We start from the raw sequence: 59870 nt of genomic DNA, 5'->3' as shown, positions 1-59870 counted from the left end.
AAATCTGAAAACAGATTTGTGGATTCCAGGCCTGCAAACACTTAGGACTTGTCTATATAGATTATACTGGAATAACTTTCCTAAGGTGTGAATTTAAACCACTATACCAATATAACTCCACATGTGGACTCTCTTATTCCAGAATAAGAGCACCTTTTTTTCAGTTTAATTTATGCTGCTTTGGAAGGGGTTTATTGGTCTTATTATACCAGTATAGTCATACCGGTAGAACTGGTTAAATTTTCCATTGTAGACAAGCCCTTATGTACATGAGTAACTTTGTTCATGTGAGTAGTCACATTGAATTCAATGACACTGCTCACGTGCATAAAATGACTCATATCATGTTTGCAAATTGGGGCTCCTTTGATGCACTGAGTCTCTGTTTCATCACGTCTTGTTGTCTTTTTGCATGGAAGGAAAATTGGGTGGGAGAATGAGGGACAGCATTACAACATTTGCACTTATTTTTCTTACCAATCCCTTCATTGTGTGCAATTTATTTTATTTTCTATCCTATCTGTAAAACATCAAATGCAATAAAAATCATTGTAAACAACCTACCTGAAAACAGACTTTAAAAAACAGATAATTTTCTGCATTTCCAGCAGGAGGGATTCTCTAATGTTTATATCAAAACTCTTCCCTTCCCCATATTTTTCACCTTCACAAGTCAAGGGGTGTCATTTATAATGTGCAATGATCAGGTTCATATAAATTACTTAACTGTAGAAATTTTTTCTGTTTTTATCATAATCAGTAAAATACTTAGCATTTATAAAGAAATGTTCATTTCTCACAGGACATCACAAAAATAAATAACTAATATTAGTCAGAGGGGATGGTTTAGTGATCCAAGTATTGGAGTGATCCACTCCCCATTCTCTGGCACCAGGGTTCAAATTCTAGCAGGTTCAGTGAAGCCCTACATCCTTCTGAAAGTGAGTTTCATACCACTTAGGGTATGTCTTCACTGCACAGCTAACCCAGGTGTTTCGGGCCCAGGTCTGAACACATGGGTTAGCCTAGCCTAGGTGAGAGCATCCCCATAGCAAAGCCCTGCCTTGGTTACTGTGTCATCATTGTTTCTGCACTAACTCCTGTGTGTCCGGAGGCATATCTCATGGTTCTTTGTGCTGAGACACTAAGATTCTTTCTCAGTCAGTTGTGTCAACTGCAGAAGAACTTGCCTTTTCTTTGGAGGAAATTTGTGGGAAGGGTAGCTGAGGATTATAAATGCTTAAGTGATTTTGTCTGCATCCTCACTGCTGCAAAGTGGATGGGTTTAACATGAGTTAAAATGGAGCCTGGTCTGTAACCTGTGCCCCCATGCCAAGTAAACTAGTCCAAGCTTAAAGCACTTCCCAACCCAGGTCAGAGGGTTTTTCTGTGTGGCTAGTAGGTGGGATTGGGCTAAAACTCGAGTAATAACCCAGCTTTATTGTGCAGTGAAGACATAACCTTCCTGTCATTTGGTCAAGACTTTAGAAATGGAAGTCCTGTGTATTTCATGAGGACATTAAAGCTCCCATGGCACTTTCCATAGGTGTAAAGATTTCCCAACATATCCTCTCCTGCCACACTTGTGCAATTTATTGTACACCAGCTGCCATCCTGGCTGTTACCCTCTAATGAAGAGATGGGTGTATTTCAGTGGGGCTGTTAGATATTTAGTTGGTTTATTATTTATTATTCTATATTAGTTATTAATAATTCATTATTAGCTGAGTCTTCCATTTGGGAAAGAAAAAAGTAAAATCAAAATCCCTGGAGTTAATATAAAGATGAATTTTGTTACAGAGCTCCATCCACCCAAAATAGCTGGGTTCCAAAAAGTATTCCTTGTAAAAGGTGTCATATAATTTAATATCATACTTTTGTTTCCATCATATCTGTAGGGAGATACTTTGAGAGATCCATGACTTATGGGTAAGGCTACAATTTAGTCATGGAATCCGTGCATTCCAGTGACCTCCGTGACTTCAGCCTGCAGTGTTCGGGAATTGCAGGGTCCCCTGTCACCTGCAGGGGTAGGGAGCTGCGGGCTACCTCCACCACCTCTGGTGGCCCCCAGAGCTCTAAACCACCGTGGGTGGCAGGGTACCCCACAGCTCCCGGCCGCCGTGGGTGGTGGGGGAACCCCTGAGCTGCTGGTGGTGGGGGAACCCCACAGCTCCCGGCCACTGCGGGGGAACCCTTGAGCTCCCAGTGGCCATGGGACCCCAGAGCTGCAGGTGTCATGGGTACCCCACAGCTCATGCCCCCGGGGAGTGGCAAGGACATTCCCCGCCACCATGGCCACAGGAGAATCCCTGAGCTCCTGGCTGCCTTGGGCCCCTGGAACTGCGAGCTGACACGGGAGGCGGGGGGCACCCCACAGCTTCTGGCCCCCATGGATAGTGGGGGGACCCCCAAGCTGCAGGTGTGGGGACCTGCAGATCTTCATTTTGTCACAGATAGTTTTAGTAAAAGTCATGGACAGGTCACGAGCAAAAGCTCATGACCTGTCCGTGACTTTTACTAAAACTATCTGTGACAAAATCTTAGCCTTATATATGAAGTGAGGTGAGGTAAAGTAAGTATGATGAAGTCCAGCATCGAATGTTGCTTACAGGCAACTTAGCACAAATCATCAGACTGCTGAATATCCAGATCTGATGATCACTGTATATTAAGAGCCAAATCCTCAGATGGTGTAAATCGATGTATTTCTAATGACATCAAAATGGTGTTATGCCAATTTATACCAGCTGAAGATCTGGACTGTTTTTATTCTCCAGTTTCTGATTCTTGCTTGTAGTGTATAGATCGTTTTCAAAATAACTGAGTTGGTTATTAAGAATTTTTCAGTGGAACTAGTAACCATCTTAACATCCCTTATACAGTAAGGTCCATAAAATGCATAATATATTTGCAAGCATTGAAAGGAAGGAGAGATGGGTAATTTCAAATCCCGGGTGTACTGGAGTCTTCATTCAAATAAGTCTTCTATCAGAACTGATCCAATTACCTTCCAGTAGTTCTACATCGCTCCTCTGGGGGCAACTAGATCAGCAAAAATGTGGAGATTTCTCATTTCAAGTCTTGTGGGGACAGACATTTATTTCAAATAAAATGTGTCTAAGAAATAATGGGTGCAAATGTCACCAGTTCTGTAGGGTCCCTATATAAAATGTCTGTGGTAGATTACAAATTCATTCTTGTTCAATCTTTCATTTAGATAATAGCGATACATCTCTCCACAATTGTTTCTGTGGTACTGAAGTGTGCTGGAGTAAGACTGCATGAGTGCTAGCCCCCCAGGGAGAGAGAGGACCTTCATGAAAATGAGATGTGGATCTTGTCAAACTATTCAGCGTGTGCAAAATTTTATCTAGACAAACCATGGTATGAGAAATTCTGCTTGGGCTGGCAAATAATAACTGTAAAAATTGGGGAAGTTGAGTTTTCCTGCTCTGATAGGCATTTGTAATGACTCAAGATTAATTTTTGCATAAAAAAGAGGTAATTGCAATAGTTAAAGATTTATAAAAACCCTGAGGCAGATCAATGGGAATGCTTTGAAAAGGATAATTATACCTGCATAAGGATTATCAGTTTAATAGCATTAACCAGACCAATTAAGGAGACAGGGAGTAAGGGCCAATTTTGTTAGTTTTTTACTTATCCTATGAAGAAGTGGTTTAAATACCTAATGATGTAAATTATTTTGTTCTAATCAGTATAAATTCCTGAGTATTAAATACTTTGTGGAGGGCACATACCTCTTTATTTATTACTATTATAAAATACATCGAGGTGTATTAGTGCTATATCTCACATGTACTGAGATAAGGGGGAAGATTCTCCAAGGGTGTCCTGTCTGTATATTGCATCACATTGTAGGCTTAATTTGGCCATAAACCCAGTTTAAATAGTTCAGAGGAGATCACCTCAGGGCCAGTCTTCAGTGCCCCACAATTTGGACTACACAGGTGTGAATAGCCGCTCACAACAAAGTGCTGTGCTGTAACGCCCCCGTGTTAATAGGGTGAGCAGACGCTGTCCTGATATTTGCTTCTTTGTCCCGCGTGGCGACCAATGTTTGGTCGGGACACTGGACAAACAAGAAATTTTGCCCTCCCAGAGGGACTCTCGCTCCATCCCTGCCCTGGCTCCACCCTCTCCTTCCCCCATTGGCTCCCTCCCTAAATCCCCACCCTGACCCCGCTTCTTCCCCAACCACGCTGCAGGTGCATGGCAGTGCAAGCCTGGGTGGGGGTGGCAGCGCCTGGATCCTGCAGCTGGTGAGTCAGCTCTGGCACCCAGGCACCGGGTGGGCAAAGGGGGGCTGGCAAGGGAGGGAGAGGGGATCTCAGCTCTGAACCCCCTGCCACGCATGGGCCGGGGGGCGGGAGGCTCCACGGGAAGGGCAGCGCCCGCGGCCGGGGCCTGCTAATGCCACAATAGGGACTCAGATCAGTGCCGCGTGAAAGTCAAGGAGCTCAGACAAGCTTATCAGAAAACAAAGGAGGCAAACAGTCACTCCGGGTCAGAGCCGCGGACATGCCGCTTCTAACAGAGCTGCATGCAATTCTAGGGGAGGCCGCCACCACTACCCCACCTCTGACTGTGGATTCCGAGGCGGGGGTAATCTCATCAGCCACACCTGAGGATTCTGCGGACGGGGAAGAGGAGGAGGAGGAGTTTGAGCTTGCGGAGACCACATAGCACTCCGTTCTCCCCAACAGCCAGGAGCTTTTTCTCAGCCTGACTGAAGTGCCCTCCCAAGCCCAGTATCCAAGACCATGACCCAGTGGAAGGGACCTCAGGGGAGTTTACCTTTTAAAATATAAAACTTGTTTTAAAAGCAAGCGTTTTTTAATGATTACTTTGCCCTGAGGACTTGGGATGCATTTGCGGCCAGTATAGCTACTGGAAAAGTCTGTTAACGTGTCTGGGGATGGAGCGGAAATCCTCCAGGGACATCTCCATGAAGCTCTCCTGGAGGTACTCCAAAAGCCTTGCCACAAGGTTTCTGGGCAGTGCAGCCTTATTCCGTCCTCCATGGTAGGACACTTGACCACGCCATGCTAGTAGCAAGTAATCTGGTATCATTGCATGACAAAGCCTGGCAGCGTATGGTCCTGGTGTTTGCTGGCATTCAAGCAACATCCGTTCTTTATCTCACTGTGTAATCCTCGGGAGAGTGATATCGCTCATGGTAACCTGGTTGAAATACGGGAATTTAATTAAGGGGATAAAGGTGGCCGTTCCTACTGGGCTGTTTGCCTGTGGCTGAAAAGAAATCCTTCCCTGCAGTTAGCCAAGCGCAGCTGGGGGGGGCGGGATTTGGCCCTGAGTTTTTTGCGTTTGGCTAGCAGGGATCTTCCCTGATACCAGCCACGTGGTGAGGGGAGGGGTAAAGAGATCATCCAGAGAATTGGATGGCGGTGGGGTTAGTTTGTTTTCTGCTGCTGAAGGTTAACAGGAAAACCGCAGCACTCAATGGGCTTTGCTTGGTATGTGGGAAAGGAGGGTGCAGAAGCCGAAAGACAATGGCTTACCATGGCCGCATGCAAGCCGAATTCTGTTGCCCGGACCTGCGTCTGTGATCTCTAGCAGCAAAGCCACAGGCACTCAATATTAAGAGGCAAAATGCGACCTTGCACAGAAATCACATGTGCTATGTAATGTGAATAGTGTTGGTCACCGTGAAAGAGTATAAGCATTGTTCTGTAAAATGTAGCTTTTTAAAAAATGCTCTCCTTTTTTCCCTCCCTCCAGCAGCTGCAAATTTTTCAAGCCTCCCTTCTCTGTCCCGAAGGCTATCTCAGATAAGGCGTCGGAAAAAGAGGACGCAAGACGAAATGTTTGCGGAAATCATGGAATTCACCCGCAGTGAAAAAGCTCATCTGAATGAGTGGAAGGACATGGTTTCAAAGTATGGGAAAGATGCCAGTCTACACTTAAAATGCTGCATTGGCGCAGCTGCATGAGTGCAGCTGTAGTGCTTTAATGAAGACGCTCTATGCTGATGGGAGAGAGCTCTCCCGTCGGCGTAGTTAATCCCCCACGAGAGGTGGTAGCTATGTCGGCAGGAAAAGCCCCTCCCCCCCCCCGCCGACATAGAACTGTCTATGCTGGCACTTAGGTTGGTATAACTACATCACTCAGGAGTGGGGATTTTTCACATCCCTGAGGCCTGGTCTACACTGGGGGGGATCAATCTAAGATATGCAACTTCAGCTACGAGAACAGCGTAGCTGAAGTCAACGTATCTTAGATCAACTTAGAATCACTTACTTCGTGTCCTTGTGGCGCAGGATCGACGACCACCACTCCCCCGTCGGCTCCACTTCCGCCTCTCGCCGTGGTGGAGTTCCGGAGTCGACGGCAGAGTGATTGGGGATCGATTTTATCCGCGTCTACACCAGACGCAATAAATCGATCCCCAATAAATCGATCACTACCCACCAACCCAGCGGGTAGTGTAGACGTACCCTGAGAGATGTAGTTATACTGAAGTAATGCTGCAGTGTAGATCTGCCCTTATTGTCATGCTAAACACAGGGTTGATTGTTTACCAGAAGTAGTTACGTTCTAAGAGACTATTCAAAGTGAAGTGTCCAGTTAACATCACTGCAGCCATAAGATAGCAACATTATGAATTTAAGCTCCCAGGCTTGTCTTTTGAAAGTGTTGTGCAGGTTTCCCTTGTGGACGAGAACTGAGGGGTCAGATATGGAGTGATCATTTTGTGAAAAGTGTTCACCCACGCCTGATATGGTGTTTTTATCTTTAAACATTTTTCTGTTTGAGTTCATTTGAGAATGTAGTGATTCTCTAGTTTCACCCACATAGTTGTACTAGGGCATTTAGTGCATTGGATGAGATACACCACATGTTGTGACAGGCATGTGTAAGACCCATTGATCTTCAAAGATGTGTTGTGGATTTTTTTTATCATTATAGCAGTGGAGATACATTTGCAGGTTTTGCATCTGTTATGGCAGGGTCTGGTGCCGCTTTAGTTGGTAGGACCTGATATATGTGGAGGTTGCTTCTGATGATGAGCTTGGAGAGACTGGGCAGTTGTTTGAAGGCCAGAAGAGGGGGCCTGGGAAAGATTTCTTTCCAGATGTGGTCCCCATCGAGTCTGGATTGTAATTGTTGAATGATATCCTGTATGGACCCCAGTATGGGGTGGCAGGAAACAACTAGGTGTGCACAGTCAAAGCGTGTGTTTTGTCTGTATTGAAACAGATTCTCTCTGTGTATCTGGATGGCCTATTCCATGATGTGATCTACTTCTCTGAGGGAGTGTCCTTGTTTGGTTAAGGCGGTTTTAAGTGTGTTAAGGTGTACATCCTGGACTTTCCCCTTAGAGCATATTCTGTGGTATCTGAGTCCCTGGTTGTAGATAACAGATTTCTTGGTGTGTTTGGGGTGGTTACTGGATCTGTGAATGTAGGTGTGGTGATCCATGGGTTTCTTGTATATAGTTGTCTACAGGGTTCCATTGCTGAAGCTGATCGTGATATCCAGGATATTGGCGTGTAGTGTAGTGTCCATGTGGTGGGTCCTCCTTCTACTAGTAGGCCACAATCCACTTTTATTGGTGAATTTACACAATGATATGTGGTGGATATGACATATTTCCTCTTTAAAGCAGTTCACTGTAAATTTATGGGTAATTAGAAAAATGTTGATATTTTGATGAAATTTTTCAATTACTGAAAATGTTTAAACACCGTGGATATTTGATGACAGCTGGTCAATCCCCCCCAAAAAAACCTATGAAAATGTTTATCATTTTTTTTCTGCCAAAAATAGAAATTTGGACAATTTAGACCCACTCTGATCATTAATATGTGAGAAAAATTAGTTACCATCAGTAATATCACAGAAACTTCACATCCTGGTCATATGTCTGAAATTGTTACAAGTCTGATTTCTTTTTACTGAAAATACCTAGGAAAATCCAAGATAGTTTCTGGTTTGTTCTAATAGGTAAGGTGAACATTCAACTAAATATGATTTTTTACTGGATACCAATATTAAGATGTGCTGCTTCTTACTTCTGCAGGATCTAGTGACCAGTTTCCGAATTCAGAGAGCTCCTATGCTTCGCAAGCTTGCTAACCTGGCATGTGGTTCCATGAAAAACAGATATTGTTCTGTGTCATCATCTTGTCCTAATAAAATTCTTCAGGTGAGTGGGTTTTATTTCAGATTTTTTAAGACCTGAAGAAATTTCAGAAACTGTCTCTAGTTTAGTTCCCACCTACTTGTGTGTAAATCAGGAGACTAAAGGTTTAAATTCCATCATTTGCAGCTGTGATCAACTGCAAAATCACAAACAAAATTAGAAGGTGAGTGGAAGCTCTTTGAAAAACCTTAACGGTTCAGAATTTTGAATGCAAGCGGTGATAGTCCATAAGGAAAATGGATTCTCTAAACAAGTTGAAATTGAATTTACAATGAGTGGCAACTTGTAGGATTATAATAAGAGTACTATGATATACATTCCTAGATATAGTACATGCTACTTTACATTGTTACCATTACTCCTCAATACCACTATAAATGAAGCTCCAGACATATCCCAAGTCATGCTCCTAAAATGACCATCTTAAGAAGAAACTTCATGATTGAACACTGTCCCCAGGTCTTCTCTGATCATTGTCTTCAGACTATGGAGGTCTGTTCCTATGTTCAGAAGTACCAGAGTACTGAGATGGTCTGATGTCAACAGACTGTGTTTAAACCTTGAAAACCAGCACAAAAGGGCTAAACAAAGGAAAGCCTGTACAAAAGTAATCTGTCTTTGTCATATGGGTCAATCCTATCCAATGAATCTGGGAAGCAGAAAACATTCAGATGAAGTTATGAGAATATAGGGGAACAGATTTAGCAGCGCCTAATGGACTCTAATGGAGATTGCCAGGGGTGTTGGCAATACTGAATTTGGTGCCTGTTTTATGGGGCTCTGGAAGCTGCAATAGAATCACTGAGAGAGTCACCCTCTCTGTGAATTCCCCCAGGGCTCAGGGGCCAGGCTGGTGTGGGGAGGTGCAATTTGCAACTCCCTGGGTGGGTGAACAGGGATGAACCTGGCCCAGCTATAACGCAGGGAAAGTTACACTAGGCAGTGAGTGCTACTTGCTGTTTTCTGTATTTGGCCCTATGGTAATAAGAGCCTGGGAGTGAAATGTGCAAGGTTCAGCTCAAAGAAGAGAGCAAAGTCTTGGAGCAAAAGGCTTTTTATTCCCTGTGGGCAAGGATGGCAGTGTGTACATGCGAGATTATTATCTGAATTAACAAAACTACACATTCTTGCTTTGTTTGCAGCCCCTCCATCACCTTGCAGCTGAGGCAATCAGCAAGAACCATGAAGATGACATGGCGTTGGCTCCGAAAGCCATTGGCAGTGCAAGAGAACCAGCCAGTTCAACACATCCTGAAGTTCTTGCCAATATTTTCACCTGCCGCGATGGCTTTTCCAGTTAGAATTTATATTGATGCTGTTTTGGCCTTGAGAAAAATAGCCAGGAAAGACCCTGCAAAAGTAAGTAAAACTATTGTTTAAACAAACTCATCAGACATAAAGAATACAGGATGTAATGCAGGTCAAGTCAGTGACACACTGTTTGTGAACTCAGTATGTAATATCAGGTTTCAGAGTAGCAGCCCTGTTAGTCTGTATCCGCAAAAAGAACAGGAGTACGTGTGGCACCTTAGAGACTAACAAATTTATTAGAGCATAAGCTTTCGTGGACTACAGCCCACTTCTTCGGATGCATATAGAGTGAAACATATATTGAGGATATATATATACACACATACAGAGAGCATGAACAGGTGGGAGTTGTCTTACCAACTCTGAGAGGCCAATTAAGTAAGAGAAAAAAACTTTTGAAGTGATAATCAAGATAGCCCAGTACAGACAGTTTGATAAGAAGTACTCCCACTGTACTCAAAAACCAGTGGGAGAACACTTTAACCTGTCTGGCCATTCAATGACAGACCTGTGGGTGGCTATTTTACAACAGAAAAACTTCAAAAACAGACTCCAACGAGAGACTGCTGAGCTGGAATTGATATGCAAACTAGACACAATCAACTCAGGATTGAATAAGGACTGGGAATGGTTGAGTCATTACAAACACTGAATCTATCTCCCCTTGTAAGTATTCTCACACTTCTTATCAAACTGTCTGTACTGGGCTAGCTTGATTATCACTTCAAAAGTTTTTTTCTCTTACTTCATTTATCACATGACTCTGCAATTTGTCACACGGATCTCACCTCCACATAGGTGGTATATCTCTTTGTCTGTCAATAGATTGATGGCCATTTTTCCTCTTATAGTAGCAAACTCTGATGTCCAAAAAAGATATTTATATACAGGGAATTCTACATTTCAAAGTGTGCTTTCTAAGTATATATTTATCAATGTATATGGTTATGCATGTTTGTATTTTCCCTCTCTTTCAGCATATACACGCATACAGTGGCAATGATGGGAATCAATACACAGTACTTTGAGTGGTCTTGAATTTCATGCCAAGTTCCGTGCCAGCATCCCAATGAAATTTTATGCCAAAATACACATGAAAGATAAAAGTTTTAAGTTTGAAACAACTCCGTGCCACCAGGAAACTGAGCTAGTGACTGCATGGTACAGCAGTTATATTTACTTTGTTTAGTTTTAACTAGGGTGAACAGATGTCCTGATTTTACAGGAACAATCCTAATATTTGGGGCTTTTTTTTTAATATGGGCTCCTATTACGCCCTACCCCCGTCCCGATTTTTCACACTTGCTGTCTGGTCACCTTAAGCCTGGTGTACGTTGGAGCAGCCTGCCTGAACACAATGTAGGCTCAAGGGCCATGACAGAGCTTTCTCAGGGGCCAATCCAAGACAGGGGAATAAAATTCCCCAGGAACTAAAGACCATCACAAACCTCAGTGTCTTCTGCTCCAAGTGCAAGTTACCTTTCTTTGACCTTGTCAGGAAGCAGGGGCTGCAGCAAAGTCAGTCTCCAGGAAAACTAACAAGCACAGCTGGCCTGTAGTATGCTGTCTGATTGGCTACTCCACCTGCTTGGTTGGAAGAGTCAACAAACCAGCTCTTAAGCCTGATGGCTGCTCAAAGCAGTTGCTCATGGTGGTGATAGCTCTGCCTCACTCTAGCACCAGGTGCGCACTACAGCTTACCTTGGTATAAATTATGTTGCTCAGGGGTGTGAATAAGCCACCGCTTGAGCGATGTAAATTACACCAACCTAAGCGCTAGTGTAGACAGTGCTATGTCAGCAGGAAAGCGTCTCCTGCTGACATAGCTACCACCACTCATGGGGGCTGGAGTAATTAAGTTAACGGGAGAGCTCTGTCCTATTGGCTTAGAGCGTCTGCACTAACAGTGTTACAGCAGCCGCTGTAAGCTCTGTAGTATAGCCATAGCCTAGGTAATTCAACTCTGACCCTTGGCTCCGATTCCTGACCTCTGACTCTGTGCTCTGACACTGTGCTCCTTCCTGGCTCCTAATCACAAGGCATGACTCCTGTTCCTACCACTAGGCACAACTGCCCATGTCCCAACTGCTTTGCCTTCTCTGACCTAAACATATAACAACATGTGTACATATACATTATAAAAAATAAATAAAAATCCAAAACAAGACAGCCCACTGCATGCACTTCTCCCCTTGGGGAGAGGATGAGAGAACAAATGGGCCAGATTTTAGCTGCATCACTTAATGCACTACTGGAAAGCACTACGATTCTACAGTGAAATCTAAGAGCCTGAATAGAATAGAGTGTACAGAGCATCACAAGGGTCAGGGCAGAGCTAAGGAGAATTTAAGTTAGTGGTTCTTAACCAGAAGTACGCTACCCCTGGGAGTATGCAGAGGTCTTCCAGGGGGTACATCAACTCATCTAGATATTTGCCTACTTTTACAACAGACTACATAAAACTAGCAAAGTCAGTAAAAACTAAAATTTCATACAGACAATGACTTGTTTATACTACACTGAAATGTAAGTACAATATTTATATTCCAGTTGATTTATTTTATAATTATATGGTCACAATTAGAAAGTCAGCAATTTTTCAGGAATAGTGTGCTGTGACATTTTGTATTTTTATGTCCGATTTTGTAACAAGTAGTTTTTAAGTGATGTGAAACTTGGGGGTATGCAAAACAAATCAGACTCCTGAAAGGGGTACAGTACTCTGGAAATGTTGAGAGCCCGCTGCTTTAAGTCACCTTTGCAGTGACCCCGGTTTTGCCCTCTGTGCACTTTGGCTGCACCCAAGCATCTGACCTGAGATCCCTCCCCAGAAAAGCTTACAGCCTAACCATGCAAGTACAATAAGGAGCAGTAGCATAGCTAGTGGGGTGCAGGGGAAGCAGCTGCTTCCCCCGCCTTTTGAAAAGTGGCCGGAGGAGCAGGGGGAAGGGGCACGGCATGCGGCCCGCAGCGCGGCCCGGCAGCCGCGGCTGGAGGAGCAATGGGGGCTGAAGGCTGGCGGCCTGCAGCGCAGCCGGCAGCCATGGGGGGGCGGCAGCCACGGCCGGAGGAGCGAGGGGGGGCGCAGGCTTGAGGCCCGCAGCGCGGCCAGAGGAGCGAGGGGGGGCACAGCATGGGGACTCGTGGTGGGGGCAGCCGGAGGAGCGGGAGGGCATAGCATGGCGCCGGCAGCCGTGGCCGGAGGAGCGAGGGGGGGGGAGTCCACGGGGGTGGCACGGCAGGGCCGGAGGAGCCATGGGGGGGTGGGGAGGGACAGCCAGAGAAGGAGCCAAGGGGGGGTGCGGAGCAGCCGGAGGAGGAGCCAAGGGGGCGTGGCCAGAGGAGGAGCCAAGGGGGAGCGCCTTTTTTATGTTTGCTCCCCCTCCTCTTAGAAGCTGGCTACGCCACTGGGGAGAGCAGTCTAAAAACAAGAAGACATGGACACATAGTCAATGAGAGAGTGCTATAGCAAGGTAATGGAAAAGTGAGTTTGAAGGAAGACAGAGAATGTGGCTGGTGCACAGGAAACCAGAGACTACGCCCAGCGTAGGAGGCAGCCTAAAAGAAGGTGAAAACCAAAGATGGAAGGATGCATTAAGAAGAAAAGGATGCAAATGTCTAGAAGGCTGTGCAGGCTGAAGTAAAAGCAGAGGTGTAAACAGTCATGTAGTTGAATTTGATGCAGAAGGAAAGAGGAAGCCAATCTAGTGAATTAGAGTAGGGGTGGCATAGTCAACTACTGAGAGGAAAATAGAGGATAAATGTTGATCCAATTATATTTAGACCTTCCCTGCCACTGAAAATAATGCATATTCTTTTTATTCACACAGCGTCTTTATTCTGCAAGATCTGAAACTTATCAAGAGTTTATCTTGAGGCATCTGAAGAAGTGGGTTTTTTACCCATGAAAGCTTATCCCCAAATAAATCTGTTAGTCTTTAAGGTGCCACCGGACTCCTTGTTGATCAAGAGTTTATATTATCCTTAGAAAGAATTTCAGGCAGGAACATCAACAGTAGGCAGAAGGTCAAACAATGTGAACATCATGGACCATTACAGTGAAATATTCAGGCTGCCATATGTGGAAAAGATAATATACAGCCTGAGAGGCAATGTGACTGGAGCAGCAGAAGAGGAATGAGAACTTAGCAAAGGTATTTGGGAAGTACGGAAGTCCTCTTCCTCTGGTAGCTTTACATGGCTTTACTCCAATTAGAATGACATAATTCACAGAGGTGTTCTCTGTGCCCTGCACTACAATTAATCTCTCTGTTCTTTTGAATAGTTGGTGACATATACGGCATCACCCCCACTTGACTACCTTAAGGCTTTTCCTGTCATGGAGCACCACACAGAGACCACTGGTTCATGATGACGTACAAAGAAATAACTGACCACAACCCATCTGTTTTAGTCACTGGTTCTTTGCTGATTTATAATAGCATGGATGATACCATGTGACTGTCTTGTCTCTACCCTATCCCCTAAAAAAGACGAAAGCTCCCAAAATACCACTACAGCTGCTCAGAATATTTTGTTTATCTGCTTGGCTCTTTCATGTGATACAACTTGACCAGCTGTACGCTTCTCCTACTCAGCCATTGCCATGGCTAATTGTTGTTCATGCTATTTTTATTACTGATACTAACCATTCATCAGGGGAAATCAGATCACTAAGGAAACGTGGTTTAGTATTATCACCCCCATGCTACATATGAGGACTCAGAATACAACAGTTAAAAACTGAATCTCCAAAAATTACTCTGCAAGCCAAGGGTAGGAGGAGAATCCAAAACTCCTAATTCTCAGCCCCAAACAATAGTGAAAACTGCCTCATTTTTTAGAAATTCTGTTCCCAACTATACCCATGCAACTGTATTGAAAAAAATGAATATAATTACATGGATAAAATTGAGAGCAGAATTTGGCCCCTCATATTTAACTGATCATTGGTCTAATTTATTCCTCTCCCTCATTCTGAAAACTGCCCCCAATTCCTTTGTAATAAGCCAAACTCCAGTAATGCAAAATGTCACTGGCATAACATGAAGCTGAGTCCGGAAAACCCTGGGAAAGGTGCATTTCAGTATTTGAGCCCTTTGAAGAAATGCAGCTCTTCTTGTAGTAAGGGAGTACACATGTTCTGAGTGCTACAAAGCTTCAAGTAAGGCCCAGTCCTGAGAATTTTGATATTATTGGGAGCTGGGTGAAACCTTGTTGTGCATTGAGTTAAAATTTGCGTGAACACACCCGACACTTAAGATAGTTGTAAGACACAGTTAAAGGGCCACACCTAAAACAAGATCTAATAGCGTCTGCCCAGAAACTAGCACTAGCTAGTAGGTGGAGGGTTGCACTGGGTATTGGTATGAGCCGGTGTGTGAGAGAGAAGGCAGACTAGACAACAATTGGGAGACGGAGGAACAGCCAAACAGCCAGAAGGAGTAGCTGAAAACATAGTGTCTGACCCAGGAAGGAACCTAAAGAGAGGTTTTTGGATCAGTGGTGCCAGTCGAATACAGTGTTCTTGGTGCTGTGAGCAAAAGAAGCCTCGTCCTGCTACTTGATTTCTTCCGTGTTCAGAGACAAAGGACTTTGTACATTCTTTGTAAATACACAAAACTATCAAAAGAAATACCTGACTGTCACCAGTTTCTACTCCCAATTGGAACATCTCTAGGCCTCTAAGCCCCTAATGCATCCCTAGGCCCCTAATGCCATTCAGGTAGGAAAAAAAGAGCAGGATTGAGCCCTAACAGTCTCAGATCTCCGAATAGCCGCGGCGCGGGCGCCGCTTCTCTCCCTCCCTCCCTCCTAGGCTTGAGATCCTGGGGGGAGGAGGAGGCAGGGCTGGGGATTTGGGGAAGGGGTGGAGTTAAGGCGGGGCCAGGGGTAGGGTAATTAAAGAACGGGGGGGCAAAATTGTTTTTGCTTTGGGCGGCAAAAATCCAAGAGCCGGCCCTGCATAAGAGAGAGAATTTAATCATATGAACAGCCCAGATATAATGTTATAGTAGTAACAGATGTGGTTCAGGCGACTAGTAATAGAATATAGGTCTTTCATCTCTAATTTTCTAGGTCAAATCCATTCTAGTAGTGATTGGTGGTGGTAGCATCTAGTGGCTATGCTTTGGCCTGTACTAAAAATGGGTTTGGTGATTGCAATCCAGTTCCTAGTGAACTGGTCTCTCTGTCATAAAAAAATAAAACACTGCTACAACTGGCACCCTTGGGGGAAATGTCAAAAAAGAAGTCAAAGATCAAACAGGCATGGAGACTGCCCAACTCGTCCTTCTGGAAGACGGTCCTGGTTAGCGACCCCTTGGTGAGGCAATGTCAGGACTGCTTTGCCATTGCCAGTGTTGCACCTTTTCTGTGGTAGAAAGGACTCCAAGGGCTATCAAGTAGACACCTTTTCATCAGCTCCACACAGACACTATATAAGAAACAAAACTGTGTAGCAACTGAGCCTGAGCCACTTAGTTCGGGTTCAGATTTCTCCGAAGTTAAGGGATACTCAGGTTCAGATTTTTAGTTCAGCTCATTATACAGAGCAAGGCCAATCACAAAGTTTGGGTACGGAGCGAGGCTAGTCTCAGAACTTACCTGCAGTTTGGGGGAATTCTTATCTGGGGATTTGGTTCAGGCCCATCTCTCATTATTATTTAACTTTTATACTGCAGTGGTACTTACAGGCCACAAGCAGGTTGGACTCTGCTGTGCGAGGCAGTGCACAAGCATATTAATAAATGATAGACCCAGCCCCCAAATTCTTAATATTTGAATTGTGTGTTGATGTTTCTGGCAGGATGATGCAAAAATCTAATATCATATTGGTGGGAAAATGTGAAATAAATAATATGCATCTGCTTTCAAGCTTTACTGTATTACAACAATTGCAGTCAGTTGGTTTTCCTGTAATAAAGCCCAATTGGTTCTTACAGATAAGTGAATAATAACAGCATTTAGCTCCTGTATAGCAATTTTTATCCACATATCTCAAAGCAGTTTCGAAGTAGGGAAGGGTCAGTATCATCTCCATCGCAGATGTGGAAACTGAGGAACAGAAAGGTGTAGTAACTTGTCCTATGTCACGCAGCATGTCACTGGCAATGCTGGAAATAGAACCCGGTCCCTGATGCCCATTCGAGTATCCAATCCCATGGCCACACTAAGTCCCATCATTTTTTCCTGGACATTGGAATTTTTCATGTGTGTTTAGTAAACAGTTATCCATAGGAGCCACACAACAATGGATGCTTATTAGGATTGCAAAACAGTGAAATTTAAGGGCAGATTATGTGAATTAGATGGCTGACTCTTTTGGAATGCCTGCTTGAAGTAATCATGTTTTGAAAGAAATCTAATTAGGCTGATAGAACTTTAGATGTCCATCAGCAGCCCAGGGAATGTACCAATTCTGCCAGTATTCCAACATTTAACAACTACCATTATTCCCTCCCTGCCCCCCCTCCCCTTTTTTTCCTTCTTTCCATTTGTCCTTTAAGGTGATGATGCTACATAGAAAAGATTTTGTATAGTGGTAGGTGACTAGTGTCTAATTCTGAGCTCTTGGCCAAATTCCGGGGTGGGTAATTACATTCTGCCTACCTTAATTTCCCCTGCAGCTCTAATGAGGTAAAGGTCTCTTCACAACTTATCCTAAAACATTGTGTGGTATTGCTGTGGGCTGTTAAACAGTGAAGAATACCTTTTCCTATTGAAACTGCAAGGGACATTTGGGTAGAGAGAAACCAATGACCAGAGCTGGAATTTGACCAAGAAAGCAAGATTAGCTCTCCCACTCTTAGAAAAAGTGCCAATGAATCTGTAATGACTACACGTGGTCAGACTCTCATTGGAAAGCATGTGCGGGATCAGAGCACAAGGTTGTCTGACCAACTTTGAATTTCAGAATATTTGCTCCTTCGACAATGACAAAGAGTCCCCTGGCACCTTATAGACTAACAGACATATTGGAGCATAAGCTTTCGTGGGTGAATACCCACATCATCAGATGCATGAGTCAGCACAGAAGGCTGTGAGACTGTAAGTCTGGAAGAGATTATCACAATGTTTTGTTTGTTTTGTTTATGGTGGAATTTATTAAGTTTAAAGTTGGTGAAAACAAAAAAGTTCCAGCAACTTCATCAAAGTAGTATCTTTAAAAACGTCATTGAAAACAGAAAGCCAACCCTAGTTATACAAGTGAGTCAGTCAGCGCATATTCAAGCTTCAGCACCTGGTTGTGCAAAAAAAAGTCCTCATAAAATGTTTAAACAAGTTTAACAGGCTCTTTAGTAATACAAATGTAGGTATTATAAATTATGCTAAATAGCTATGTTAGGAAGTACAAATAACTTTCTTATCCCCTTAAAAATACAACTATACAATTGGAAAATTTTGGGCTATGGTGCTCATCTTTTCTTTCCACGTGATTTTGATAATCAACTCTCAAATTAATTTATACTAGTTAATACCACTTTACGCATCTAAGCTTATTTAGGATTTTAGAAAATCATTGTTTTAAAACTAGAAATAAAAAATACCCCAGCCTCCCCACACAAACGTTGAATAATCTTGCCATTTCTGCTTCCTTCTCATCAAAGTCTTAATTTCTGTCTTCAGATTAAGGCAGCTATGAGTTCTGTCCTCGTCTCATTTCACCCATCTCCTTGATCTCGACCTTCTCATACTTCCCGGTCCTCCTCCTGGTAATAACCAGTACAATAATCCCAGTAATAATAGTCAATATCACCACTGCCAACACAGCAATAACGCCAGCAGTCAGACGTTTCATAGAAAACTCTGGTGGCTTTTCATCCACATAGTAAATTAAAATTCCTTCCACATCCAGAGGCTCTCCGTTAACGGAGAGGTTGAATGCATTACTACGATGAAATATGGAGTCAAGTTTAACATCTTTTTCAAAGTAATAAGCCACATCAGCTATATCAACATCTCTGTTGGATTTCTGGGAAGCATTTTGCATCAGGTCAATATGGATGAATGGGTATTCATACTCAATGGCAGTGATGTACTTTGGATGCAGCTTGTATCTGTTCTGAATGATCTGTCTCAGACCATTTGCCACTTCAGAAGCATGGAAGGCTTTAGACCTCTCCTTGTGTTTCAGTTCGATGAAGATCAAGTTAGTTCTGACTAGTTCACTGCATCTTAGGGTTGTGTCACCTTTATCAGTTCTCCTCACCCCAGCAGAGTTCACACACCAGCAGGTGTTGGTCTGATTGCACTGCCTGGCTTTGAAGATACCACTGTCCTCACAATCTGGATTGTAAATTCCATCATTGTCTAAAAAGCCATGCTCAGGTTTGGTGAAGCGCTTGCCCTTTGGGGAGCTCATTTCTGCCTTCATCAGTAGGCATTTTGAAGTCAACACTGAACAATTTACTCTTTGATTTGAACCCACCAACGTGCAGAGGCAGTTCCCGGGTGTGTCTTCGGTGCATAGAGCCCGTCTGTTGGTTGCACAGGTACAGTTCTTCTGGGCAGATGATGATGCAGCTGCCAAGATCAAAACCAGCACAACTCCAAATCTAGATTCCATGTTCAAGGGAGAAAGAGAGGAAGAAGCTTGTGGGAAGAAATGGCAAGGGCTGTCTGAAAACTAAGCCCACTGACAACCAGTCTCCTGGTTTTTGTGTATTGGTGAGCCACTCCCTATTACTCAACCCAAATCAGACCTGCAAGACAGGTTCTGCTCACAAACAACTGGTCTCCAGCAACACAGAAAACCCACAGAGAAGTCAGTGAGCCGCACCTTCTTCAATTATACCTTCAGGGAGTGGCAATAACTCCCCACCATCCCAACCTGTCTCCCTCCCTCCTGCTGAATGAGGAAATACAACAGGCAAGCAACTCACACACCAATATAAAACGTGACTCCTCCTGGCCCTGCCTTGTGGATCAGAACATAAACACAGTTTTTTAAGTTAATGTGAGCCTGCCTGAGCCCCTTCCTTCTGTCTCTGTTTCCATCTCCTGCATATATAAATGCAGTTAGGGCCCCGTGCAGATGGGAACTGGAGCAAGGAAACACACAAAAGGAAGGACAGCAGCCTACACCGGTGTTTGTGGAAGCCTTGCTGCCCTGATATTATGGGGGAGAAGTACTGCAATTAGAGGTGGGATGAGGTATGTCACAGTTCAGGGCAACGGCTCATGTATTTCCCTTCTGTGCATGGGTGGCAGGTTTGTAGAAATTTTGGTGGCTCCCAGAACCCGCCCCCACCCCAAACTCCACCCCCCACCTGCCTAAGGCTCTGGGAGGGAGTTTGAGTGGGGGGAGGAGGTCTGGGGTGCAGGCCCTGGGCTGGGGATTAGGGTGCAGGAGGGTGCAGGGTGCAGGCTCTGGGATGGAGTTTGGGTGCTGGGTGCAGGCTCTGGCCTGGGGCAGGGGTGAAGGAAGGGGTGAGGGGTGCAGGCTCTGGGACGGAGTTTGGGTGCAGGCTCTGGGCTGGAGGTGGGGGACTAGGAGGGGGTGAGGGGTGCAGGCTCTGGGAAGGAGTTTGGAGTGGGAGGGGTGCACGCTCTGGGAGGGATTTTGGAGATAGGAGGGGTGCACGGGTGAGGGCTGTGGGGCTGGTGATGAGGGGTTTGGGGTGTGGGAGGGGCTCAGGGCTGGGGCAGAGGATTAGGGTGCGGGGGGATGAGGGCTCTGGCTGGGGCTGGGGTTGAGGGGTTTGGGGCGTTGGAGAGGCTCAGGGCTAGGGCAGAAGGGCAGGGTAAGGGCAGCCTGCCCTGCCATTAGCGGACGGGGGGCACTAGGACCCTGGGACATCAGTTGATGCCGGGAGCCAGCAGAACAGAGTCAGCATGAGCTGCAGGCTCCGGGGCCGGGGGGAGGTGAGCGGGGGCAGCAAGTGGGGGCTGGGGGGATGCTTGGGGGAGGTGCATGGGGGCGGCAGGTGGGGCCAGGGAGAGACCCGGCCCCAAACACTGGTGGAGCTGGGCCCCCAGGCCCTGAATCTTGCTGGAGCCCAGGCACCACAAGTGTATATAACTTGCCGCCCCTGCTTCTGTGGTCCAGCAAAGGCACCCACTCATAGGTGTCTGGATCCCCAGCCGTTGCCTCTCTTGGGCTGAGACATGCATCTCTCACACTCCTGACTGAGATATTTTCAGGCTCTACAGTTCCCTGCCTATACTGTGAATTTCCCAGCAAAGTCAGACAGCCTAAGCAGGCCTGCTTTACTTTTCTCCTCAGAGACAGTAAACAGTGTAATTGCCACAGTTAAGTTACCAGACAGCTCTTCCTAAGCAAGCATAATGGCTCTTAAGGAAAAAGCATTATAGAGAAAACATATTAAAAACAATAAAAGAACCTATCTGCATGCTAAGCTTACCAGAGATCACTCCCTGACTCCAAGGACTCTGGCAGGTGAACAGTCCTTCAACCCACACCAAGGGGCTTTCTTGTGGTTACAAGTTCATAACCCCTACTGCTTAGAACAAGAACACAGGACAGGCAAGTCTTTCCAGCTCTTCTCAGGAAGGATTGAGGGCTCCCCTTAGACCGAAGGTCTTGTCCATTTGCTGGATCAGAAAGAAGGCCCTGAGTCAGTCTTAACTCCGCAATTTTACTCAAAAGTCCTTTCTTTGTTGGTCCCTGGAGAATCCAGTGTGAATTAGTATATGTGAGCCTCCCTCCAGGTGGTGGTTCCTCTCTGGAGGTGTTACAACCTGAATGAATTTGTCTACCCACCCCCACTCTTCTTAGTTTTTGGAGGGCTGTGATCTCCCTCCCCAATGGAATTACATAGAATCCTTGGCCCACAAAGATGCACAAACTTAATTCAATACGGTTTGTCCAGGAAATTGCCTTAGCTGTCACATCTCCCCCTAAAGAAGTGGGTATAACTAGGGTGCTGTCCAGCAGCCTAGGGGAGCGCACTTATTTCCTGGACAGGCTGATCCGTAAATGGCATTTTTTCCTCTTACCTTTTATAATTTCATATACACCTCTACCTCGATATAACACTGTCCTCGGGAGCCAAAAAAATCTTACCGCGTTATAGGTGAAACCACATTATATCGAACTTGCTTTGATCTGCTGGAGTGTGCAGCTGCGCCCCCCGGAGCACTGCTTTACCGTGTTATATCTGAATTCATGTTATATCAGGTCGCCTTATATGGGGATAGAGGTGTAGTAAATATTTTGCAAGCAAGCCAGCATGCATCCTTCAAAATTTCATAGTGTCACTTGTCCACCAGCCTGTATAATTTCTCTCTGTAGAGCCTCTGGGGTTGAGCTCTCGCATGGCCCTTCTTACCCCTCAACCTCTGGGTGTTAGCTTGAGATGGTTTTTTTTCACTCCCATCTGGTTTCTAGGGAGTGTGTGTGGTGTCTCCCGGCAGTCAGGCGGCTTTCGGCGGCATGCCTGCAGGAGATCCACCCATCCCGCGCCTTTGGGGTACCCGCTGCCGAAGCCGCGGGACTGGTGGACCTCCCACAGGCACGCCGCCGAAGGCAGCCTGACTGCCGCCCTCATGGCGACCGGCAGGCTGACCCCCGCAGCTTGCCGCCCCAGGCACGCGCTTGGTGTACTGGTGCCTGGAGCCGCCCCTGGGTGTCTCTTTGTCTCCCAAAGGATTTGTTGCCCCAACTATGGGTTGAGGTTCCCCACCCTGACAAACAAGGAAGAGCCTGACAGAGGCAGCACCACATTCCATCCAGACTGAGTACACCACAGCAACAGGAGTTGTGGGCAGCTCAACAGAAGCTGCAGCTGGAGAAGAAACACAGCAGCTAGAAGACTGGAATCAAGAAATAGCAGACCAGGAGCACCAGTGCTAGTATAAGAGAGAGGAGAAAGAGAGCCATTTTGCACTAGTTTAAGATGAGGGAGGCTGCTGCTGCAAGGTAGGCAAGGGGCCAGAGGACGCTGCCTGCCTGACGAAACACACTTGATCCTTCAAGAACATGCACAGGATGGGTGAGCTGGTGAGACATTGCATGTAGGATGTGTCATTGTTTCGTATGAGAGGTACTCTCCTATGCTTTATCTGTTAAGTATAGAGCATAAAGTTGAGTAACTGAACAAAGTGTGTGTTGACTGTTTACAACTGCTGGGGGCCCCTGAGGGAGTTAAACAGTAAACCAGAAGCTGAAGGGTTAGGGCTGCACCCAGAGGGGTAGCCAGTTGGATGGTGGGTTAAAACAATCAAAGGGGATGCCAGATAGAAGGTCTACGGCCTGAGAGTATGATTAGGGACCACAAGATTGGGGCAGCGGCTGGACTCCGTTGAGGTTCCAGGAGCTTAACACACCCCAAGGCATTCAGAGCACAGAGGCTTGGATTCCCCGCAGAGCAGTCCTAATAGGCAGCTAGGAAGGGGCGCTTATTAGGATCTGTGCCGGGGGGAATGATACTGCAGGTAGGCGAAGCGGATGGGTGGAACAGCCCTCAGTCTCCTTGGCATGGCAAATAGCATTTGGTTAATATTGCTCCTAGGAACATTAGCCCCCATGTTTACACGGTCTTTGGTGAGGGGGTACTAGCCCCAGGCATGGACAATGGAGTTAGGAGCAGTATGGCTCCAAAAGGAGCTGTGCTGCCAAGGACAGGGCTAGGCTGGCAGAACCACAAAGAGGTAGCTATGGCTAATGCTTCCTTTTATCGTGGATCCCTGGACTCCATTGTCTCCTCCACGATCACACACTCCGCTCCTCCTCTGACCTGTGAAGGGAGCACAAATCAGTAATGCGGCCACAGTTTCCCAATCCTCTGTCCTGCAGCTCCCCTGCTGTTGTAGTGTCTGGTTTCTTGTTGCTTGGGGATTTTAGTTTTGTATATCAAAAATTCCGTTTAATCTGCTCTAATAAAATCCCAGAACAGCTGCAATGTCAAACCAATGATGGGTTGACAGTTTCTCCAGTTACAGATTATACTTTCATTTAGAAAACAGTTGGGGCATTCCTTCCTTCTAGCAAGGATGGTTTCTGCCCCTCCTACTTCCCTTTGATATACTATTTAGCCCAAGCCCATAAAACATACAAAAACTTTCACACTTGTTCTGTTACCTTATAGAGTGGTTGATATTGGTCATGGCAGTTTCTGGAGATACTAAAATTTCTGATGGTGGGGTAATTGCTCTGTGGACAACATTCCAAGTTTCTTAACAATCCACCACACTCCATGAATCACTGTTTTCCCATCTTCCCATTGCTGCCAGTAGGTGTCAGACGTTCTACTTGCTCATTGCCTGCAGACTTGGGTAAGCACAAACTCCTGAAACTCAGATGTGCTGAGCAGGTTGTGCAAGACGTTGAGCACCCTCAGGCACTCTAACTCACAGGAATGGGTCTTGAAAAAAACCCATATTCAAACTCTACTTCCATAGGGGTTTTCCCAGAGCCTGCCCTTTATTTAATTTAAGGCAGGTCTCATTGTAAATAGTGGACGAATTATTAGGAAGCTACAGTGGCTGCCAATTCATATTTACAACCAAATATGGGCCTAAACCAAACCCTCAAACTTCAAGGAAGCTCAGACCTGGAACTGAAATTGGTGGCTTAGCCCCCTCTCTATTTGGAATAAGAGAAATTGTTATAAAATACAGTGTAGGGAATAATCCTTCATTGCCAAGAAGAGGAAGTAGGTAAATTCCTAGATTTACTCCTCGTTCTTGTACGGGCTCATTTTGTGACCTTGAGCCAGTCACTGCACTGTTCTGTGTCTCAGTTTTTCCATCTGTAGAATGAAAATAGTATCTACCCTCCTTTGGAAAAAACTTTGAGGCCTACATGTGAAATTGCTAAGCAGTATTATTTCCAACTCCAATTTCTTTTATTTTTTTTAATAATATATGGGGTGTGGTTTGTTCCAATTCTTCTCGCCTGGTATTCAGTCTCTTGTTAAGCCATGTTGCTTCTTCCTCTTTAATATCTACCTTCTTTTCTCTCTCACACACTCTCTCTCTGTCTCTAAAGCTGTTGCCCAGGGTTTGGTCATATGTCCCTGGTTACTGTAACCTCCTTCACAGCCTTCCATCTTCAAGCCATTCAAAATACTGCTGATAAAAGTAATCCTCTCCGGCCACTCCAAACTTATCACCCACCTCCTCAAATACATCCCTTAGCTAGCTTCCTGTCTCCTACTACAGCACCTCCACTCTCCCTGCCTGCATCTCTGCTCTCATTTCTTCAAACTCTCTACACTCCTCCCCAACTTCTCACCTTTGACTCTTTTACACTGTCACCTTGGAAAAGTCTCCCAAGTCAAGCCAGCCCACTACCTCCAAAACCAGTTCTTCTAGGTGCATTGCCTTCCCCTTTTGCCTCACTGAGCCTCTCTCCTCACCCTTCCTTTCTTCGCCACATCTTGTCTTCCACTTGTCTTGTCTCTTATGTTATAAACTCTGTGTTTTTTTGTTTTCATTCTGGAGAAGTTTTTTCACTCAGAGATCCTCAACTAGTGTAAACTGTATTAGCCACTGACTTCACTGGAGCTATAATGGACATGAACTGAGAACATGCCCACGAGTGTAAAAATATAATTAGGAAGGCCAAAAAAGGAATTTGAAGAACAGCTAGCCAAATACTCAAAAACTAATAGCAATTTTTTTTTTTTTAAGTACATCAGAAGCAGGAAGCCTGTTAAACAACCAGTGGAACCACTGGACAATTAAGACACAGGCGCCAACTTTCCCTGGCGCCGGTGGGTGCTCGTATCCTCCCCCGCCCCAACTCCACCCTTTCCAAAGAAGACAGTCAAAAGAATGAAAAGACTAAATGAAAGAAGCACACCTACCCCAATCTACAGCCGATAAAATCTAATAACCAGTTAATAATTTGTCTTATACACACTGGATAGAATGATTTCTTGATGTCGTCTCACCCTGCTCAGGATCACACTCATATTTCAGATCAGCTCAATTTCATTTAATGAATTACCACACAGGACAGGGAGTCTTGAGAACAGGATTCAGTTCCTGCCTCTATTACAGGCTTGAGGAAGGATGGGTCAGTGGTTTGGGCATTAGCCTAGGCCTGCGGAGATTGGAGTTCAATCACTTGCTTTACCACAGACTTCTTATGTGACCTTGAGTAAGTCACTTAGCCTCTCTGTTCCTCAGTTCCCATCTATTAAATGAGGATAATAGCACTTTCTTATCTCACAGGGGTATTAAGATAAATCCATTAAAAAGTTTCAGAGTAGCAGCCGTGTTAGTCTGTATCCGCAAAAAGAACAGGAGTACTTGTACTAAAAAAGATTGTGAGGTGCTCAGATACTATGGTGATAGGGGTCATATAAGTACCAAAGATCGACTTTAGACCTAGGCAAATCCCCATTATCTCTGTGCCATCTATAAAATGGGAACATTCCCATCATTACTGGAATTATTTACATTGCAGTAGCACCCATAATAGGCCCTGATCAGAATCAGGGTCCCACTGGGCTAAGCCCTATACCAGGGGTAGGCAACCTATGGCACGTGTGTCAAAGGCAGCACGCGAGCTGATTTTCAGTGGCACTCACACTGCCTGGGTCCTAGCCACCGGTCCGGGGGGCTCTGAATTTTAATTTTAAATGAAGCTTCTTAAACATTTTAAAAACCTTATTTACTTTACATACAACAGTTTAGTTATATATTATAGACTTACAGAAAGAGACCTTCTAAAAACGTTAAAATGTATGACTGGCATGCGAAAGCTTAAATTAGAGTGAATCAATGAAGACTCGGCACACCACTTCCGAAAGGCTGCCGACCCCTGCGCGATACAAAAGACAACCCATGCCCCAATTACCTTATATTCTACAAAGACAAAAAGTAAATAGAAGGTGGGGAAAACTGATACACTATCAAAACAAAGCAATCAGGGTGAAACCAAGTGTGTTTCTGATTCCACTTCTCTCTCTCTCTCTCTCTCTCACACACACACACACACACACACACACACTTTTTAATGTAATACAAAAACACTTTAAAGATTTTTATGGGAAGGGATTGATGGAAAGAAGGAACAATCAGGCCTAACACACACTCCAAAACACTAATATCTTCAGCTGGGAGATGCTATATTAAAGCATTATATTTTTAGTTAAATATATCAGTGTAACAGAGCACCATCTACTGGTGCTTATCACACTTATTTGAACCACATCATTTTTAGTGTTAGTTTGTGCTTAATATCCAATTCTTACGTTATTTCAAAAGAGAGAGAACTATTACAAACACATAATACAGCTGTAGGGTTACTTGATACACAATCTTTCAGTGAAAGAACATTCTAAAAATAGCTACCAGGAATACTGACCATGTCTGAGCAACATGTAAACGTGTATAACTTATCATGGGCAATGACAGTACTGTGTATGAATTCCTACAACTTAAACAGTTTTCCTAGGAAATTAACTTTTTATTTATTTGGGTTTTTTTAAGATATTGATGTACAAGTCAAGCACATGGTATAAATCCCTGTGAATAAATACTGCAAACAATTGGGTCTTTAAAACTTAAAACAACAGCCAACAAATACACATGTAAGTATATATGCACTCAGTGCACACACACAGCATTCATGGGAGTTACAACATATACAATGGATGAAGAGAACGTATCATTTTCATTTCTCAAAGGAGAGGTGTTTCGTAATATTGCAGTGAGCTCCGTTGATCACAGCATCAAGACCGATTCAATTTAAAGTACTTCGGTCAACTTGGCTTTAATTGTTGAGTATTTCAATTTAAATTGAGTCTTCTAAGATGCTGCTTACTATTTTCTTCTCTCTTCCGAGCAAGTTATCTTGGCAAAATATGATGTGTTATAAAAAATTAAATCGCACACTCATACTAAAAACATGGTCCTCGTCAGAAAAGCGTCTGGGTAAAAAATAGAGATTTCTTAGTAAAAAGAAATTATTCCCTGTGTGTGTTTAAAGTCATATTTGCTACTATAGTGAGAAAGGTAAGTTTTTACTATTTTTTTAAGTCATATTAGCACTGCATAGCTGACACAACACTAAGGAAGAGCGAGCTGGGATCTTTTCTGGCTCATATACTGTCAATAGAACTGTTAACTATTATCACAAATGCTTCATTTATTACTTGTTTGCAGTGTTGCTGTAGCCTTGTGGTCCCAGGATATGATAGAGAGAAGATGGGCAAAATAATATCTTTTACTGGACCAATTACTGCTGGTGAAACAAAATACATTTATTACTGGCTATGACGCATGAACCAGAAAGAACACAGCTTGGATTTTAGATCCAGGATTAAGTTTGCAGCAATAGCAGTAACAACCATTTTTTCGACAAGTACACTGAGCAAATTTGGACCCTAATTCTACTGGTAAACTGAGTGAACAGGTCTCTGGGCAGGCACAAGAATCCACTCATCAGAATGGGATTGCAGGATCAGAGTGTTGATGTACAAGTCAGAGCGACTCAGATTCCACAATTTAAAACATCCTGTACCCAAAACTTCTTAGTTGATACTGTATATATGACACTTTTAAAATCAATTGCACATCATTATTAATGTTTTTGCTCACTTTAATCATTAAAAAGGGGGCAGAGCAGCCAGCAAATTTAGTTTCCATTATTTCAGCAATACTGCCTCACTGTATTATTATTTTGTTAAATGACTCAAACATAACACCCAGAACAAAGACACTACATCTACCACATACTGCAGTTATACTTGAGGTTCAAGTCTTTTGACAAATGATTTTGTTTCTACAAATAACTATTTACAACATATTTTAGTACAGATATATACAATGTGACTTTTTTATAGAGTAACGTATAAAACCACTGAAAACTGCAACACAATACTTGATAAAGGAATACTCCAAAATTTAAACTGAGGGAGATGGGAAATCTGTTTTGTGAGCAAGATGTGTAGTCTACAGCTAGAAATACTGAGAGCCATGCAATACTTTCATTTAGGAAAGAGGAGAGAGATGGCATTTCACATTACATGCAATCTAGGGGAAATAAAAGGTCCAGAGAGAGAGTGCGTGTGTGTGTAAGGACTGCACTTCTTTTAAATTGATGGACTATACACATCACACTAGAATCCAAAGCCTCTTATCTGCAGATTAACACAGTGCAGAAGGTTCTCTAATATTATTAAGACAATAGGTCTTGAATACAGCCTGGAAAAAGTCTCTAGTTATGTATGTCCATGTTTTTTCTAAAATTAGGTTCTGCATCATCCACTTTGAAATGAAAAGGGACTAAACTCCATTTTAGAAAGCACAACAACAGCTGCTTTTACCTTCTTGGAAACAGGTATCTACTTGGGATGTGATCCCACAATATTAAAGTTTTGCAATCCTCACTTTTAATTGTTAACATATCTTTTTTTCCTAAGTGCACAGAGCAAGATGAAGTTAAGATGTAAATCTGAAATATTTTAAATTGCATTTTTATTATACAGGGCCAGATATAAAATTAAAATGTACATTTTATAGTATGACTGGATCCAAAAAACACAGGGATAATCTAAGTTCTTGGTTACTCTCTGTTTTCAAATACCTAAGACATTTTGGCCAAGATACTCTTCACATACAGTAGTAAGTGTACACTCATCAACAGTTTGCCCATGATTCAGGAAGAAATCCACCACTGATATTCTTCTACAAAAATTTACACACCGTGATACAGCTGATAAAATGTTTGGAAGTTACGATTTCTGATAACAGTATTTCTCTTGAGGTTCAATTACAAATCAATCTGCTTACCTGGCACTAATTTATCTGAATATATAATTGTATGAATGTATAATTGTATCAGAAGCTGATATGAACAGCGTAGTTACTTGTTAACCTGCTATTGTAAAGAGAAGGGAAGTGAATGTAACACATGTGCACTTCATTTTCTTTTCTGCTATGCAGCTGTGACAAACATTTTTTTGGCTGCCACAATACAGCGCTAGATTTTGCCATATGGCATTAACCTGTGATAACCAGGAAATGACAATAATGATGATCTGATAGAACAAGATAGCATTGTGTGTCTGTAATATGGAAGATAGGAAAGAGTACAACATGTAATAATCAGAACTTATTGTTTCCACTGGAAACTGTGGCAACAAGAAGCGACAAATGATTATGTCCTGCTAGCCTTATTTCCATGAATTATGGAAGATGGGGAAGGGTATGCCAGAAAAAAATTGTCTGTAGTGGCTCAGAAAGGAATAACAGAGTGGATTAAATTGAGCAGAGTAAAAGTTTAGAGTAGATACCAGGAAAATTAGTATCAGATGTACTATAATCTTTGCAGTGATAGAGTGGTATCAATCTCATCTGCAGAACTATGCAAATTTAGACGACACAATGCACTATGGGACAAATTCTTCCCTCTGATGTACACATCTAACTCTCAATACAATGTGCATCTGAGGACAGAAAGGTGGCCAAAATTCCATTTTCAAAGACTTAGAGGAGGGACCCTCTCCTTTAGGCACAGAAACAGTGTTCTGTATTTCAGCTTGTCCTTCTCAATGGTAGGTTGCTGGCCAAATGATAACCCAAAGCTTGTGATACTATTCGATAAATTTTCAGAATGTAAAAAATAAAAATTCCACATGTAATCAGAAAACATTTGTTAGAGGTTTTCTAAATGTCTTTTAGAACCATTACACTATCTGAGATACTGGATTATGTCCCTATTATTGTCAACTGAGACAATAACTTTGAAAGAGGAACAATGGATAGTAGTCCATGCAACTGAAATTTCATCACTGAAAAAGCCATCACATTGGCAATTCATTGGGACACGCATTCTTATTTTCTTCAGCTGTATTATTCTGCTTCTCACTTTTGTAGCTAGAAAGGAATAAGTTTTCTATCTGAGTCAAGAATTCTTCAGCAATGAAGCAGTTCGTTACCTTGCCCAGAGTCTTCCTCATACACTCCAAAAGCTAGTTTAAAAGAAAATTAGTATTAAGTTCAGTAGAAAAAAACGAAAAACAGTTTGGTCTTTCTAGCTGATAAATGCTGTAAGAGTAAACCTTGATTTATTTGGCAGGTTTGCAGAAACCGTGCAATATAAAAACTGTATACAGGGATTACCATAAAGAAACAGATCAGTGATCCCTTTCAGTCTGGGGCCCTGACTCTGATAGTTCCCTATACCAACTGCTTTAGAGGAAAGCCAAGCACAGCTGGATCAATTGTGCTTAAGGGAACAATTATTTTTGACTTTAGCTGGTGATCAGTTTGTGTTCAATAATTGGCTATGAAATATAGGCTTGAAATAATAATCTTTGCAACACAGGACGTACATTATTCTATAGACAATTATACACAGGATTTTTTTTACCATAAATCATACAATAGTTAAATTCAAAAGATCTTTCTGCCAGTTCAATTTTAGGTTTAAGTTGTTTATGAACAGTCATGTTGAAAGAAAAAAAAAATAAATGAGAGTAATTATTGCATGTCTTCTGTTTATATGACTTTTGCTTTGAGCAAATTTTCTGTCTTGTTTATACAATTAATGTTACAGATTCAATTATTCAGAACTTCATAAAATTCTCACTTATGCATGACAATTATGGAGTAACACCATTTTAAGAACAGGATAAAGGATTTAGGAGACTAATTCTCTCAATGTGCGACAACTCTTGCTGACATAATAGAAGTCAAACATGCAGAGGAGAGGCAAAAATTTGCTTTTTTTCCCTTTTAACTAAGGTTAAAACTTCAAATATTAATTTAACCATTGGCCTCAACTCCAAAAATGAAGTCAACAGCAAATATGGAAACATAACCCAACCTTATTTTCATAGTTATGGTAAATAAAATTATGAGCTGCAATATAAAAGGTATGTATTGCAACTGGCCTAAAATTGTGATTTTCATGGCTGAGATTATAGATGTTTCAGATTACTCCAAAAAAAGTGACATTTAAAAAATTTAAAGGCTTACTTTTTGCAAACAGGTCAGGTCAGAATCCCTGTGAAAGATTTTATCCATGGGGACACTGCTATTGGAAAAAATATAAAAAGTCTTGATTGGATGAAATGGACGAATCTGTTTTCTATTGAAATACTAAGAATAAATACACAAAAACTGTAATGTGGCTTATCTTAAAAACAAGTATATTGCAAGCAAACACACACACACCTATGAGAAAGCCTGTATTTTTCGATTATCCATCTTGTTTTTTCAAACACTAATTCCCACTGAGGTTCTTCCAACATCTGATGTACTTCAAACTTGTAAGGCAGGCCTGTAAATCATTAAAACAGGATTACTCCCTGGTTCCCTTATACCTGCCACTCCTCTTCAAATCTGGAAGCAATCTCCCTCCTTCCTTGCAACTGTTCATACTTTACTTATGCCTGTTGCAGCAACAATAACTTGCAAACCTATTACTTACCAACACTAAGCAGGTTGAAGTGACACTGTCAGCTAGTTTAAGGCTTCAAATTTAAGTTTGATAGAAAAACAAAGTTTTTTTCATTAAATTATACCACATTTTTGTTTGGGGTTAAACTTTCAAAACAAAATAGCTCTGCAAAAGAATAGTAAAACAGCAAAACTAAACATTTTATAATTTATCACCACTTTCCTTTATTTTTAAAGTCACATTTCTCATCTCTTGGCTGGTGTCCCAGTGTTCCCTGTGGATTAAACCATATGGGGAATATGTATTCTTTTTTATTCACAAGTGAGGTGTGGTGGCTGATACTGTGGTGACTGATTGTTACCCTAAGTTTGGGGGGAGGGTAAGAGAGAGTAAGGAAAGTTAAGTTTCTAAGCAAGAACTTCAGTCTTAAAACTTCTAGTTACGTTACTGAGAATGGGCATAGATGAACAAACCTTTAAGGAATCACTGAAGGACCATGAAAGAGACTGAAAAATATACTATGTATCTAATATTGTAATTTATTTAACTAACAAGAACAATTGTATAGAAAGAAACAGATTTGTTTTTAAGACACGTGTATGAATTATGTTTCTATCTGCACTGACTGGGAAGGTGGCCACATGGTTAATATTCCACATAAGATACCAGAGTTTGGTTTCCAAAAGTCTAGAAGGTTATATTTAAGAAAAATGTATTTACTCCTTATAGTGCATCTATTTGCCACCTGAAAACAAGTCGTCTCCACAATCTACGTAACAAAAAGATGACAATGACTAAGGCCATGTATTCACAAGCACTTTAGCTGTGAGTCATAGGAAAGTCAAGATGGCAGGAACAGGGTTACTCTATGTGATGCTGTCAGTATGGTAATCAAGGAGTACCACAAAAAGGTCATCTACACTCTGCCCACAGCATTGGGAAGCACATTTTTAGGTGGTTGGTCTCTCCTCAGTACAGGCCATTATAAAACATAATGAGGGAAGTGTCAGATCTATCTATCTTCCCCAACCCCGCAAGATTCAAGTCCCTGATGTTTGGAGGCAAAGGCTGAGTTAGGGGACAGCATTTATGAACTGTGGAAAAGGAAAAATTAATTCTAATAATGGACTGTTATCCTGTGACTTTTCCTCAGATCAGCAAGGGAGTAAACACAGGAAACAGATCAATTCTTATAGTCCTTGTAATTTTTATACAAAGTATCTCTAGGAATTTTTTTAAAAAGGGGAGGGGGAAAATATATCATATAACACATGAGATGAGGCTAAATGAAAGGTGTATCTACATGGAATGGGATTCGGAGTCTTCTGTGAGGTGTCAGGGTTTTTTCCCATCAACACTGTGCCCCCCACGTTGTATTTATTAGTTATCAAAATATCCAAGGACTGGTCTACACTGGGGGGGGGGGGGGGGGGGGGGGGATCGATCTAAGATACGCTATTCGCGTAGCTGAAGTCAAAGTATCTTAGATCGAATTACCTGGGGTCCACACGGCGCGGGATCAACGGCCGCTGCTCCCCCGTCGACTGTGCTACTGCTGCTCACTCTGGTGGAGTTTCGGAGTCGACGGTGAGCGCGTTCGGGGATCCATATATCGCATCTTAACGAGACGCGATATATCGATCCCAGATAAATCGATTGCTACCCGCCGATATGGCGGGTAGTAAAGACGTACCCCGAGTCAAGAATTGATAAATTTAAGAGATGCTTACTAGTCAAAAGAATAAACCTGCCAGCCAGAGTCGATATGTGAAACTGGGTGAAATGGAGCAAACCTGGAAGGTCTATGGGCAACATCCTTATAAGTAGCCCATTTTGTACTGCTGGAAAGGGGAAGAGAGCTGGGATTCCTGCCAAATTATCAATCCCGGAATCTGTTTGGGACTACATCTTTTCATATTAGCCTCTGGCTGATAGGTATGATTAGTGTGAACTCCCTCTGCACGCCAAATTCCCAACTACTAAAAAGTAGCCTGCAGTTATAGTACCCCTTCATCAATCTCTCTTCTTTGCTTCTCCACCCCTCTTTCTAGGTCTCTGTGATAGCGTGGTCCTCCTCGCCTCCATGCCTGTGTCTGCTCATAGCTTTCTGAAGGAGCAGAGTGAAAGTGACATAATCCTTAAGGGTTTCACTGGTGTCCACAGAGTTCTGAATACCAACAGTGAAACTGACCAGTCTTGATAACTTCACTTGGCTGTGATCTGGGAAAGCCATGAGCAGCAGCAGAGACAATACATGTCTGTATGCAGCCAGGAAGACAACACTAGATCTTTGTATAGTTGGAAGTATTCCTTTTCACTCATGAGGTCACAAAATACTAATGGTTTTTTAAAGTAAAAGTTAGATTGTGCAGGAACTGATGGTTTAAGCCCCTCCATTTCAGGGAAAGCTGCCCAACTTCAGAGATGGGAGACTCCTTCAAGCCCTTGTTCAAATGTTAAGAATATAAATTTTCCATCTAAAATCCTGAAGGCTCAAGAGGAGTGGGGTAAAAATAATTAGTTCAGATACTTACGGTATGAGCCATCAGAACTAATCTCATCACTAATAACCAGACAAGTAATCTGGGAATATGGAAGAGGATTATTTCGGTTATAAGGACTTATGATCATTCCAATGAACATTGCCCCGCCTCTGGAGAAATAACTCTAAATGAAGGAAAAAATAAAATTGGTAATATATTTTCTAAGTGCAATACAAACTCCTCTTCCAACTATCTTTTATATTAAAAAATTAGAAGATAGAGACATTAGTAAATCCTTACAAATCTGAGGTTACCCCACTCTAATGTAAATATAGATTATATTTATTATCCTTTCTTCCCTCAATTTCAATTAAACCATCTCTAAATTAATCATTGTAAGACTCTGTAAAGCTAAAAATCAATTTACAACCAAAATGATTTTCAATTGTGCAAACCAGAACCACTATTGCATTAAGCATATTAAATTATAAATACTAGAAATGAAAGGTTTTTTTTAACATACACACAAAGAGTACCTGGTATTTAGCCTGAGTGTCAATATCTCGTATCGAAGGGTTGGGGTCAAATGCAGGGTGAGAGTGGTACCACCCAATAACACTGTACCCTCTAACAGCCAAGGTTTCTGAGGCCTGAGTTTGAGACACTGGATCCATCTCACACTGTAGTCCTGTACTGAGACTATTGCATGGTTCTGCTGCACAAATCTGTAAATAACATCCGCATATGGATAAATGGAAACATTGAGTGAACACATTTAAATCAACGGTAAATACTAGATTCTCTTATGCAAGTGTAGAAGAGATGACAGCCAGATATTTTTATGAGATCTTAAATTTTGTAATATCAAGATTACAATAATTAACTTTTCACATTTCAACTTTTTAAGACTAAAGAACAACTAATTCAATAATCTGTAGGACACTAATTCTTGCATCAATTTTTTTTCAATATAAGGCATTTAACCGCTACTTTTAGTGAAATGCAGAATGAACACTGAAACCCTCCCCCACCCAAAAACCCCACCAAGAACAAAAACAAAACAAAACAAAAAAACAAAAAAAACTTACTTCAACAATTCTATCAGCTTCAGAGTATCTTCCGCCTAACAGGCCTATTACTTCTGCCATGGAAACATGAGCATGCTAAAGATATATAATATATACACATTACTTAAAATATTTGTTAAAAATATCCATTTTCATAACTACTGCTAATCTTGGATTTACATTATAAAACACTATCTTCACAGGTTCTTTCACAGTAAGGTTTAGAAGGAAAACTGAGAATAATAAAGACTTTGAAATACTGTGTGTTTCAATTTAAAGTAACTGAATAAAGATGATCTTTGCCATACATCTAAGTATTAAGTATGTATGAGGTGCTGTTAGTTGGAGAAATTGTCACCATTTAACACCAGGAACCCTCTGTCACAACTGAGAAGACTTTGGCCTGGCATGGCATACTTTGTTATTATAAAGAGAATACGCAAATACTGAATCATCTTCTGGATTGCTGGGGAAATAGAGTAATGATCCCAATAGTTTCCTAAGTGGCAACATGCACAATGAAGAGATGTTTCTTTTGGAGCAACTCCTATCACAGAAGATGGATATCCTGGGAGAAATGGAACTGAGTATGGATCTGTTACTGCTCTTATTTAAGTCAGTGACAACTCTCTAGTGACTTCATCTGGAACAAGAAGAGGCATTAACAGCCATTCATGCTGGTAGACAGCTTGCATAAACTATGGTTATTATTACAATAAAATATATAGACACAACCTTAAGGACATGCAGTAGTTTGGGATTTCTCCTGTAGTAGACTCTTGCTTTTAGCTCTAAATGGGAAGGAAACTAATTGAGGAAAATGGGGATATACCAAAATATATACTTCAGTCCATTATAAAACAATGCTTAATCCTTACCAAGTCCATTATTAAAAGTGCTTCTGAAGCCACTTTCACCTGAAATGGTTCCTGAAATGACAAGCAATAATGAGTACAAGAGACATCCTTTAAGTAAATAAATGAATGTTCTTGATTATTCATGAATATGTACCTACTCGTTTTTCTTCAGTGAAGAAACAGCAAGGTATCAGCTGAAAGGGATCAAAGGAACTACAAAATGAAAGAAAATTTCTCTAAAGATAAGGACAATCAATGAAAAAAAAGTTTTTAAATAAATCACATTTTCTCCCAACAGCTCCTTCTTTGTTGGAGTTGCTCATTCCCCCGCTCCAGTGACTGCTCCCTAATTACTGGAATTTTGCAATATAAACCCATGAATTTAAACGGTAACGTTTTGTAATTTACAATTGTGATGTCAGACTTTTTAAAAATCTAGATTGCAAAGCACATATGTCTACATAGTAATGATTCATAATATTTAGGTTTGAATCTATGCAAGCCAATTATCTATTTCCAAAAGAGATATTGCAGAGCAAACAGCACACAAGAAGAAAACCTTTTTATTTGTCTTGATCCTTTAGAAGGTTTTGCAGGTTTAAGTTTCTCCTCCTCTCTCCTTCTTGCTAGTTCCTCAGCCGAGAGATGCTAAAAAACAAATTTTATCAGTAATGATTGCCAGGTACTTAGATTCTGGACACTAATTTGCACCCTGCCATGCTAGCGGCTTTTGTCACTGAATCACTCATGCACTGAAACAGCCAGAATACACCACACAGTGTGAAAATAGTGACAGAGCCATTAGCACATAGATCTGTTTTTGCAGGAAGATGGAAGAGACTCTTTCTATCATCCCCAAGGCTTGATCTAATCAGAGTTCAAGTACTGGCATCCACATCTCACATAAGACTTCACTGTCAAATATATGCATAAGTACAACTTCAATTATAATCAGCTGGTCAAAACTTTATCAAAGCAGTTCCTCTTTGGTGCCGAAATTTTCCACATTGTCTCAACCTAAAGGTCATTCTTTGCAGAAAATGGTAGATGCGGCAGCCAAAGCCATTCAAACATTTTAGTTATTAGATCCCATGCTTGCCTCAATCATGAAGCATGGCTGTCTTGTGAGTGACATTTTGTACATACATAAATCAATGGCAGAAAAGTGGATTTTGTTTAAACTGCATGTGTTCTCTAGATTTCAATGAGATCTAATAAACAAATTGAGTTTGAAAGAAAGTAGTTCAGCAATTTTGATGTCAATGTCGCACCATTTTTCCCCACACAGGAAGAGTAGGATTATCTGTTGAGTTTCTCTGCTCATTCTAAGGTTTAGAACACTAGGAGTGTTGGCACACAGTAGCCATCTGTCTGTTTAGTCTATACTGACTTTGAATGTTGATGGCACTGCGAAATACTTCAGTGTCATCTAAACTTGTAAACACTTCAAAACTCTGAAAAATCTTACAATGTTGGATATCAGACAATTTTGGGGAGGGGGATGGCACTGTTCACTTTCCTATACTCTATCCCTAGAGGAATAAGTACAGGGCTGGAAACCTAAAAGGCCTACATTTTCTTTCCACCTCAGCTAGCCTTAATAAGGTCACAGTAAAGAGTGTAAGAATCAGGACTGAAACCCAGGTCTCCTGACTGCTAGATCTAGTCAACTAAAATAGTGCTTCCTAGGTATATCACAAATGCTCTATTTTTTCCCCATGATACCAATCACTGAACCTGCTATCAGGTCCCCACTGTCTTACAGCTAAAAACCCAAGTTAAAGGTGGGAACTGGTCAGTTACAAATCTATCACCGCTCTGCCTGCCGGGGTCCTGGCCCCACTCAGCCCCCCCCGCACACCGATTTCTCCTGTGGGGACAGGAGGCAGAAGCTTGGTCATGCCGGCAGCCAAGCTCCCCCCTCCCCCGCTTCTTCCCCCACCGTGGTGCTTTCCTGCCCCTCCCCTTCCCTCTCCCTGCCGCCGATCAGCTGATTGCCCTTGTGAGGCGGAGGGGGAGCCGAGCCGAGCCACAGTGTGCTCGCTGCTCCGGGAGGAGGCAGAGAAAAGGTGTGGATGGGGCCCTGGAGAAAGGGGTGGGAACGGGGCATATCCTCTCCAGGCCCCTGGCGTGAGCACCCCCACAAACTGAGCACCCTAGCCCTCTGCCCTGACCCCCGAACCTCCCCACACACACACCCAGCCCTCTGCCCTGACCCCCGAGCCCCCTCTCACACACCCAGCCCTCTGCCCTGACCCCTGAACCCCCCACACACACCCAGCCCTCTGCCCTGACCCCTGCACTCCCTCACACACCCAGCCCTCTGCCCTGACCCCTGAACCCCCCCCACACACCCAGCCCTCTGCCAACCCCTCAACCCCTCACACACACCCAGCCCTCTGCCCTGACCCCTGCACCCCCTCACACACTTCCAGCCCCCATTCTGACTCCTGCCCCCCTACATACCCTGCCCCCCCACACACCCCATGCCTTGACTCTTGCACCCCCCCATATCCCCACCCCCACCCTGAGCACCAAACAGGAACTCCTGCACACACACCCCACATTCCCACCTGCATCCCTGGTCTGGGGTCCCGGCCAGCCCCTTGCCAGCCGGGGTCCCGCGGGCCCCACTCAGCCCACTACTGAATTAGGTGAATGGAACCCCAGGTCGGCAGCGGGCTGAATGGGCTGGCGGCATAAGATCAGCATTTTAATTTAATTTTAAATTAAGCTTCTTAAACATTTTGAAAACCTTGTTTACTTTACATACAATAGTTTAGTTATATAATATAGACTTATAGAGAGAGACCCTCTAAAAACGTTAATGTATTACTGGCTTGCGAAACCTTAAGTTAAAGTGAATAAGTGAAGACTCGGCACACCACTTCTGAAAGGTTGCTGACCCCTGACATAGTGTATGCTTTATAGTATGACTTGACATGTTTGGGACATGCATACTCAAAGTACATTCACCATATTAGCACAATTGCCTAACAGTTGCTCCAATATTATTTTCAAATCATGGTTTCAAAAAGAACAAATGTAATTTTAATGCTTATTATGCAATCATTTTTTCTAATGCCTTTGATGAGATGATATCTGATAAATGGTTAGCAAGAGTCATATCTACCAGAACAGTTTAAAAATAGAAGAGTTACCTCAAATGTCTGTCCTTCCAAATCCTTGGCATCACACCAGTTTCCCCAGGGGTCTCGCACACGCCGTCGTCTTGTACGCTGTAGGAAGCAGATAAAATACTAGTTAAACATCATCAATCCATGCACATCAAAGCACTGACTTTTGCTGAATTTAATCAGCCATAAAATGACATCCAAATGGTCAGTGGCTCATAAGCATTAAGACTCCCAGAATAGTCTCACTGTATAACAGAGAACTCTTTACTTTCATTTATATTCAACAGTTGGAAACCTTTCTAGAAATAAATCAGGAAAGGTTTTCCTTAAGCGGTACAGTAAATACCTGAGTAAAATCCATAGATCTATCCATCTAGTACAGACAGCATGGTTTAGTATACGTGGGCTTGGCAGATTTCTCTCTTTTTTTCTTTAATGTCAACAATTAATTTTTATTTTAATTTTTCAATTTTTAACAGTTTTTATTTTTACAGTTGTGGGAAATTGGGCGGTGGGAGGTAGAGTTGGAGTTAGGTCAGCACTGACACTACGGGGCTCCTGGTGTGGCTGAGGGGCCCAAGACACTGAGGCGCTAGGTGCCAGGGAGGCCTGGCGAAACAAAGACCGTTAGCCACGGCTCCAAGGACAATGACAAGCCCCTGGCTGCAGGGAAGGTCATCCCGCTGCCGCACAATTCCTGCCAGGACAGCCCCCGCACTCCTGACTGGTGAGTGAATGAGTGAGCAGGGCCGTGACAACACAGCTGCAGAGGGCTCCCTGTGCTGCCGCAGTACGGGTGACACCCGTTCCCTGCAGGCGCATGGTGTGGGGAAGGCTGTGGTCATGGCAGGGCAGAGCAGAGACATCCAGCCAGGACCGCAAGGGAAGGTGGAAGATGAGCTGCCAGCTACAGGGAAATTATCCAGTTGCCAAATGGCTCTGTCCACCAAGCAGGACTTGAGCCTTCCCTGCAGCTTGCACCTGCAGGGATCCAGCATCATCAGCCTTGCAGCCATGCAAGGAGCTCTTTGCAGCTTCGTCATCAAAACCCACCCCCATAATAGCATGGCTGCAGAAGGCTCAATCTGTGCTGCCACAGAACCAACACCACCCAGTCCCTGCAGGCACAAGGTGCAGGAGGGGGAAGCTGCACTTGAATCAACTGTTCCTAATGGATATTTTTTTCATCAATTTCAGTGTGTCAGCTGAAATCAACATTTACAGACATCGATTTAAATCGAATACTGCCAAGACTAAATATACTAGTAAACAACTGCAAATTGTGATGCAAACAGTATTGAGTATGGCTCATGCTTTCTGCATAACATTTTTTATTTCATAGATGGATTTTCTTTTCTGTCACTTCCTTTGTGGGGTTGATTTAGTTTTCTTGCACCAATAGATTTAAATACATAAGATATCTTTACAGCAAAATAAAAATGTGCTATGACATACACTTGTTACATAATTATCCTGCAAATCTTATTCTTTTAATGAAGCAATACATTATTTATAACGTCCCATATATGCTTGGTTATAAATGCTAAGCTCTAAATAAGTCACTCCAAAAACTTGGTAAATGTACACATTAAAATGTAGGCAGCCTCACTACATGCTGCCAGAACACTCCAATGCTTTCTCACAGATGCAAATTATGCTGGGTTTTCTAGCTCCAGACAGATAAGACTTAGCAAGTTGGAGTGGAAGGAATGGAAATGGTGTCTCTGATCACTCCTAAAAGCAAAAGTCACTGAGATGGCTAGAGAAGAATCTTCTGCATGTTCAACAGAAACCCATTATCCCGGATGCAGGTTACAATCTCCTTTAGATGCTGAAGGGTGATCTGAGAGTCTCCTTTTCAGGTCCTAAGTAGGGATAAACATGTACCCCCTTTCTCTTAGAATGCAAGACCACCAGGATCTTTGCAAGTTGCAAGTGCAAGTTGGAATCAACCAGAATTAGGACAGGTATGACAAAGAGTAACACTGGTGCTAAAGCAGACACTTGAATCAAAGAACACTCAGGAAAGTGATCGAAGCTGAATGGATTAAGAAGAAATTCAGACAGATGCCCTGTATCGAAAGTGAAAGTTGAAGAGGCCCTATTATTTATTTTCATCTTACCATAGACTGCAAACGCTGAGCAAGCTGGTATGCTTCTATGGTGTCTTTGCCTTCTTTGGATCGTGTTTTATCAGCTGGTTGTGGTCTGTTATACACAGCTTGTTCTATAGGAATGCAAAGCACACACATTATTGTTCACTAATCCTGGTAAATAAAAAAATCCATATTTAATACAAATGTCAAGTAGGAGGTATTACTCTATGATCAGGCAATAGTATAGTCATCTGGTCCTCACTCAGTAGCATACCAACTTTAGGAAAGGAAAACTTCGTTCTTATCTGTGAATTTTCTTTCCCTCCATGTCCAGCAGACTGTACGGTGGGACATTCTCCCTCCCCGAAGGTTGGAGGCAGAACAAAGTTTCACACACAGCTAAGGGCCAAGATCAACACCTGTGGAGAATCCCAGAATGATGGCTGCCAAAGCTGAAAATTACTAGCTGTGGGGCCAATATGAGTCAATCAAGAGGATGGTGGCCGGTTCCTTTAGGAACTTTTTTCTCATCCTTGCCAGTAGAGGTACGTGAAGAAAGCCGTAAACTAAGCATTATGGCCACCTTTGAGACAGAACATTGATTCCTTCCCTTGAGGCAAAGAGATCTGTGATTGGAACCCCAAACTTTTTCTACACTTCCTGAAATAGAGAAGGATTCAAGCTCCAGGTCCTTCCTGCTGAGCCGTTATGTGGCTAGCTTAGGGGGAGAGATGATGCTCTAACAAAGTCAACAGATGCATCATTTCCTTGTGGATGGAGGAAGATTTCGTTCCAGTGATGGTGATCGTGAATTTCACCAGTTTTGATACTGGACACACTGTTGGAATCTTAAAGGTGATTCAGTCCACCACTTGAAGTATGAAGTGATTCACTTTGGAACAGTGATTCTCTGTTCTTGATTGGGTGCAATTTCTTCCTATGATAAGAAAAATATATCTAAGCATCCTTAGATGAAATCTGTTCTGTAGTAGAGTATTTACATATGAAACGAGCATACTGAGGAGTTGTATCAAGGACTTCTAGGTTACTCCTGTTCTTCTTTTTGAAGGACTTCTAGGGATGTCTGATGACCAGATGACACTTAGTGAATTAAAGAGAGGGTCTTCTGTTGTCTCTCCTCGGAAATGGTGTCTCTGATCACTCCTAAAAGCAAAAGTCACTGAGATGGCTAGAAAAGAATCTTCTGCATGTTCACCAGAAACCCATTATCCCGGATGCAGGTTACCATCTCCTTTAGATGCTGAAGGGTGATCTGAGAGTCTCCTTTTCAGGTCCTAAGTAGGGATAAACATGTACCCCCTTTCTCTTAGAACGCAAGACCACCAGGATCTTTGTGAAGACTTGTGGGGCAGACACTAGTACAAATGGGGGAGCCCTGTACTGAAAATGCTTCCCATTATAACAGAAGGGCAGAAATTTTCAGTGACTCTCCTTGATTATCACATGAAGGTAAGCCTCCTTGAGATTTACTGAAGTCATTAAATACCGGGGTGATAAGAGTCGTAATGATAGACTTTAGTGTTTTCAATCAGAACTTCAGAGACCTGGTGGATTTGCTGAAGGATTTGAGATCTAAGATGGCTCGTGTCCCCATTTTTCTTTAGGGTCACTAAAAATAACAAGTACACCCCACAAAATCTGTCTTGTTGATACCAGCTGTACCGCCCTAATGCCAAGATGGCTTTTAGTTTTTGGTGTTTGGTTAAGTTGTTTGATCTGGGAAATACTAAGAACTTATCTCTGGGGAACTGCTAAGTTTGATGGCATAACCCTGTAGAACTGCCCGTAGCATCCATTTGTCCAAAGTACACGTCACTCGTATTTGGGTAAATGTCTGAAGCCTCTTGCCAGGTTAAGAGGTCTTCTTGGAAGTGGGGCCCCAGACATAGTCTGAGGCAAACCTTGCTTAGAAACCCACAGTTCTAGGAATCTCCAATTAGTCAAATTCAAGATGTTTTTGCTAGTCCAATCCTGGAGGCTTTGCTACAACAAGGAGATCCCATGTTTACCCAGGAGTGGAGGCAAAGAACTCAAGTTATCCACAAAGAGGCTGTCCTGGCCCAGGCTGACTGTCAATCTTTGCTCTGCCATCAACCAACAGAGTGAGAGGGAACATTGCATAGTACAGACTGTAGGACATGAGGAGGGGCTGTGAGAATTATGTACGTTCACTCACAAGACAGCTGTGGTTCCTTCAAACTATATACCAGATTAGCTAAAGAAACAGGTTAAACTGCTAATTTTCAATAAGTTATGCTTCTCCCATCTTATGAGAAAGTGCAGTCAATAATCAGAATCCATACTTGAAGACACCAAGTATTTTGAAAATTTAAAAGCAAAACAAAAGCACAACTTATTTTCTTTCAGAAGGTCTATAATCTTAGAGCCATATTCTGCAACCTTTATACCTACTAATACCTATTCATACAAGTAGTCCGTTAGGATTTATATGATGACAAGGGGTGGGAGGTCAAACAGATCAGGACACCATTAGGCGAGGTACCTGCCCCAAAGAGCTTACATGAAATAAGGGTGACTGGACACTTCAGAGAAAAAGGGAGATGGAATGAAGATTACCCACATGGATAATTTTGATTGGACTGAATGCAGAAGGTACTCAGGAATGAATTTAACTCAAAAAATTCTTTTGAAAATACAGATTTCTCTCTACCTTGATTTTTATACCTCATATAATGTACACAACTTATCAAAATGGTTTCTGACCAATTACAGATACTATTAACATTGTGGTTACAATTTGAATGGATGCAGATTAAAATGTTCTTTTTACCACAGCCAAAGTTAATTGCTCCTATTAACTCCAGGTACGTGTGTATCCGTCCAATACAGTTAACATCACCACAGTTCTTAAGGCCTGGCCGTACTGAAGTCTTATTCAGGTATTTAGGTTTACATCGCTCCCTAAAATAAATCATAGGACATTTTCAAACGAAAATAAAATGGATCAGTAAAAATTAAGACTAGTTTAACTGTTCTGTGAAGCCATTTGGATTTCCTTGTATTTTTTCTACAGGAATTATTGGGAGATTCTATTTAACTTGTGTCACACTCAGACCTAGAATGCTAGTGATAAACAAGCTTATATTCACCCCCAAAAAGCTACTCATGAAGTAGGATTGTACTGAGTGGCTGTTTTCTAAAGTACACTCTATGCAAAACAACATAAGGAATAGTCAGAGTATCCATACAGATATCCAAGCTTCAGAGAAAAGTGCTAATTTATGATGGCATTTGAGACTGTGCAGATTTATTCAAATACATGCATAGAGAAAAAGATATCCATACACAGCATAAAATATAGGCCCTGGAAATGAATGGTGCCAGGGCGCAACAAGTTATTGAAATTAAATGACCTTGTTAAAATAAAATACTTGTTCCCATTCTGTATCACATGTTCTATTGTATTAAACAATTATTTTAAGTAATTGCATAAACAACTTGTATGTTACTGTGTGATAATCCTGTTTTTTTATCCTTCATGCACATTTACTGCTTTGAAGTCTGTCAAAATTTCCCTAGAAATATGGGAACTTACAACTACTCCAGAACTAGTGAATAGTTTATCAATTTATAAGGCAATTAACCTAGAGCTGAGAGAATACTGTAACATTTTTAAAGTGAATATAGTTAAACTCAGAAAACAAAGCTACAGGAGAACAAATTGCATGGCGAATTAGCCTGTCACAGTAAAAACATGGGTTCCTTAAAATGGCTCCATGGAAATGAACTGTACAATATTCAAGTCTCTGAATACGGCTCCCTGTTGAGAAGGGCCCATTTAAAAAATGGTTTTACCACTTTTTGCTCTAACATAGCCACTCTTAATAACTGACTTTCTATAAATTCAGTCTTTCAGTCTCCTACCTGTCCCAGACTGAAGAATGGACACATACTACAGACATCACTAGAGAACAACTTGAGTGGGAATTTTATGTAAGGTGTGAAGGACAGGACCCAGAATATAGAACACATATACCAGACCCATGAATATATTGTAATATGCATCCCATCTACATACCATTACTGTGTGATAAAAATTAAACATATTGCACTAACCAGTATTACTCTATTTTCTCTTCCCTGTTTGGTGGAATACACTAAATTGACAAAACTAGAATAATAATTCTAGAATAAATTCTAGAATTTAACTGTTGAAATGTAAAATGCTCCTTTATATTTAAGAAAAAAGCGAAGAGGGGAGGGATATCCCACCCCGTAGCCAATGCTGTTACTTTTCAATCTTGTGAAAACAGCTAAAATATCAGAAGTTTGGCAGCATTCTGAGCTAGGCCATTAATTCCATGTCTGTTCTAACTGCACCAAAACAGCACATCAGCTGTTGAAATGAATGAAATCACAAAGTGAAATCAACTGATCTTACCACTGATCCAAAATGTAATTTCTAATTTTCAGATAGCGCTCTGGTGTTTTGGCCTGACGTCCCTCAAAAAATTCTGGAATAGCTTGCTTTTCTTCTCCCAGAATGACATTTCTATCCATTTCCACTTCTTGATCAGGTGGTTTAAGCTCCTCTTCTTCTTCTTGATTTTCTTCATCCAATTGGCAAGACGGATGGAAAAGCATTTCATTATTAACGAAGTCCTTCTGCTCTTCATTATGTTCTTGATCAACGAATTGCTTGGTGTCATCAAAAGTCCCTTTTTTGTCTGACTCACTTTTCTCTGTAAATTCATTAAATTGCAGATAAACTGATTTCACAGATTCATCGCCATTCACGCTCTGTTTCTCAGAGCGGGTGGCTGCAATGTCTGGAAACTCCAGGGCTTCTACCTTGCCTTGCTCAGCCTTTTGAAAGTTGTCTTCTGCAAATTGGGGAATTGCAGAATTGTAGCCGGCAGACCAAAAAGTGTGTTCTCTTCCTCTGGTTTCTTGAATTGGACTCTTCGGAATATCAGTTAATTTAGATTTGCCAGGTTCCAGTGGGGGTGCATGAGAAAACAGCTCATCCATTTCATCCGTGATGTCTACTTCTTCATCATCAGATAACTTTTCAATTTTCACTGCGTTCAGGTTGGGGTCTGCACGGCCCCTCAGGTTTGCAGGTGCCCAGGCCGCTACCTTCTCTCCTTCATCCGCAACAGGAAGACTATTGCTGCTGTACTGACTTTGTTCCTCTTTTTCAGAGTCATCAGTTTTTGCCTTAAGAAAGTATAAATGGATTATAAGAAAAATTAAGCATTCCCCAATAATGAAGTTTAAATGAAAAAGAACACTATTAAAATCAATGGTATAATCAATTTGGTTCAGACTAGAGGGATCATTAAGTTTTATGTATTAATTTACAAAGCTTGCCTTTTTTAAATTGGGTCCAATGTTCAGCTTTCATTATGTTCTCCTTCAAAGGGCAGTCCTATATTTCATTATTTTATACTTTTATATAAGTATAAAATAAAAGTTTAATATACTATATATATAAAAGGGATTAAGAAAACACTGGCTGGCAAAGCTTCCAGACTTGTGGATATCTAGCATTAGAGTTGACATTCATCAGCTAATTTATATTCTCTCAGCTCATTTTACTTGTAAGAAGAAACTATACATTAAGGCAGGGGTAGGCAACCTATGGCACGTGTGCCAAAGGCAGCACGCGAGCTGATTTTCAGTGGCACTCACACCGCCCGGGTCCTGGCCACCGGTCCGGGGGCATTTTCACTTAATTTTAAATGAAGCTTCTTAAACATTTAAAAAGCCTTATTTACTTTACATATAACAATAGTTTAGTTATATATTATAGACTTATAGAAAGAGACCTTCTAAAAATGTTAAAATGTATTACTGGCACGTGAAACTTTAAATTAGAGTGAATAAATGAAGACTCGGCACACCACTTCTGAAAGGTTGTCAACACCTGCATTAAGGAAATCATCTTCAGGTTTTTCTTACTGATTTTTGTTTTAAAAAGTAAAACATTGAAAAAAATGCAGACTTTAAGGAACTTATGCAGCATTATGGATGTGCGTGACACTTGATATTTAAAATAAACCCAGTCCAGAGGATATTATAATGTATGTATTTATTAGTAGCTAAAGTATACATAATTGTCTTTTAAAAAAGGTCCCAGAAGAGTTCAGCTGCCAGTGGGAAATGACATTATATTGGACAGTTGCAACTTCTGAGTAGTCAGAGGCCAATCTGTTTTCAATCTAGTAATGTATCCCAAGTATGTGGGTGTCCTATAAACACACCATATTGTTTATTGCTTGTTAGAGGATTTAAAATTCCCAACAAGATTAGAATAATTCCAAACCAGGTCAAATTTCAGATTTAAAGATCAGCAGATAAGCAATATTTCAACAATAATGTCCCATAAATGCATGTTTGCATTCAAAATATATGAGAGGAGCATACTTGCGCCCTACTGCCTTTTTTCTAACAGAAAATGGCATTTCATGTTTACCTTGTTCTTAAAGTACTGCCTGGCATAACTCTTTACTTGTAGAACAGTGCGACTTCCAACCAACTTGGCAATTTTTGTCCATCTTCGGCCAAATTTAGCCTAGTGTGACAAAATAAATTAAAATCAATGAATCTTTTCTACATCTAAGTATCATTCTTTATGCAAGGAGAAACTTTTACAGAAGCAATTATTTATTAGAAATAAAAAATACTACTCAATCATTGCAAAAAGTCCTATTACCTAGACACTGGACAGCCAGAAATTATGTTTAAGCACCAAGTATTATGAATTCACTGCCCCTTTATTCGGAGACTCATCAATGGCCTGATCCTCAAAGCACTAAAAAAACATACTGGTTATTACCTTGAGGAGTCCCATTGAAGGTAATTAAGTGTTTGCAGGACTGGATCATGCAGTTGTGTAATACTGTAGCACTCTGCATTCCACTCTTGCACACAAAGGAGCGCAACTTACTCAAAGTCTGAACCACAATCTAAATCTGCATCTAAGTTGCTTAAATTAAAAGTTTACTCAGAGAGGAGCTCACAGCATATAGTATGTTGCTACAAAATGGACTGACCTCTTCCCTTTTAAGAGTTAAATACTGAATTATAGAAGTCTCATTAAATTAAAGCACTTCTAAATTTAAATAAGTCTCTTAGAACTCTGGTCCTGCTCTTTCCAAACAGGTCCATAGTTGTACATACCCACCTCATGCCATTTCTTAACTATACCGTATATAAAAAGTAAAAACCCAACAGTTCATATATGTGCACCTTCACTCCAAGTACTCTGAATGAATAAAAGTCCAGATTCAGACCCTGATCTCGCAAAGATTTATAAACATGCTTAATTTTATGCACTGAGAGTCCCACCAAAGTCAATGGAACTACTCACAGTATTAACAATATATGTTGAGGTTCTACAGGATTGGGGTCTTTAATTATGCACAAAAGACAATGATAACGCAACCTCAAGATTAAGATTTTTTTTAAACTTTAAAATATGGTTCTAATTGAAAGTGATTAAAAGTTTCATTGGAGGAAATCAAAATTTATTGAGGGCCCATATCAAATGTGCTCATTTTAAAGTGAAAAGATTATTTTTCCTAACTGCCAGTCCTACATGCTTACTCTGGGTTCTAAAAGTCAAACTCGGTTCTTTTCTTTACACCCATTACCACTTGTAATAGATAGATACATTGGAGGCCAAATTCCACCCAGGCCAAATTCTTCCAGAGTGTCTAAATGCAAATTGACACACATGTATCTGTGCTAGACTGAGGGTGTTATATCATCAGATGAGTGAATCTAATCAGGAAGTTTGCATTGGTTCACCTTAAACGTGAATGTTTACTATGAAGCTATGTCCTCAACAATGTTCCCTCTAATTTTTTCCACCCATGTGCAGAATAAATTTTGTTATGTGCACCAAAGTAATGTGCGGATGTGTGCCACCAGTAGAAACAAAATACCTAGATATAATATATATTTTTTAAAAGTTACCAATAGGGATAATTACTCCAGCCAGGACAAGACAGGCATTTTAGAACTCACTACTCAAAGAATTAAATTTAAGTGTAAGAGAGAAATAAAAATTATGAAATGCATAGACCAGTCAAAAAACTAAAACAACACACTTTGAAAGAATATAATTACAGAGAATATATGCGCATTGCAGGAAGTACCAAGAAGTAATAACAACAACAGCGTTGGGAGGTGTGTGACACAGACTGTGTGTGCTGACTGCTCGGGAAGTTTCTGAGAGATGCCCATCTGCTGTCTCTTTAAGGCACTCACTGAAAGCTCTCCTCCTCCTGAACCATGTTCCCCTCTCCCCCGCTCTGCAGAGATGGGGTACATGGGCCGGGGGGACAGGAGGAGAGAAAGTGTGAGTGAGCTGGCTGCTGGGGAAGTCTCTGAGAAACCGTGCGCTGTCTCTTTAAGGCACTCACTCACCCAAAGACTTGCTCAGACCTCAGAGCTGCTGTGAGTCCTGAGCCCTGTCCCCTCTCCCCTGCTCTGTGGAGATGGGGTAGAGGGGCTGGGAGAGGGAGATACCCTGACATTAGCACCCTCCTTCCTACTGCTCTGCACAGCCAGCAGGAGGGTCCCAGGAGCAGTTACAGGAGCAACATGCTGAAAAACAGTGGGAGGGGGGGGTGAGAGGGACACCTGAACACATGCTGCCAGCTGGATCTGCCTGGCTCTGCTAATCAACTGCGTGGCATCTGAATCTCTCCTGGGCAGCTGCCCAACCGCACAGCTTACAGGGAACACAGGGCCCCAATCATTCAAGAAGCTCTCTGCCAGAGGACCAATGTACCTTTGCAGGTCTGGGGTCTAAAGTTACCATGTAGGGAGGCACAATACTTTACATCCTTTTAAATACTGTTTAAGCAGTATTACTTTCAATATTCTATAGCAATATGATTTTCAAAGTCAAAGTAGGCCCATTAAAAAGCAATGTCCACTACAACATTCAAAGGCACTACTGGCAAAGGGCTATTTGCTTGACAAAATACAACTTTCTATACCCGGCTATTTCAGTTCAAGAGACGTCGAAAATAAAGTTACAAGAGTTAGAAATTTTTTAATGGCGAAAATGTATTTTTTACGTTGTCTTCATAATTAAAAAATGGATTAAATATTTTTGCTCAAACTTTCAAGACAATATTAATCTTTTGAAGAAACCAGGGCTGAAAAACTTTGACCTGCCAGGCCGACATTTGCTGAAGTTATGAACAACTCAAACATGGAATTAGAATAGAAATACTACAGCAGCCTTTACTTTAGCTGCTGTTAGTGCACCTTCTATAATATTATATATATACAAGCTTTAAAAAGAAAAGCATGCTTACAAAAATCATTAGACGTAATCATTGCAATGACACTACAAGAACACAACTTGCAATCATCCATCCAAGTAGTAATTAAGACTAATTCTGCTGTGTTTTACGTGTCAGATTAGATATATCATCCAAAGAACAGCAAAGCCTTCTGTTTTCAAGCAAAGAACTAGCAAAGCCTTGCTAAAAATCAATGAGACTGGGAAGGTCCAGGGATTCACCCACCTGGATCTCCTTGCATTGTCAGGGACCTGTGTCTGTTTATTGTCGTTTTTTCGCAGAGCAATAGGTAAGAGAAAAATATTTTTAGAAAATCTGACTGGAAGTCACAAAAGTTAGCAGGACGATTCAGAAACTGGTGTATTTATTACATAAGTTACAGTAATGTCTAGAGGCAACAGCCAGGCTGGGGTCCCACTGTGCTGTACTCTACACCAACATATAAAAAAAGCCCCAAAGTGCGTACATTAGTGTCTGGGGAAAAATGTTTTTTTCAGTTTACTAGATTTCAAGACACCCCTTCATGTTTGACACTTCCTTTGTAAACTACAGCACTGCTATTGTAACACTGCAATAGACAAATCAGTAGACCGTGGGACAGTCTAAGGCCCAAATCCTGCAACTGGATCTGGGCAGGCAGACCCTTGTGAACAAACCAAGCTATGCTGACTTCGATGGAGATTCACAAACACAGATGTGACTGTGTGACCAGGGCCTAAGTGTGCCTGATTTACCATCCCATTGTTAACAATTGGAAATTATTTTTAACAAGTTAAAAATGAAAAATTAGCAACTTAGTGCACTGCAGTTATTTTTATTTTGCAATGAGAACTCCATTCTTTTTTTTATGAAAAAAGGTTAATATTGCATTTATTTTTTAAAATGAGCTCTTTTTTTTGTTTTGTTTACAGAAAATTGAACACTGAAAAATACAATATTTACCAGTCCTTGTTCAAATAGCTCTTTTTCTTCTATTGTCCACTTTACTGAGCCGCTTGCTGATTTTGTAGGTGAGCGAACCCTAAAAGAATAAGAAAATACAAGTGCCTTTTTCATGAATGCACATCTCCAAAAGATTACAACAATTTCTGAAACGTGGATTATTATACTTCTTTAACGGAAACTTAGGGGATTTGTTTTAAACTTTTATACTTTTGATGAGAGAACTAATTCTGGAAGGCTTTTGTATTACAGAAGTTAATTCAAAGCAGCACAACTTATTTTGCAGAGGGTTGTGTCTGGGGGGGACAGGCAACAAGGAAACTGCAAGCAGTAGAAAGCCAATTGTAATTGTTCTTTTTTGTGATGTGGACATATCCTTCAGAAATCAAGTTAATTTAATACAGGCCATTTAACAGTCAAAAGGCAATGTCCCTTTAACAATCTTACACAACCAAAGAAACAAGACTAAAGGTTAAAGGGGAGGTACAACTGACTTTTTATGTTAGTGTTCTTTTTCATTTATGTTAAGTTAAAGAGCACTTAAAAATACAACTCAATTATTCAAAAAGTACATACATGACTTTTCCTGTTTTCTTATGTGGACTGTAAAACAAAAACAAAAAAAATGGTGACTGCTGATCTTAGCAAATATATACATTTCAAAGAAAGTCTCATTCCTGCCCCAAATTTCTACTATTCCATCATTTCTTTTCCCCTCAACAGCAATTTTACCTTTTCACAGACTTTTTGTCACCTTCCTTTTGATCAAGCCATATTTTTTCTGGAAGTGATTTATTAGATAAGTAATACCTGCAACCTTTACTAAGGAATTTTTGGATACAAAGAACAGAACTATATGCATGCAAAAATTCTGATAAAATTGCCACTGGTTTAAAATACTATTGCGTTAAACAAAGGAGGAAGTGACTGTTTGACTTTGTAAACCAAATACTTGCATTATTTCTAATAAACTAGCCATTCTGCTTCCTCCACAGCCTGTTTTCCCTTATGACTTTGACACAGTAGTAGGACATTTTCTTCTCATCAATATCAAACACTACAGCCTTTTTGCAATTCAAGTCTGAATAATTTATTCCCTTGGTAAAAATATTCTGTACTGACACTTTGTTGTTCCTCTGTAAAGTACTTTATTTCAAAGAAAAAAGGACAGGAAAACAGAGGTAACTCACATTTGTTAATATGGTCACCTAGCCAGCTAACTGAGATTAAGTATCTCAGCAATATTAGGAGCTCTCATATTGTCAAGAAGCATGAAGTGTTTCTCAGAAGTGGCATTAAAAGAGTTCTTGCAATGAATGGATTTTTTTTTACCACCAAAGATATGAGTGAATGTTAAGTGGAAAAAAAACCAGGAGAATCATGAAGTTAGGGATGCATATATGAACTTTATGGATGTGTATATGAAAATTCCCTTGAAATAAAATACTTTGCAGTTATATAAACTCTGTCATCTGAGAAATGAAATGTGCTTTATATGCATTAATAATCGTCACAACAGCCATCTGTGGTATTACTACTAAACTCATTTTAAAGATGGGAAACAGGCACAAAAAGGTTAAGGGTACATCTATGCTGCAAAGAAAAACCCGTGGCACCAACTCTCAGAACCCAATCAATTGACTCAGGCTTGTGGAACTAGGGCTGAGGGGCTAAAAATAGCAGTGTAGAAGATTCCCACCCGGGCTGGAACCTGGGTTCCGAAACCCATAAGGAGGGAGGGTCTCAGAGTCTAGGCTCCAGCCCGAGTAGAACCATCCACTGCTATTTTTATCTCTACAACCTGAGCTCCATGAGCCCAAGTCAATTGACCCAGGCTCTGAAACTTGGTGTAGCAGGTGTTTTATGGCAGTGTAGACATACCATATGAGACTCGCCAAAGCCTGAGGAAGCTGAGGGTTGCAGAGTGGCTGAGCAGGGTACTGAATTCAGGTGTATTATCTCATACTTCCATGCTCTAACTACTGGAGCACAGTGCTTCAAGTTCAGTAAACACTAATCTCTTTTAAAAGAATCCACTATATATCTGCTTCCTACTAGAACAGAGGATTTTATATTGCCCTAGGAAAGGAACAGACATATAAGCAATTTGATAAAAGGATACTCTTCTTCCAACAACATTTTCTCAATGACGGCCCTGTTCTCTTCACTAATGTTGCTATCCAGTGTCCATGGCTGGAAATGACAGACACATTTTTCAATTATTTTCTTTGACACACAAATATCTAACACTTCCTCTAAAGCAAAGCCAATCACAGGGGTGTTTTTTTTTTGTTGTTGGTTTTTTTTTTTAAAGATAAAAACATTAATTTATGTTCTCAAGTGGCTGGGGAATAAATACAAAGTTTTGAAAATCTCTGTGAAAGATGTACCATTCATTTAAAACACACAAACCAACCAAAAAGTCTTTATTGCCTATAAATTACTTACAAGGCCGTTATCCGTTCTCCAAGATGAATCAAGGTAGTGATCTTGCAATAAGCCAGAAGCTATATTTTCATAGTCTCTGTAATAAAATTTTCAATCATTTTAAAGAAGGAAAAAAAAGATCTGAAAGCTCATATCATCAATAATGCAAACACTTGAAAAGAAAACAGGTAACCTTGTCAGAATTGACATAAAAATTGGGACTTTTATAGTGTTACTTGTATTCATAACATTTCCATTGAGCAAAGTGTAAATGAACCCCTCACAGAAAGGGACCTAACCTTTTCTTTAATATTTTTCAAACTGTTAGGGCTCTTACTAACAGTAGTATCTCTCTCTTCGTGTTGTAGAATCATGCATAAAGTATCAGCAAAATCAATTTCTGTTTTACTGAAAAGTTAAAAATTTTCTTCCAAAAGAGACTGAAAAGAAAGTGGGAGCAAAGCTGTGAAGTATAAATACATAACACAGGCACCAGAGTCTTGTAGTTGTTAGAAGACAGAAGTTTTATTTTCAGCTGTCACTGCCTTCTTGCTTGATCCTCATTTAACCTCTGTCCCTCAATTTCCCCAGGTGTAAAATAGAAACAACCCCCTTGGGAAAGGTCCAAGATCCCTGTAGGAAAGCTACTATTTTAGAAAAATGTAATTCTTAAGGATAATCAAATATCAGTCTTTAATAAAACTGGTAACCAGGGCCGGCGCAACCAATTAGGTGACCTAGGCAGTCGCCTAGGATGCTACAATTTGGGGGGCGGCGACTGCGGCAGTATTTCGGCGGCGGGACCTTCCGCCACCTCTGTGGGGGGAGGCATTTCGGGGCGGGACCTTCCGCCGCCTCGGGCAGCAGAAAAGCTGGCGGTGCTCCTGCTGATAACCTTCACATGTACTAGTATTTAGGGCACAGCTGTACGATGTGATACCTCATGGCATTAATACTTTAAGAAACCCAGAAACAAGTCCTATTGTTATAGAAGCTCTCACTTTAGTATATTGCATATATTGTATATGCTAAGTAAGCTAATGGAAGCTGAGGGAACACTTTAGACTACTAAGTTTTTTTTTTTTGTTTAGCTGCATTAAGTAAGAAATTACTGTAATTGAGAGGAAAATGGACAATTCCTATGAGAACAGTTTTGGAAAATATTATGTATTCTTAAAATCTTTTATATTCCCCTTCAGAAAGGGACAAATATTCTGAAAGTATTCTGAGTTTAAGATGCTGCTGCTGTGTGAAGAATAAACACATCAGCATTTGATTCACTTAGAAGCCATCATTTGAGGTTGATGATGAGAGTAAAGTATCGTCACCTTCCGCTAAGCATAAAAAATTGCACTGAGATTACAAAAGGAGAAAGAGACTGAGGACTGTGGGGTCCAACTGCACAGGCAAATCCTTTCAATAAAGGGAAAGCAAAATGCTAAAGTGCCTGGACTTCCTTTGTGACCATAAAAAGTAACAACGAGTAAAGAGTTTTTTAAACTTCACAGAATCATTGAAAGAGATGGAGAAAAACTATTAGCTCATTTACCCCAACATCCTGTCACTGCAGGATTGTTATATCGGTCATTGCTTTGTCCAGTCTAATCTGGTCATTTTCAGGGCAAGTCTACAAATAAAAAGCGGCAGCGCTGTAGCTGCACCGATGTAGCATATTTTTGAGAATGCTATTATGTTTCTCCTGTTGGGGTATTTCACCTCCTCGAGAGGCGGTAGCTATGTTGACAGGAGAAACTCTCCTGTCAGCATAGTCCTGTCTACACCAGGGGTTAGGTCAGTATAACTGCGTCACTCAGAGGTGTGGATTTTTCACATCCTGAGCGACATAGTTATACTGATATAAGTTTGTCATCTAGACCCGACCTAAGTGAGGCAATTACTATCGTCCTGGGGAAATTACCATACAAACTGACATTTTATTGTTGGAAAACATTCCCTGATAATCAGCATAAGATTTCCTTAGTCCAACTTCATCCAATTACTAGGAAACTCATCCTTCCCTGAAAACAGTTATTAGCCATGTGCCCCCCTGAGATGGTGCTGAAAACAGTTTAACCGATAAACAAGACTAAACTCTTTTCTCCCACCAGTTCCAGGTATCCCACTGGAGACAATATATCAGTTTCGTAGAGTGGAGAAAGCTCTAATTATAGGCCCCCTTGGTACATACTAAAAAAAAAAAAAAAAAAAAAATTATCTTCCTGCATAAAATACATTTGACCCAGAACACCATTTTCAGAAATATACAAAAAATGTGATTTTAGGCATCAGAAAATTTGAGAACCATGAAGATGGGCAATGCATGCAATAAACACCCCACATTACACACATCCCACATGGGCTCCTTCTGCAAAAGGGTTTTATTTTATAAAGCACCTGTCACACACACTATGGCTTGGCCTACACTGAAAAGTTATACTGGCATACGTATGTCAGCCAGAGGTGTGAAAAAACACACCCGACTGAGGTATCTATGCCAACAAAACCCCAATGGAGATGCACCATGTTGACAGAGGAGGGCTTCTATTGATATAGCTAACTTTGATCAGGGAGGTGGTGTTCTATGCAGACCGAAAAACTTGTGATAGCAAAGGCTGTCTTTATACTACAGGACTATGCCTCAATAGCTATGCAGGTGTAGTCTCCGTAGTGTGGACATACTCTTCATCCCAAAGTTGCTCTGGAGAGTTCAGTATAGATGCAGAAGCTGATTATTAATATGAGCAAGAGAAAAATTAAGAAGTCTGAAACAGGAAAGGTGAGACAAGTGAAGTAGAGCTACACATGGGCAGGTCATATTCAGTTTTGCCAACTCTCACGTCTTGCCATATTTTTCATAAAGCTCCAGCTTCTGGATTCAAGTCCTTCGCTCAGAATCTCTGTTTCCATTTGAAACCAGAAGGGAAGTTTCTAACCCTTATGGTTGCACCCAAGGCTCAAAAAACACGACCCCAGTGGCCCCCTGAAGACTCAGAAACCAGGCGGTAAACAAAACTGGCCCAGAATTTATTGTTCTTTTTCAAAATCGTTTCTTTCACACCAATCTCATGGTGTTTGAGGCCAGACTCTGGCTTTTCACACGCCTGGGGCAGCCAATGGCGTTTCTATGGCACCTTCTGCCCCAAGCGCTCTCCACCGGGGTCCCTGACCCACCGAAGCGCAGGGCCGGTGGAGGGGGGGGGGCGACACCCTGGCCGCTCCCGCGCCCCCCCCCGTCTGACGGGCTGTGCCATGGGAGGATGCCCTGGCCCTGCCGCCCCGGGGGAAAGGCCGGTTCCCACCCCGACATCCCCTCGCCCGTGCGCTGTCCAGCCAGGCCGCCTCCGCACGAGGGGCGCCCGCGGCCTGCAGCCGCGCCAGGCTCCCCGCCGCGGGGCCACGCTGCGAGGGGGCTGAAGAGAAGCGAGCCCCGATCTCCCCACAGGGGCCAGGGGGCGGGGGGAGTCTCCCCGCGGGTGAGCGGCGTCTCAGGGGGAGGAGAGCTGAGCTCTCCCGGGGGCGGAGTCTCCCCCGCCCGCTCGCTCGCTCGCTCGCTCACCCCCGCAGCGCCCCGCCGGCCGCGGCTGCTGCCGCATCCCCTTCGACGTCCACATCCGCCTCCTCCGCAGCCGCCATGATTCCGCCCCGGTCGCCGTCTGATCGCGCGAGAGAGGCGGGGCCTCAGGACCACACCCCCTCCCGCAGACCCGCCCCCCATGCAACTGAGCAGGCGCAAAACTGTGAGCATGCGCAGGGCAACGTTTGAAGCCGCGCCCGACGTTCACGCTGCTGCTTCTATGAATCTATTTCTACCCTCTTCGCTTCATCAGTCAGTATCTGCCTCTGCCAGAGGAGCGGAGCGGGGGTGGAGGGGCAAACACGGGGAGAAAGAGGAGCGACTCCCTAAGGAAGGGGAAGAGAGGGGCAAATACCCAGGGGAGGGGGGCAAATACCCAAGGGGAAGGGGGAGGAGAGGGGGAAATACCCAGGGGGAAGGGAAGCGAGGGGCAAATACCCAGGGGAGGGGAAGAAGAAAAAGGTGTAGGAGCTCAGGTTTGTTGCTGATTCCCCCCACCACACACACAGCTCCAGCTCACCCTCTGATGTTCACTCCCAGATGTTCAAATCTAGCACCCTCCCTTCAGAATAGGTCTCCTCCCAATTCACCAGCCCTGTGTTTCCCCTACCTCTGCCACATCTTGCTAACTGCAGGGTAGAAGTGCTGTGCAATTGAAACAGTGGCTGTGGAGCACACAGTTCAGTTCGCCTTTCTGCTCCACTTGGAGCTGTTTGAATCCTAAATCAGAGTCACTATGGCTGGAGTTGAAAGTGTCAAAGACTTGGAAGTAGATTAGGCTTTTGGCAGGTTTAAGAACTGGTCTGGTCTAAGTCATTTCCTACTGATGTAGTTAGAATAGTGCGAACTTCTAAAGTTGGCATTGTAAGGTGCCAACCACAAGGGGGACCTGCTTCTACTGCAATATGAATAGTACTGCAACAATATAAAGCAGAGCTTATATCAATGCAGTTTATTCCACTAGTTATCTACATTAGTGTCTACATCAATATTGTTACAGTGGTGCAAATTATTCCAATGTAGGCAAGACCCTGGTCTTCCTTTCACTATCCAACAGTGCATAAAAGGGGGTTGGAAATCTGAATCCACTGCTTCTCAGTCATATGCTTCCCAGAACTAAGGGACAGGTACCCAGAGAGCACTCTAACTGAAACAGTTTAGGACAGTGCTAATGTGGATATGAGGCAAAGGTTCTGATTCAGCCTGGCTAGTGTAGATTGCTGAATAGTTTGTGCTTTAACTGGTTCAATAATGAATGATGCAAGTCAGTAGTGTATATACAGCATAAGTGAATGATCATGGGCATAGAGGACATTAGAAACAGAATTGGAGGTCAGGAATTCTTGTCCAAAGTGAGTCTTGCTAACATAGCTACTCCCAAGCATGACCTTACTGTAGTAAGCCATACCAGTGCGCGTAACTTTTTACATCGGTGCAGCACATCTACAGTAAGGGTTTCCATCTGTGCAGCTATATCAATGTATCCTGCAAAAAAAAAAAAAAAAAAAAAAAACATCTGGCCAGGTGCACTTTCTAGCCTTTTTATAAATTAAACCTAAATAAATAAACAAATGAAATAGAGAATACTTGGTTAAAATGTGCTCCATTCCCTTAGGTGCATCTTTCGATTTGTGAAGGCATCAGCTTGTAATACAATGGGAGTTCCTGACCAGTGAAGGGATATTTAGCATTGTCTTCTCTGAATGGAAAATGAAAAACCACTCCAGCTGTCTGCCGTCATTGTAGGGATTGCCAGTGAGCCCAGCCAAGAGGGGAATGTGGGCTGGCTTGGCTAGAGTGAATTATTACATCCCAAGAAGAGTGATCTCTAAGAAGTCTTATGCTCTAGGATGATCAAAGACTCCACTCACCCTGGGCTGAGACTATGAACCTTGGCTATGAAATGCTCCTGTTGTCTTGGAATAAAACTCTGGCACAAGGAGTTCTTTCACTTTCATTGGAAGTGAGGCTGTGAGAAGCTTTTTGTTTTAATTTAGGGAGCTCTGGCTGCATGAAGCCTCTTTCCTCTGGTTATTTGAGTTTCAAACCCTGGATGAATTTTTTTTTTCAGATGGCCTTGGCTTTCCAGATCTGTTTTTCAGTTCCATAAGAGACCTTTTACCCTTTGCGCTAAATTAGATCAACAGTGATAA

The 59870-nt window shown here is 42.1% G+C and overlaps 2 protein-coding genes across 5 annotated transcripts; both read right to left on the bottom strand.

Moving 5' to 3' along the window:
• Nucleotides 1–17602: 17602 nt before the first annotated feature.
• TACSTD2 (tumor associated calcium signal transducer 2) lies at nt 17603–19697 on the bottom strand. The gene has a single exon (XM_034779496.1). The coding sequence runs from the start codon at nt 19068–19070 to the stop codon at nt 18141–18143; it is 930 nt and encodes a 309-aa protein (XP_034635387.1). The 5' UTR covers nt 19071–19697; the 3' UTR covers nt 17603–18140.
• A 7167-nt stretch (nt 19698–26864) lies between these two features.
• Nucleotides 26865–57793, bottom strand: MYSM1 (Myb like, SWIRM and MPN domains 1). 4 transcript variants are annotated; one of them, XM_034778266.1, is made up of 20 exons: nt 57700–57793; nt 54165–54240; nt 53839–53909; nt 52449–52526; nt 52293–52319; nt 51717–51795; nt 47927–48025; nt 45890–46668; nt 44279–44409; nt 41494–41597; nt 39395–39472; nt 36793–36881; nt 36392–36446; nt 36255–36305; nt 35398–35472; nt 34846–35034; nt 34361–34493; nt 31601–31706; nt 31403–31460; nt 26865–30393 (listed from the first exon to the last, which is right to left on the bottom strand). In XM_034778266.1, the coding sequence occupies exons 1-20, from the start codon at nt 57774–57776 to the stop codon at nt 30226–30228; spliced, it is 2523 nt and encodes an 840-aa protein (XP_034634157.1). In that variant the 5' UTR covers nt 57777–57793; the 3' UTR covers nt 26865–30225. The 4 variants fall into 4 exon arrangements, with proteins under 4 accessions (XP_034634157.1, XP_034634158.1, XP_034634160.1 ...); XM_034778267.1 differs by having other exon boundaries at nt 31403–31457; XM_034778268.1 differs by lacking the exon at nt 31403–31460 and having other exon boundaries at nt 30246–30393.
• Between the last annotated feature and the right edge of the window lie 2077 nt (nt 57794–59870).

This window comes from Trachemys scripta, chromosome 8 (assembly GCF_013100865.1).
Source record: "Trachemys scripta elegans isolate TJP31775 chromosome 8, CAS_Tse_1.0, whole genome shotgun sequence".
Lineage (NCBI taxonomy): Eukaryota > Metazoa > Chordata > Testudines > Emydidae > Trachemys > Trachemys scripta.
Note: the sequence above shows the minus strand (reverse complement) of the source record. Positions and strands in the feature narration are given on the sequence as shown.

Bases quoted from the DNA above. Each gene is read 5' to 3' on its own strand.
- MYSM1 (XM_034778266.1), bottom strand. From the start codon at position 57,776: ATGGCGGCTGCGGAGGAGGCGGATGTGGACGTCGAAGGGGATGCGGCA. The intron at 41,598-44,278 runs GTAAAAAGAACA...GCATTCCTATAG, and splicing joins AGCAATTAACTTTGGCTGTG to AACAAGCTGTGTATAACAGA. The intron at 36,306-36,391 runs GTAGGTACATAT...TTGTCATTTCAG, and splicing joins TCTTCACTGAAGAAAAACGA to GAACCATTTCAGGTGAAAGT.
- TACSTD2 (XM_034779496.1), bottom strand. From the start codon at position 19,070: ATGGAATCTAGATTTGGAGTTGTGCTGGTTTTGATCTTGGCAGCTGCA.